Below are 72,089 nucleotides of genomic sequence, written 5' to 3'. Positions count from 1 at the left end.
AGTTGGTGGTAATAGGGGAAAGAAAAGGGTCATCGCAATCAGAAGTGAAATATTTTCAGACCCGGTGATACCAGATCACTGTAGAGGATGGCACATTACTGTGAGGAGCAATGATGATTGTTCAAATAAAAATCACTGCCAGATACTGGCTGAGCTCTGCCAGGATCATCCAGGGATTTCCAAGATGATGATACTGGCAAGAAGCTAAGTCTAGTGGCTGGGGTTGGATGCCAACATAGCTGAGTTGGTGGGGCAGTAGCTTTGTGGGAATGGCTAGGTAAACTCTGAACTCAGTTGCATGTCAACAATTCCAGTCCTTTCATGAGCTCAGTGTTTCTGCTCATTGTGGATGCCCATTCAAAGTGTTGATTGTACATAAATTTCATTCAGTCAATGCGGGTATGACAATTGAGAAGATGTAAGCATCATTTGCAAATCACAGGCTCACAGAAGTATTGGTCACGGACAATGGGATGTCATTTACAAGCAGGGAATTCAAATATTTCCTAAAGTCCAATGGCATTGGCACACAAGGAGAATGCCATACCATCCCTCATGCAATGGTCTAGCAGAAAGAGCAGTCTAAATATTTAAGGTAGGTATAAAGAAGCAGCCTACTGTGTCAATTGAGACCAAACTATCCAGATTCCTGTTCCATTATAGGACCAACACCACAACAACAGGGATAGCTCCATCAGAGCTGCTATTGGGAAGCAGACTCCACACCAGGATAAACCTGATATTTCCAGACCTGGGAGGGGGGTGGGGATGGGGTAGACTGAAACAGTTGCAGAAACACCAATGCTGACCAAATGCCTCCTTTCAGCAAGACAATTTAATTCAGGGGTGAAGTTTGATGCTGGAACCATATAAATGGCCTTCTATGGGTTCAGGGCAAGGTTGCCATGAAGTCAGGACCCATGACCTACAAAGTTCAGGTCGGTGATACAGCCCTGAACAAACACAGCGATCACGTAAACGTTGTTACCTTGCAAACGGGCAGGAGAAAAACCTACCTGGCCTCACTGAACTGTCAGAAGTCCCAGGAGAAACTGCAGGTTCTCCCCCTCCATCTAGTGACAAGGAAACCTCAGAGTCCAAAATGGATGACACCTCAAAACTGTTGCCTCCGGCAAAAGAGGAAGAAACTCTCCTGAGATATTCCCAATGCACGAGATGGGCCACAATCTGGTACACACCGCCTGAGTTTATGTCCAAGTCAGAGGAACCAAACCTGGGGCGAAAACGTCGCATGAGAAGCAAAAGCGAAAGACCAGGCCTATGTCTCTGGACTTGGTGAGGGATGTACTGATTGGGGCCAGGTGAAACGTGTTGACTAAAAGGTCATTGATTGGGGTTGTTAACCTGGGCCTATCAAGGAAACCTTTGGCTGTCCTACATAATGAGGAGATGAGACGCTCCTCAGTTGAAGACTGATTCTGGTGTGGCTGGCTACAGCCACAGTACCATGCAGTAATTAATAAATGCATTCATTAATCAATCAATCAATACTTGATGATGGGATCCAGCCTCTGTGCAGTTATTTTAGTTGTGAATCAGTGGGAGTCCCTGCCCAGTGAAACACTTGAGGCTACCTCATTGAATATTTTTAAGGCAACGATAGAGTGAGTTTTGAACAGTAAAGGAATGAAGGGTTACAGTGAGCGGGCAGTTAAGTGGAGCTGGGCCCATGAAATGATCAGCCATGACTTTATTGAATGGCAGACCAGACCCGACAGACGAAATGGCCTACTTCTCCTCTTATGTTTTAATGTTCTTATGACTCCCCCCAAAACACAATTGCAGTCATTTGCAGAATTAAACATTTCCAAAGTTGCACCAAAAGGTCACAGATCCCGGTTAGGGTCTCAACCCGAAACGTTGAACTTTCCTGCTCCTCTGATGCTGCTTGGCCTGTTGTGTTCATCCAGCTTCACAATGTGTTATTCCAGATTAGGGTGATATAGTTTTGGATTCATCAGTCCTTGGATATCAAAACTGGATAAAGCAGAAATTGCTCCTTATTCTTCCATTGCGATTATGTGGATCGGAGACTACTACTACTACTGGAAGCAACTGCCAAAGTGGTGCTGAAGGAAATAAAAGGTTCATTTGAGAGGCACAAGGCTCCATTTATTTTTGGTTGCTAGTTGCAGTGCTTGAAAATTCATCGTCCAGCATCAGTAATGTTTATATAGCCAGGGAAGGTTAGGAAACCTACTATCAGTCAGAGCTGCATTTTAAAAAGGCATAACTACAGAATGCATTGGAGCTAACCAACATATACATCTATCAATACTTGCTTCATTTTTCAGTTTCACAGCATCAACACCAAGGAAAAGACAATTCTCGACTTATTGATCACATGACTAAAGATTCTGAAAAAGGAATCAATAATTGTCATCTCTGTTAGAAAAAGTAATGATTTCAGCTCATTCATTCACACTTCAAAAGTTATCATTAGCTATTATTTGAAGCTTTACAGTCGTTGAAAGATTGAACACCTACACGTTAACTTATCTAAGTGAGGAAATGATGGGGAGGGATAGCATGGAGAAGGAACAGATCAAGATTAATTGTTAAAAAAGCCTTAGAGAGAAAATATTCTGAGTGTGTGTGAAGTGAGTTGCAAAGGTGATCAGTCAAAAAGAATGGTCTAAGGAATCCAGTATAAGTAATTGCAATCAATAATTTTTCAGTTTCAAATTACTGCTGCAATTGTTTCGACCATTTTATTCTCATGATACTGAAACTGACTGCATTAGGTATACGATGTTGGAAATAAAACAGTGCATATATTTTAGGGGCTATATGCTTCAGAAAGTTTTATGAAATGTTTGCAAAGTAGAATAATAGGTTACATCTTATCCTTTACTATTTAATGCAGTTGTAACTTTGTTTTTGCTATATACCCTATTCCGGATTTATGTTCTGTCCTTGATATATTCCTTAAATTCTATACACCTGCATAGATATTCTGACCAGATTCTGGATGTTTTTGACAGACAAGAACTGGAAATCATTCTTGTAAAATATAATGAAAATGTATTGACTATTTACATAGACATGGTTCAGGATCACTCCATTAGAATCTTCTTTACTCATGTCCCAGCTCCAGATGATCTGACATTATTGATGCTGCTTCCTAGCTATCAGCATACCAGCTATTAACCCTTTCTGTTGTAAAATCTTTCACCTTCATTAGATATCTTGGGCCTGAAAATCCACAAATCATTCACTACTGTTGTATTACAAGGCTGATGGGACAGAAGTGCTATGATTTATACTGGGTCCTGGATACCTTGACAGGTTCTGTAGGCCTTTGTTTGAATGGAGTCTCCATCTGCTCAAAGAAAAAGAGCATTAATTCCAAATCATAGAATCCCTAGTGTGGAAGTAGGCCATTTGACCCTCCTACCCTATCCCTGTAACCTTGCATTTCCCTTGACTAGCCCACCTAACCTGCACATGTTTGGACTGTGGGACAAAACTGGACCACCCAGAGGAAACCTCACACAGATACAGGGAGAATGTGCAAACTCCACACATTAATATACCTGAGGGTGGAATAGAATATGGGTCCTTGGTGCTGTGAGGCAGCAGTGCTAACCGCTAAGTCACTGTGCTGAGAATATAATGTGAGAAATGAGAAAAGTGAGAACTTATGAAGCTGTAAATTGAGGAAATGTCTTTCAATCAATCCACATAGTTTAGCTTGCTCCCTGATGGCTCCTATAAAAGTCTGCAAGCAACGCAACAGACTACATGACATTGGCTTCATCTTGAAAACCGATGGAAGAAAGCCAAGGTGATAATATGTAAATAATTCAAAATTAGTGGGTAGAAATAAAAACTCCAAATTTAGACTAACATTTGCAAAGAAATCTATTCCAAATAAGTGCCATTTCTAAAGTTTAAAAAAGGACAATAGAAAAGTTAGTTCTTTCCAGTCAGTAGAAAGAGGAAGGTGGTGCAATGTGCCAGTTTAGGCTATTTCTAACTTTAGGCTTTACAGAAACAACTGCATGATGGTGTACAATTATATTTCATGTCCATCTTACCTGCGCTCAGGGTCATCTTTTGCAAATGGAGTTAAAAGCAACTCACAATTTCAGATCAGCAATGTCGCAATAACTATGGTTGGGGAGTATGAAAGACTACAGTAAAAGTGAGAGAGTGATGATGTCAACATATTAATGAGTCAACTATGACCTGTTTTTGTTTCCTTCTCCCTACCTGACAAACATTACGCAGGATATCTAACATCACATTGTGTACATGTTCATCGTACAATGCAATCATGTCTAAGCAGAAGAGAACTGCCCAATGCAGTAAAATATTTTCTCAACCGAATTTATTTCCTTCGTATTTTCTCCCCTCAATCATAGTTCTGTAAGATGAAGCAAAAACAATTCAATTCATGTTTGACTGCAAATTTTAAAAAGGCAGAGTTTAACATTTACTGTTAAATATTTCAGTTGCTCTCCTGAAACTTTTCCATCTCACAGTCAGGAGAACACCATATCTTAAACTAAAAACAGAAGCGAGACTAGAGATCAGAAGGTTGTTTAATGTTTAATTTATGCCATGCATTCAAAATTAAAGCAGCAACTCTATTCTGAAGATGCTAATTTGCTTGTTTCCCCAACACATGAACCTTTCCCTTTCAGACATATTGTTTCATCACCATGGCGACCTGTAGTCAAGAACAAAATGCTATAAATACCAACACATTTACTATCGCAGTGAAATATAAACAGTCAGCAAACAGAAAACTATTTAAAAATTTCAGTTGGTTGATGCAGTTGGTAGTTCACATACAGAATATTATCATTAAACTTCAGAAAATTTGGACTGTGCTAAAGGTTGAAAACCGTGAGTGATTACTCTTTTGTAAAAACAAAAATATAAATATACAACAATATCGCTCATATGGATGCATACGTAAACAATCTAATTATGAGAAAGCATTTGTCAATTTATTTGCTGGTTTAACTTTTTTTGCCCAAAAACATTTTGGACTTCTCACATATTTTGGGTAACATAACTAACATGTAAACTGTTCTAAGTGTATTTAAAATTCATTCTTTAGTTATGGTATTTGGCACAAAGTTTGGCTGACAACTTTGCTCACTTCATTACCAGTATTACTGCTTAAATGACTACAAGATCTTACAAGCAGACAGAAATTCATTATACTTTGTTTCACTTCCCCACCAATGGGCTAATCAAAAATCACTATCTGTCAACATGGAATCCTATTAGCCACTTTTCAGTCCTTCTCTCTCTCTCTCTCAAAGAAACCTCTGTGCATTGACTGGTGTCACTCATTGTCAGTCCCATAATGGATAGCTATACATTGCACACATCTCTCCAAGTCCTTCTTTCTGAAGGAATTTTCTGTACACTGACTGCTGCCTCAGGCCTGATTTCTGTACACCGTAATATTATCTCTTTTGATCCTTCCCTCTCATGAGGAGATATCTGGACATTGGCTGTAGAATCTTTCTGACTGAGATAACCCTGCCTTATGAAATGTGTTGGTTCAGAACATGGGGATATTTGTGATTTTCTACACACAACCTTCTTAAATCAACCATTCTGTAGAAACAAGCATTCATTATGGCAGAGATAGTAGGAACTGCAGATGGTAGAGAATCTGAGATAACAACGTGTAGAGCTGGGCAAACACAGCAGGCCAAGCAGCATCAGAGGAGCAGGAAAGCTGACGTTTCGGGCCTAGACTCTTCTTCAGAAAAATCGAGGAAGGGAAAGGGAACCTGAAATAAATAGGGAGATGGGGGGAGGCAGATAGAAGATGGATAGAGGAGAAGATAGGTGGAGAGGAGACAGACCGGTCAAAGAGGTAGGGATGGAGCCAGTAAAAGTGAGTGTAGTTGGGGAAGTAGGGAGGACATAGGTCAGCCCAGGGAGGATAGGTCAAGGGGGCTGGAAGAGGTTAGTAGGTAGGAGATGGGTGTGGGGCTTGAGGTCAGAGGAGGGGATAGATGGGAGACAGGACAGGTTAGGGAGGTGGGGATGAGCTGGGCTGGTTTTGGGATGCGGTAGGAGGAGGGGAGATTTTGAAGCTTGTAAAGTCCACATTGATACAATTTGGCTCCAGGGTTCCCAAGCGGAATATGAGTTGCTGTTTCTGCAATCTTTGGGTAGCATCAGAGATAATGGGAACTGCAGATGCTGGAGAATCTGAAATAACAAAGTGTGGAGCTGGATGAACACAGCAAGCCAAGCAGCATCTTAGGAGCACAAAAGATGATGTTTCGGGCCTAGACCCTTCATCAGAAAAGGGGGAGGGGGAGAGAGTTCTGAAATAAATAGGAAGAGAGGGGGAAGTGGATTGAAGATGGACAGAGGAGAAGATAGGTGGAGAGGAGACAGACAAATTAAAGAGGTGGGGATGGAGCCAGTAGAGGCGAGTGTAGGTGGGGAGGTAGGGAGGGGATAGGTCAGTCTGGGGAAGACAGACAGGTCAAGGGGGTGGGATGAGGTTAGTAGGTAGGAGATGTGGGTGCAGCTTGAGGTGGGAGGAAGGGATAGGTGAGAGGAAGAACAAGTTAGGGAGAGTGGAACGAGCTGGGCTGGTTTTGGGATGCAGTACGGGAGGGGAGATTTTGAAGCTTGTGAAATCCACTGGACCTCCCAGTCGCATACGCTCGGTTTGCAATAAACAACTGCACCTCCCAGTTGCGATCCATTTCAACTCCTCCTCCCATTCCTTAGATGACATGGCCATCATGGGCTTCCTGCAGTGCCACAATGATGCCACCCAAAGGTTGCAGGAACAGCGACTCATATTCCGCTTGAGAACCCTGCAGTCCAATGGTATCAATGTGGATTTCACAAGCTTCAAAATCTCCCCTACCCCCACTGCATCCCAAAACCAGCCCAGCTCATCCCCGCTTCCATAACCTGTTCATCCTCTCACCTATCCCCTCCTCCCACCTCAAGCCACATCCCCATTTCCTACCTAAACCGTCCTCCCCAGACTGACCTATCCCCTCCCTACCTCCCCACCTGCATTTCTTTCAGGAAAAGCACTAAAGAAAATTTACCACAGACTTGTATAACTAAAAAAAGTTTCTTTTTCTTGTTATACATTTGAAGGAAAATTCTCAATTTAACATTATTGGTCAAAATTTGAAAATGGAACTACACAAAGAAATTTGTTTTAGCGCGTACGAATAAGACCAACTGAAGCTGGGCTTGATTCAGAACCAAGCAATCAGATTGTGGATAACTTTTACATATCTCTCAACACTTATTACAAAATGAACTTTTGTATCCTAATCCACGTCACAGCTTAATTGTAATTTTGCAATTTTATTTTCAGTATGCAAAGTTCAGATAGAGAAATATAAAAACATTTAAGGATAATCAAGATTGAAAATGCTGGACATACTCAGGTAACGTCCATGGAGAGAAAAAAATAACATAACATTTCAAGTCTTTATGTCTTCATGAATCATTTTGTGGCTTTTTTTCTGTCACAACTTTCACAATACCCACACAAAAAAATCCTAAATGCAACTACGGATTGACACCGTCCACTAAGTCATTCCTTGGCACAAAGGCACAAACTGCATTAGGACAAATATGGCAGAGTCCCTCACAGTAATGGTGCTTGAAGAGGTATATTCCAAGGTATCATTTCACATAGTTAGCATTTTATGAACCTCAACCATTAACACAGTTTCTCTCTCTACAAATTCTACCTGACCTGAGTTTTTCCAACTTTTGTGTCCAGATATCACATTTCTTGGATGAATAGTTTTTGTGAAGTTGCTAAGGAAATATGAAGTATTGAAACTATGCGGTGAGAAATTCATTTCCAGTGATCTGCATGAATAACTAACATGAGAATATGTAAATATTTATTTACTTGTACTTGCCAATCTCATTTGTTTATCAATATAAAAAGACGCATTTAGTAAGCAAAGCCATTTCAAAAACTCTTAATCTCAATCCAATGATCTGTACTGGTTTGTGAATAGAAATGCTGAAAATTATAAAACATACAAAACACTGAAATTTTGTATGCCACATGTAATGGTTTTAATTTCTATCTTTTAATAACTATTCTTTCAAAGATAAAAGTAAGAAAAATACAATGGATGTTTGAATCTGTATTTCAAAGTCTGAAAAACCTGTGAAGTAGAGGCAATCCTGTATACGATTAATTTTGAATAATGCAATTGAGTAGGGAATAAGGACCAGAAATTTTTTTCACAGATTATTATGTATTCATAATAAAATTTGAATGATAAATTTAGAGCTTCATTTGTACATGAAGGGTTTCATCTTTAAAAATAATTTACTGGCACACACTATTGCAAGTTTTCTATGCATTTTAAATATTACAGTAAACAACATTAACTTCCAACATTGCAGCTCTTCCACTCGATTAATCGTTTGAATTTTTTTGGTAGGATCTTGGATCGCAATCTGAGGCTTTCACATAAAAACTGATTTTCATCATGCTTAATTTTTCAAATGCAAGTTGCTCCCGCTTCTTAAATGTAGGAGTGTTAGAAACAAAAATGACATTTAAAGGGTAAAATGACACCCAAATAGCAGCAGTTTTGCCAGTCATCGTGGTTGGAATAGTCTCCAAGTAAATCATTGCTATGTGTGGACACATCTTGTCAAATACTAATAATTAGGGGGGCATATGCCATATCTGCTCAAATGCTCTTAGAACTTCTCTTAGAACAAATGCTCTAGAACTTAGAATTGGCATGGCATCCTTATGGTTACCTTCCATTCTTCAGGCATCAAGTGGTGAGGGTGCGGGTGTTGCAACACCTAGGATATCCCCAAAATCTTTCATCAAGCTAGTAAGACTGATGAAGAACCAAAGAACCATATTAGCTGGGCCAATTATAAAACTTATTCAGAGATAGTCTTAAAGAAATGGACGAATGTTGATAGTTTAACTGTTAAGAAAGGAAATTCCAGAATGTAAAATCTAGACAAAGTTATTTCCAGAACTGTTGATGAAAGATCAGGAGAGGAATATACAAAGAGCTGGGAGGGGTTGAAGCAGGTTTTTATAACAATGGTGAATGTTGAAGACAGCAAATACCAAGGTCATGTGAGTATTTAATAACAATATTAAAAATGTTGAACTCATGACAGTAGGAAGCCTGTGATTAATGTAGTTAATTCAGAAGAAAAGTGAGGAATGTTTGGCATGAGGTATTAGTAGTGGAGTTGTGGATGACTCAAATAGTGAATTGGAGGCAAACCAGAAGAACATTAAAAAGTCAAATCAGGAAATTAAAAAAGATGAATTCGGTTTCAGTAACAGATGCACTGAAACAGGAGTGATGGAGAAGTTGTTATGGAAGTGACCTTTATGACAAAGGATTTTGTGATCGAAAAGCTCAGCTCAGGTTTGAATGAAAAACTGAGGTTAAAAATAGCCTGCTTCAGTACCAAGCCATGGTCATGAGGGAGATTGAATCTCTGAAAACATGTGACATTTGTCATGCAGGTCAAATGTGCTTATCTCGGCTTGGATTAAATGTTTAGCTGGAACAAGTTGAAGCTCATACAAGGCTGGCTGTAAAGCAAGCTGTCTGACAACACAGAAGCGTGGCGGGGGGGGGGGGGGGGGGTCAAAAGCGCAAGTGAAGACAGAACCATTTGATTGAAACTATTTTAATAGCAGACGGGAGCTTCTACAGATTCTAGGCCCCAAATCGAGATGGATTAGTTCCAAAACCTTCACGTTAAAAGGCTCTCTGCTATTCCTAAAAAGTCTAAGCCCTGTGCTTGAACAGCAATTAATGGCTCACTTACTTACAGCTGAGCCATTTCAGCATTTTAAATAAAGACTGCAGATGCTGCAAGCTAGAGTCTATAGGTGTGAAGCTGGAAAAGCACAGCATGCCAGACAGCATCAGAGGAACAGGTAAGGCAACATTTCGGGCTGAATCCCTTCATCAAGGCTGGGGAGGGGGAGGGGAGCCCAGAATAAATAGGAGTGGGGTGGGACAGGGTGGGGGGGTGCAGTGGTGGTGGCAAAGGGTGGAAGAGAAGATGATAGGTGGATGCAGGTAATGGGTTATTAAATGATTGGTCCATGGATAAGTGCAGGTGATTGTCTGCCAGATCTGGAAGGATTGTTTTGGGCCTTCACAGTGGCCTCATCACAGGAGAGGGGGCAGGCTGCAAAGGTGCACTTTATCTTCACGTCATCCAATCTTATCTCGTTGCTCCCAATGTGGTCTCCACAATACTGGGGAGACCAAACACAGACTGAGGAACCAGTTTGCAGAGTACGTGCACTTTGCACACAACAACCAACCCAACCTTCCAGTTGCCATCTATTTTAATTCTTCCTCTAACTCACCTGATGACTTGTCCATCCTTGGCCTCCTCCATTGACCGAGTGAGACCAAATGTAAACTGGAGGAACAACACCCCTAATATCTCAGCTTGGAAGCTTATAGCCCAATGACCTCAACATTGATTTCACCAGCTTCAAAATCCCTCCACCTCAGCCTTATCCCACGTCCAGCCCTCCCCCCTCCTGACCTGTCCATCTTCCTACTCAATAATCCACTCCACCCTTCCCGTGGACCAATCACAGTAACTTCCTACTGAATCCACCTATCACCTTCACTCCTACCCTTCAGCCCAGATCTACATCCCTCCTCCTTTTAATTTTTCTGGGCTCCCTTCTCTCTCCCCAGTCCTAACGATGGGTTTCGGCCTGAAACATCAACTTACCTATTCTCGGATCTGTCTGACCTGCTGTGTTTTTCTAGCCTCACACCTATAGACTCTGTCTTCCAGAATCTGCAGTCCTTACTGTCTCCAAAATACAGAAATTTGTCGGATGTAATTAAAGACAGACAGTGTCCGAGTAGGATGTATTTTAAGGGGAAGTAGACTTGTAAGATATGTTGATGGAGGGAAGATTTCAAGGAGAAATGAAAACAGGAAGGAAAAGATTATCAATTTGAACAGTTTGAAAATTGAAGAGGGTTATTGGCCAATAAGAAAAGGTACAGGTTTAGAAGGTATGGAAAAAATACCTTGAGCCAAGGACTTTCCAATTCTTGTCTCCACAAACTAGCTGAAAAAGGGAGGAAAACACAGCTGAAAGGCAAACCATTTTAGTATGAATTTTGCTGAGGCTACTTTGGAGGTGAGCTATGGGCAAAGGTCAACATCAGTTAACACAATAATTTAGCTTAAATCCAGACCCCACCTCTTCCCTGTATCAGGACTTGAAGCCTAGCTCTCTGATGAAGGGTCTAGGCCCGAAACATCAGCTTTTGTGCTCCTGAGCTGCTGCTTGGCCTGTGTTCATCCAGCTTCACACTTTGTTATCTTGGATTCTCCAGCATCTGCAGTTCCCATTATCTCTGGAGCTTAGTCTTTCTCTCTCTAGATCTCCTCCTTAAGCAAAAGGAAAAAAGAAATGTTTCATTAGTTTCCTCTGCTGCCTAACACAATTTAAAGGCAATCTTTATTAATTACTTATTTAAATTATCAAATCACTTCTTTGGATTTTTTCAAGAAATTTATGTTAACCTGCAAAACTTATCTTTCTGAAATCTGCTAACCATTTGGAGTTTAAAAAAAACAAAACGTTCCCATTCAGAGCTGCTCTAGTCTTTATTCATGAATAGCCTTTAACTGCTTCCCATTCCCCATCCCTTTTAATTCATGGCCCTACCTATTGCGTAGCACCCTTATAGCCTCCAATGCTCATTTAAGACCAAACTTATTGAAATTCTTGCCGGACTGGAAAGCGAAAAACTTCTGGAAAGAGATCTGTCTGAAATATGGACATACCACCTATACCTGGATCCTGCCTACCATTTTGGAAGTTTCATTGAGTTCTCATGACTGTAAACGTCTGAGTCTCACACCTGGTTATTACAGTAGGCTACCTTTCTATACTGCAAAATGTTCCCACCATCTTATCCATTGAACGTACTTAAAATACATGATCTGAATACTTTTTTCTATATTCCAATATTGATCTATTTGACATGTTTCCTGTTGGCAGATATAAAATTCTGGCAGACATATTCTTTAATGTGTAGTCACCTCTCCCAATCATAACAATGTTATAACTTACCTCACTGAACCCAAAATAGCTCGTGCTACATCATCTGATGATTGACTGAGGGAATTATTGCCATTTTACTGCCTTTTAAAACCTTCTACTTCCAATCCATGGTGTATGCTTCTATGCAGCTGATAAATAACCTGTCAGCTGCCAAAATCTAGCTGTCTAAATTAAATTTATAAAAATAATTTAGCTGAGGTGGGTCCATTGAGAACCTACCAAACTGTTACTTGGCTCCTTCATGGGAACAAGCAAATTCTGGGCCTAATCTATTCCATATTCTCTTGGCAATAGTCAAATCTTAGAACCCTACTTTTATCAGTATTGCCTTGAATTGATCCCAATTCATGTTTAATAACTAAATGTATTGACTGCATGGTTGTATCGAGAGAGACAAGGAATAAAATTCCAGAACACAAAGTGGTTTCTGAGCCAGAATATCTTTTATTCTTAACAGATAAAGAAACTACAAAGTTTTCTTAAATAGGTACAAATCTTAACTTGGGTCCACTATAGCAGAGAATGCACATTTGCCAGATTTGTAGTTTACATACACTTTCACATCACAATTTAAATGATCACTTTCTAGTTAAAGTTATTAATGTACTTAAATTTCCCATTACTAGAATTTGGGGAAAAAGATCAATTGTCTTTAAACAAAAAATACTTCAATTTTCCTTTACAACAAATGATGTTAAGATTATGAATACACAATACCAACCTCTGCTGTCTGCATTAATCCATTGGTTTATATTGAAAAGGATGAACTTGATATTTTGTTACGGGATTAATAAAAATTGAAACTTTAACCTTTAGACTGCTTTATGTATTGTGTTAAAATTTTGGACATCACTGCATGCATATAACCGAAAAGGAAAGGACCAGCGTTACTGGGTGTAAATGGTACATTTTCTGATTGGGCTCAAAAAGGGAACAACCAGCACTTAAAGAATAACAATTCTTAAATAATGGATCTCGATCTCCCAGAAAGGCAAGCGCATTATTCAGTTTACTTATGGGAAAATGTGTTTTGTTAGATACTGTCTTGACAATTTTTCAGAGTTGTTAACAACATTGTAGACATCTTAAGTTTTGTTTCAATCTTGTTTCATTGCCTGTTTTGGTTATCTTTTAAGCAGGTGAATGAAAGCCATTGACAACCCTTACAGCACCATCAATAAGAAAAAATAATCAGCCTGAAGGCAGGCATTAACAAGAAAGCAGAACAACAATGTGCCCTTTTGCAGCATTGGAGTGGCCTCTGTATGATTGTTTTACCATTACAATAGATCATAAGCAAAAAGTGCACTGTTGTAATAGGGCACTGTACTATTAATGGGAATTTTAAATATTCACCCCAAAACTTCGACATTTTCTCATGGAATTCTCTCAGCATTCTAGAAGTTTTACATTTATGTGCAAACCAACAATTTGACAGTTGATGTTATACAAGATTTATAATTCTAAATTAAAGAGAACTGATTTTAAGTTTTTCTGCCCAGTGGAAATGTGTTGGTAGCAATGTGAAAACTACAGTTCACCACTCTCCCTACGCTCATACTTCTGACTTACTGCCCTATAACAATCAGTAAGATTTCTGATTGTAAAGTCACCAGTATGTTAGGACAACAACGCCAATTTAATGGTATGGTCTGGGCATATGCTGCAGACATTCTCAGTACAGTTTGGAGAACAGATGAAAAATTTTGAAATATAATAATTAAAATTATTGTGTCCAGGAGAAGCAGAAATGGCTCTCCACAGGCTCTCACTGAATGAAAAGTGGAAATATATAAAACTCAATGGACTGATTTTTCCTATTGCAACCTTTTTTTGGGATGTAAAAAGGAATAAGATGTGTTCTTATAGGCTAATAGCTAAGGGCCACTGGCATAACTCATGCAAATTGTGTCAAGGCATCATCGTAACCTCTCATACTTCTTTCCCTCCTATGATACTCTCTCCATCATAATGTCAGAAATCAGGGTGTACCCCAATGATTGCATAATATTCAGCACCATTTATGACTCCTCAGATATTGCGGGAATCCACTTTCATATGCAACAAGCTCTGGAAGTATCCAGGCTTAGTCTGTCAACGGCCAACATGTGCCACATGCACTCCAGGCAATAACCATCTCCCATAAGAGACAATCTAATCACCGTCCTTTGACATTCAATGGAGTTACCTTCACTGAATGCCCTAATATCAAAAGTCTTGGGGTTACCATTGACCAGAAACTCAACTGAGCTCACCATATAAACATAGTGGATACAACAGCAGGTCAGAGGCTAGGAATAATGCAGTGAGCCCCTCACTTTGAATCCCCAAAGCCAGCCCATCATCTACAACACACGTCAAGCATGCGATTAAATACTCCCCACTTGCCTGAATAGGTCCAAGAACACTGAAGAAGCTTGGCACCATCCAAGACAAAGCAGCCCACTTGACTGGCATCACTTAGATGAGCATCCACTCCCTCCACCAATGTTCAGTTGCGAACAGTGGGTGCTACCTATAAGATGGCTGCAGAAATATACCAAAGATCTTGCATTTCACGTTCCAAACCCAGAGTTACTTCCACCTAGGAGGACAAGAACAGCAGATACATGGAAACATCATAACCTGCAAGTCCCCTCCAAGCCACTCATCATCATGATTTGGAAATATGTTGCTGCTCTTTCAGCGTCATGGGGTCAAGATCCTGGAATTCGTTCCATAATGCATTTTGGGTCAACCGTCAGCATGAGGATTGCAGTGGATCAAGAAAACAGCTCATTACCACCTTCTAAAAGGACAACTAAGCATGGGCAATATATGCTGGTCAGCCAGTGATGTCCATGACCCATGTCATGTTCCACATGAATGAACAAGAAAAATTACATTGGGGAAACAGTATTTTCTATGAAGGTTACAACTGCTTTGAATTTCTTTGCAGTCCAAGACTTCTAGACAGTATCAGGTGACCTTTGCCACATTAGTCAGGTGGAACATCACTGTCAAAAACAGTGATGCCCTATTAACTAAGGCAGTCCATTTTCTTCCCAATTAACAAAGGAAAATGAAATATCTACCTAATTGTACAAATTATTTTTCATTCTAACAGGTGGGACACAAGGGATATTGTCTTGTGGAATAACAGTTTTATAACAAGAAAGGCTTTTAATCTATTTGTGTACAGCTATTTGTGATCTCAATCACTATCTCCTGCACAAAATGTCAGATACTCAGGAAGTTGTCAGGAAAGTAACAATCCACCCTTCATAATTGCCAGACTGAGCAAAAATAACCTACTTCTACTTTAACCTGCTTTAAAATGATGAATAAAATGTGCTAACGAGTTGGCTGAAGGTCAGGTGACTATTGTATATCTCTCCTCAGACAAGAACTAGCAATTGCTTTCAGAAAGTCATCAAATTGTAAATATCAGTGGATGAAGTGTCCTCTCTTGAATAGGATCAAAACTTGAAATAAAAGTGATCTCACCCCAGAATTAGTGTCAACTGTCTTGAAACGTAAAGAGATGTGAACAGAATCAACATATCACAAGCAGGTATGAACAACCACCATTCATCCACTATGATGGAGCAATGACTTCAAATCACTTGTGTGGACAGAGGCATGTGATACCATCTCTGAATAAGTTGATTAGAAAAATAATTCAAAGTATTGTGTATCTGACTGGATAACAAAATCTTATTATTTCAGCACCCAGCTATTGACAAGTCAGTCTTGATTTTGACAGACATAATAGGGAATATTCCTTCACCAGTCTACCTAACCAGTTGACTGAGGTAGTGAGAAAGCAGCTAATTTGTTCCACCAACAAGAATAGCATCTCTTTCTGCTGAAACTCATTGTACTTTCGTCTGAAAATCCAGAGATATCCAACCTCCATTCACCTTCAATAAACCATACATGAGAAACTCCATCCAAGCCTGAGCCAAGTTCATCTTAAAGAACCAATTTCACCACATAATCTGTTCTGTTGTTATTCCATTCATAACCTTAGTGAACGTATCATCTATAAAACTCATTTTTTCTGTGTTTGAGTATGCGTGTATTTTGTGGTGCTTAAATTCTGGGTGTGATATGAATAAATACTTCTCTTTTCCTCGAATTTAAACTTGCCAGGAGCATATCTGAGCCAACTACTAAAAAGTCACATCTAAAAGAGGTTTTAAAAACAATCCTTCACAAAGTATAAGAGATAATGGGAACTGCAGATGCTGGAGATTCCAAGATAATAAAATGTGAGGCTGGATGAACACAGCAGGCCCAGCAGCATCTCAGGAGCACAAAAGCTGACGTTTCGGGCCTAGACTCTTCATCAGAGAGGCTCCCTCTCTGATGAAGGGTCTAGGCCCGAAACGTCAGCTTTTGTGCTCCTGAGATGCTGCTTGGCCTGCTGTGTTCATCCAGCCTCACATTTTATTATCTTCACAAAGTATACTTTTTTTTTGCCAACTGACAGGCAAACAAGGGAAAAGTTAGCCCACAACCATCTCTTCCAATCCCATAAAGTGCAGAGCCACAAGTCAAGGCGCTTGCTTAGCGGTCAAAGCTATCTCTGTAATCATGAATCACATCTCTAAAGTTAATCAATCCAGATTAATTTTGATGTTGCTATACATGGTGGTTCAGTAGTTAGCACTGCTGCCTCACAGCGCCAGGGACCCAGGTTCAATTCCAGCCACAGGTGACTGTGTGGAGTTTGCACATTCTCCCAGTGTTTATATGGGTTTTGTCCCACAATCCAAATATGTGCAGTCAGGTGAATTGGCCATGTTAAGTTGCCCCGTAGTGTCCAGGGATGTGTACATTAAAGTGTCACCTGATGAAGGAGCAGCACTACGAAAGCTTATGATTTCAAATAAACCTGTTGGACTATATCTTGGTGTCATGTGACTTCTGACTTTGTCACTTCTAGCACCAATCCCTTCACACTACCATCCCCTGGGAATAGTTCAGAAAACCTGGATGCTCTTTCATCTGTAGTCACCCTGTAGCTGTTTTGTGCCTAGACATTCTGTCCATTCCTGTCTGCTACTCTGGAGAGAGGCCCATGACCCTTTAAATTGCAGCAGCAATTTCTGTTCCTTCCACAGGGTCAAAAATTGGCATAGGTTTTATTACTGCTGTTCCAAAATCACTCTGCAGAGGGTTAAAACAAAAATTACACGAGTACACATTTCACTGCACCACAACTAATTCACCAGAGAAGAGTCCATCATCAAATCAATACATAATCCCATTATTAAATGGGGTTACTTGATTGACTAGTCACAGCTCAAAAAGAAGATTTTGACATTACTAATTTTGTGAAATTAAAAGACTTTTTAAAACATTGTATGGGCCAGTATACCAGAGTATCACTGCAGAATGACAAATGTCACATTCACAATTCCCTTTGTTGATTCACATTTTTTCCTTCTGCAGGAGATAATGGGAATGCAGCCACAGAATTTCTAAAATCAGTGCCCATATCACTTAGCAAACAATACTGGATGCATTATTGCACAGGTGATTACCACATATAAACAACATCAAAACGGTTTTTCATTAGCCATTAATATCGCTTTGGAATCTCATTTGTTAAGTTTGCAATGCTTCTACCGGTTCATGGTGACTAGGGAAATCAAGGAAGACAGCTTCAATCTTTCAGAGAAAATGCCTTATTGGAGGTCTTGTGATGTAGTGGGTAGCATCCCTAACTAAGAATCAAAACATTTGGGTCAAGTTCCACTCCAAGGTTTAGCAATGGCAGGTTATAAGAATGGGAAAGGCTCTTGGTCAGGTATGCTTGATGTGGAGTAGTGCTCCTCAAGTTATGGCCTCTGATAACCTGTTCTAGGGGAAAAAAACAACTAGCAATGAAAACAAATATAAGCGTGTATACTTGTCTGTTGTTATGCATCAATAGACATAGGGAAGCTTCTAATTGCAGAAAAAGCTTCATATAATTGTATCGTACAGAATACATGATCTGTGGTTATCTTATGTGGTTCCTAGAATCGTGCAATAATTTTAATATTTTCCTTTTTATATGGAAATACACAAATAGTGTCCAACAAGTGCACGCCAGATGCCACTGTGACAAAATGATCATCAGCAAAATAAAAAAAAATTAACAGCCAGAGATTTAAATAATCTGAGATCAATGTTGTCAGCTTGCACTATTTTGCTAATCGACCTGTTCAGAGATGTTATTACACCCCTCGAGAGCAAACAGGAATTAAACCCAGGTCTTCTCGGTCCAGGGTAGGGACACTACCACTGTACCACAAGACGGCCCCTGTTGCCGGTTTGTACTTTTTAAAAAAAATCTATTTTTCTAACCAATCTGTGCAGAGACATTATTACACACCTCTGGAACCAGTGGGAGCCAGGCCTCCCAGTCCAGGAGCAGAGACATACCATTGAGCCACAAGAGGGCCTCCTTGTAAGGATTTCAGTAGCAGATGATTTTGTTTTAACCTGTTTTTCTAAACAACTTGTTCAGAGAAATTTTTACACATCTCTCTGGAGCAGGTGGGGCTTGAACTCAGGCGTCCCTGTCTAGGGGTAGGGACATTACAACTTTTCCCACAGGAAGGTCCTTGTTGCCCATTTGCAAGCAGCTACAATTACTTAGATTTGCCTGTTTTGATCAGTTTCCAAAGGCAAAACAGATTAATTAATGAGCTTTACTATGATTCAGCCCAGACTAATCATTATCAATTTAACAATTCAGGTTGAAGCCTTTCTGGGAAAAGAAGAAAAAACGAGATACAAGTCAAATTCTAAACTGTTGAGATTTGAACCTCAAATTTAATAAGGGTCATTTATGTTTCCACTTTAAATTCGATTGTTTTTGAATTGTTCCAGAACAGACAGACATTTAGGTGCTAACATTGTTCTTTGTTTCCACTGCAAGAGAACACCACAGAAAAGCTTCATGCAATTTGTATTAAAAATGCAGATCAAATACTGTGCTACACAGGAGCTCAGTGTCATAGCAGAGACAGAACGGAGGTTGAGCAGCACTCAGAGTTGTACCCAAAGATGCCAAGACTGTCTCCCTAAACTTAACAGCTAACAAAAATATTTGTTAGCACTGTTTGCTATTTTCTGTAACACAATTTTCCGTTCTAAATTGCCAATTGAAAAAGCAGCACACTTTATTCTATTAAAATCAGCGTGTGACATGAGGAAAGATATGACTCAAATACTAGAGCCAGGCATTTCCACTTTCTTCTCAAAAAAATGAATCATACCAATCATTAGTATCACAAGGTAACAGATATCAACAGTTGTCTCTCCGAACTTGCATTTAAATCACTGCAACACTAGCTATCCAAAGTTAGAATAAAGGTGACATGAAAACTAGAAGGAACACACTGTGGTTGAAGGCAATAATTTAGTCTCTTTTGCACATCCATGAATATTTTGCACATGTCAGCATAGGAGAATCTCAAAGCTTCTATTCCCATTACTTTCACAGAAGACAACATGATTTATACATATAACTAAGTTTCCGCCAAACTTACAATTTCAAACTCAGAAGTTCCAAAGAAATATGCCCCGAAAGAATAACAATAATCTGTACACTGGCGTACAATATCATAAAGGTAACTGATATGAGTTTTTCCCATATTTGTGTGCTAGCCAAAATTTTGATGAATGGTTGATAATTGAACACTGTTGTGCTTAAGAGATTTGCAACTGAATTATATGTTTGATTTACCACTCAGATACAGAAAGTGAGGAAACACATCTCATTAGGTAAGGGGAATCTGGATTGATCACCTTAGTTCAAGAATATCTGAATTGTTTTGACAGGTTCTCTGGCCTGGTATTAAGGAAAATGACAGAATCTAATGCAGTTTGTAAATGACACTTGGGAAATAGTAACATAATTAGGCAGAATGAGAGTTTTATGAAATGGAAATTATGTTTAACAAATCTGTTTGAGTTCTTTTGAGAATGCACTCTGAATGGAATATTTAAGAAAAGCAATGGAGATCATATATTTGGATTTTCATATGGCATTTGGAAAGGTGCTACATAAGAGTTTGTAAAATAGAATCACAATTTATGGGATTTGGGGCAAATGTTAGCATAGATTAAGGATGACTTAATGAAAGAGAAACAAATAAACAGGTCATTATCAGACTAGGAAGGTTTGACTACAGGATGACCACTAGGATTAAAAATTAGGTTTCATCAATTAATGTCAATTACTTGGATAAGTCCTAACTAATTTCCATTGACAACATTTCTATTACCTTTAAATCAGACTGAAATGTTTGTCAAACACCATTGGATATGATCAAGTACCTCATGTGAGACTTGAAACAAAGCTTCCTGATGAAGAGGCAAAGGTGCTACCAACTGAGCAACAACTGTAGAATTAAGACTTTCAGTGGAGGAAAAAAAGGAGAGGAAGGAAACCAAAATGACAACTGAACCAGCTTGAATGAGATAATGAGTCATACAGCATGAAGGAGTTAGGATAGCACAATTAGGATAAAATCATTACTAATGCATTTTAAGTAACCAAATCAACCATGCACATATTCATTTAGCTTCGTCAAAGCACTGTGTTCAATGTCACCTTCCTCTTCTTCCCTCACACATACACCAGTCTTCAAAGGCCTAATTTTTTTTGAAATGGAATGGCAAGCGAGATGGCAGTGGTCATCACAATAAGTTTGGCAAACTCTTATGAAGTCATGAAATGCTGTCAAAAGTACGTAATTATATTGCGACTCGTATCACAGGCAGATGGAAATGACACATAGAAGATGAAATTTACGTCTGGCTGGTGTACAGAATGGGCAGAGGTAGATCAGTTACCTGATTATACATCCTACCAACATTCCTTTCCATTGGAATAACCCATCTGCCATGATCACTTTCCTACCTCTGTCAAAGTTGAATTATATCCTCTTGTACTTTTGAATACAAAATAAAGACAGTGCGTGGTCCAAAATTAGACTTTTGTTGACACTTTTTGTGATATAAACTGCCTTTTCTTTCTTAACCCTGTGATGCCCTGGGAATGGTTTATCTTCTGTTAGACATGGGCTACATCATTGCAAGTTACTGTAATTGAAATTTCCATTCATTCATATTTGTCAAAATCCCACTACCCTTCAGATTCCAGTTAATAATGTTCTTATTGCAAATACAAACGTAAGTACGGAAGGTGTAACAGGCCTGTTACAGCAAGATCCCAATCTAAGACTTTAAACAGGATGAGCAGCTGCTGTTGCTTCTGAAGGAATTGAGTGCTGGGGTGACAACGTCTGACCCAACAGATTGTGCAAGATCATTTTCACTAGCCATGATGTGTTTGACCAAACATCGAGCTGCTTCATCAATGTTGACATTTTCCTGTAGGCGAGAACAGAAGTTATATTTTGACTTGGTAACACAAGGAAAATTGCTTGCTACTTCAGATTCTGGACTGTGATATAAACATCATAATTGTACAGTAGATCATATAACTGAAATACTATGAAAGATTACACTAATTCATCTAGGAGTAATTTCACTAATCCATCCCATTAGAATATATTTGCATTTAAAACCCTGTCTGTACTACTGATTTATCCCAGTAGACATATCACTATTCAAGCTGCTAAAAAGTCAAATTTCTCTTTGCAGTGATCTTTGAATATGTTCGTTTATCAGACAACAGGAAAGGTAAAGTAGCCATAGTCCCAAGGACTTTAAGGCTATTCTCCCATTTGAGCGGGACAACAGTGGTGAATTTAATCTGTGAGTCATCATGCCTTAGGTGAGGGGTGAGGTTGAGAAGGTAGGGACCTTCATCACAACTTCAGCCAGTGTGGGAATTGAGCCTGTTCTTTTCCAAACACACACTATTGCAGGTCAGTCATCCAGACAACCGAGATAACTAACCCTATCATTGTGCATGTGAAACCTAATCCCATTCCTTCAAAAAATATCACCATAGGGCAACATGTAGTTGTGAAACAACAAGGGACACAAAAATTTATACCTTCAGCTATTCTAAACTATTTTGCCTTTGGCAAGGAACCAAGGGAACATCAGTAACATCAGTCAATCTAAAGTGTATTGCTACCTAAAATATTTGATAAACTCACTATTTCACAGAGAAAGAATTAAGTTACTTGCTTAATGGTCATAGGAATCCAGGGACTTAGAACACATACGCAGCCATAGAAATTCTGCTTAGGGGAAGCAATGGCCTAGTGGTATTATTGCTGGGCTGTTAATCTAGAGACCCAGATAGTGTTCTGGGGACCCAAGTTAAATCCCGCCATGGCAGATGGAAGGACCCATTGTCAACTGTCAGAAAAACACATCTCATTCACTAATATCCTTTAGGGAAGGAAACTGCCATCCTTAGCTGGTCTAGTCTACATGTGACTCCAGACCCACAACAACGTGGTTGACTCTGAACTGCCCTCTGGGCATTTAAGGATGGGCAATAACTACTCTCCGGTCAGCAATACCCTAATGCTGTGAATGAATAATGAATAACTGAGCCTCATATACGAATGCTAAAGACATTATTGTTTAGATTGTTGGCAACCATCTTCTCAGCATAATGCATTTGAATGCCTGCTTTCCTGGCAGCTGTGACTTGAATATTGCTGCAAACTGGAATGCAGGATGTATGGAATATTGAGTTAGAAGACATCAGGAGGGAAGCTTTATGTTTTCACATTGGAACTAGATAGCCAGCATGGTAGGAGAACTTCATGTTTGCATTTGACAGCAAGGTAATTACATTGATTTAAAAGGCGACTAAGACAGCCTTCTCAAAAGCTACCTGGCTTTCGTGGTCTATAAAGAAGTACAAGTTATGCTATTTAAATCACTGCAAGTGAATGTAAAGCAAACAAAATAGGATGCAAAAGAAAAATAAACAGGTAGAGCGACAAGAAAAGGGAAGTTGAAGAAAATTCCAATAAGTAGAATCTGAAGGGATGAGACTTCAACTATTTGTATGTCTTTCCTTGTCAAGACTTCAACAAGATAGTGTGACGGTCCTCGTTTTAAAATCATTACTATGGTTTCCAAATTTCTCTAGAATCAAAGGGGCTTTCCTCTCCGAAACTTTGTGATGGCTCCAGCCTTATAACCTCAAAAATCTGTGCACTCCTCAAAAAAAAGAAAATGGCCTTTTGAACCTCCTTTATTTCCAATGGTTCACAATTGGCTGACTGAGTTATAGGCTCTTGAATCTTCCTCTAAATATTTAAAGCTCAGAGTAGAGTTATTAAAGAGACCATATTCTCGATAAATATATTGAATATTTTTCTATGAATGATCCTGAGATGTACTGTAGCTGATTTATGTATTTTTTAATATCTTTCTTTTTTAAGTTTGGATTTTTGTGTCCAAAGAGTTTACTGGTGAACTTGTATTTCTGTAGCCATTGCCACTTCTCATAAAATAACTTGATTGGCAAATAGCCTCAAGGAGTACTATGTTTTGATTACATTAGGAAACTTACAAATGAGCAAGAAACATGGCAAGGCACACACCTTAAACTTTCAGATAGAAGTTTCAACATTTGATTTTTTTTTTCAAGCTTAGGAGATTCACACATCTTGAAAAGTTTTTTTTTAAAAGTTATTAGTTGGGGACAGTTTTACCAACATCGTGGGTGATGATGAATTCTCCTGAGAAAGGAAGAAGGTAGTTAAAGTATATCACCTCAGAGTAAGAAATTCAGCAATGATTCCAGACCAGGAGAGTTTAGACAAAACCTTGAAATCGTTATTTGTAGCTCAAAATAGTTAAACTCAGGCACATGAAAGTTCTAGGAACAGTCTACCAGATTTTTCAGACTGCAAGTGGAAGTCACAGTTAAATCAAGCCATTAGAAGTAGTAGGGAAGGCGATTTTTCTTTGGTCAGAGTACCAAACAAAGAAGTGCATTTGGGTATTGGACAGAGATGTTTGTGGGAACTGAAAAGGAGTGCTTTAGGATTTATGGGATTATACATTGCTATGTGCTTCAAACTCTTTGAATCTGTATTTCTACAAATTGTCTGTAAATCTCCATTTTGTTTGCTTAAACAAAATGTTTTATTCTTGAAACCCTATCACCAACATTCCATGCTTGTGTTTCAGTGAGAGACCACCTCATTAAAGCAGAAGAACAAAACATGTTCGAAGAAGAGGTAATAGGAACTGCAGATGCTGGAGAATCTGAGATAACAAGGTGTAGAGCTGGATGAACACAGCAGGCCAAGCAGCATCAGAGGAGCAGGAAGGCTGACATTTCAGGCCTTGACCCTTCTTCAGAAATGGGGGAGGGGAAGGGGTTCTGAAATAAATAGGGAGAAAGGGGGAGACGGATTGAAGATGGATAGAGGAGAATATAGGTGGAGAGGAGACAGACAAGTCAAAGAGGCAGGGATGAAGCCAGTAGAGGTGAGTGTAGGTGGGGAAGTAGGGAGGAGATAGGTCAGTCCAGGGAGGACAGACAGGTCAAGGGGGCAGGATGAAGTTAGTAGGTAGGAAATGGGAGTGAGGCTTGAGGTGGGAGGAGGAGATAGGTGGGAGGAAGAACAGGTTAGGGTGGCGGGGATGAGCTGGGCTGGTTTGGAGACGCAATAGGGGGAGCGGGGATTTTGAAGCTTGTGAAGTTCACATTGATACCATTGGGCTGCAGGGTTCCCAAGCGGAATATGAGTTGCTGCACCTGCAACCTTCAGGTGACATCGTTGTGGCACTGTAGGAGGCCCAGGATGGATATGTCATCTGAGGAATGGGAGGGGGAGTTGAAATGGTTCACGACTGGGAGGTGCAGTTGTTTATTGCGAACCGAGCGTGGGGTTCTGCAAAGCGGTCCCGAAGCCTCCGCTTGGTTTTCCCAATGTAGAGGAGGCCACAACAGGTACAGTGGATGCAGACGTGCAGGTGAACATCTGCTTGATGTTGTAAGTCTTCTTGGGGCCTGAGATGGGGGTGAGGGAGGTGGTGTGGGGACAAGTTTCAGGGAAAAATGTCAGGTGTGGTGTGGGTGGAGGGGATTGTGGAGTGGACAAGAGATTCACAGAGAGTTTGGTCCCTCCAGAAAGCAGATAAGGGTGGGGAGGAAAAAATGTCTTTGGTGGTGGGGTCAGATTGCAGATGGCAGAAGTGTTGGAAAATGATGCATTGGATCCGGAGGTTGGCGGTGGAGGGGGTTGGCGGTGGGGGGGGGGGGGGGGGGGGGGGGGGGGGGGGGTTGGTCCGTGAGGACGAGGGGGATGCTTTTTTGGTTGTTATTGGGGGGGGGGGAATGAGGTGTGAGGGATGTGTTGCGGGCGACATGGTTGAGGGCATTCTCGAACACAGTGGTGGGGGGCTGTTGGGAGCTGTGATCCTTGAAATACGAGGGCATGAGATGTACGGGAGCCAATGCCTCATCTTGGGAGCAGATGTGGCGGAGGTGAGGGAATTGGGAATAGGGGATGGCATTTTTGCACGAAGGTGCATGGGAGGTGTTGTGTTTTAGGCAGCTGTGGGAGACAGTGAGCTTGAAATGGATATTGGTTTCTCGGTGGTTGCCCAAAATCGAGACAGAGAGGTCCAGGAAGGAGAGAGAGGTGTTAGAGATGGTCCAGGTGAACTTCAGGTTGGGGTGGAAGGTGTTGGCGAAGTGGTTGAAGTGTTTGAGCTCCTTGTGGGAGCACGATGCGGCACTGATACAGTCATCGATGTAACGGAGGAAGAGGTGGGGGATAGGGCCATTGTAACTTCGGAAGAGGGATTTTTCCTCGTAACCTACAAAGAGGCAGGCATAGCTTGGGCCCATGCGGGTACCCATGGCCACTCCCTTTGTCTGTAGAAAGTGGAAAGAATTGAAAAAGTTGAGGGTGAGGACGAGTTTGGCTAAGCGGATGAGGGTGTCAGTGGAGGGGGTCTGGTCAGGCCTGCAGGACAGGAAGAAACAGATCCCACCCCACTACCAAAGTCATTTTTCCCTCACCACCCTTATCTGCTTTTCAGAGGGACCACTCTGTCCATGACTCCCTCGACTGCTCCACACTTCCCCCCAACCCCACAACACCAGGCACTTTTCCCTGGCAATTGCAGGAAGTTCTACAACTGCCCCCATACCTTCTCCCTCACTCCCATCTCAGGCCCCAAGAAGACTTTCCACATCAAGCAGATGTTCACCTGCACATCTGACAATGTGGTATACTGCATCTGCTGTGGCCTCCTCTACATTGGGGAAACCAAGCGGAGGCTTGGTTCACAATAAACAACTGCACCTCCCAGTCGCTAACCATTTCAACTCCCCCTCCCATTCCTCAGACGACATGTCCATCCGGGCCTCTGCAGTGCTGCAACGATGCCTCCTGAAGGTTGCAGGAACAGCAACTCATATTCCGCTTGGGAACCCTGCAGCCTAATGGTATCAATGTGGATTTCACAAGCTTCAAAATCTCCCCTCCCCCCACCGCATCCCAAAACCAGCCCAGCTCATCCTCGCCTCCCTAACCTGTTCTTCCTCTCACCTATCCCCTCCTCCCACCTCAAGCCTCACCCCCATTTCCTCCCTACTAACCTCATCCTGCTCCCTTGACCTGTCTGTCCTCCTGGACTGACCTATCTCCTCCCTACCTCCCCACCTACACTCACATTTACTGGCTCCACCCCTGCCTCTGACTTGTCTGTCTCCTCTCCACCTATCTTCTCCTCTATTCATCTTCGATCTGCCTCCCCCTCTCTCCCTATTTATTTCAGAACATCCTTCCCTTCCCCCATTTCTGAAGCAGCGTTTTGGCCCGTAACGTCAGCCTTCCTGCTCCTCTGATGCTGCTTGGCCTGCTGCAGTCATCCAGCTGTACACCTTGTTATCTATGTTCTCAGAAGGTATATTTTAGTCATGGATCTGCCTTACCAGTAATACTATTCAGCTGAGAATGTTACACATAAAAATGACCAAAAAAAGACTAGAAGTAGAAGATTTCTTTTTATCTTCCACTCATCAACTAGGACACTCATAACAGGCATTAATAAATATTTCATAAGAAGAGGATGCAAATTGGTTGGGCCATCACTAGAATGGAGATTAAGCAAGAATTGTTAATCATAAATCTTAATTCTTGGTGCAGGCAGATAGCCCTAACCCATTAGAAACTTCATCACTGCAACAGCAGTTGGCCATTCTATCCTTTGAGCCTGTTCTATCATACAATGAGTTCAGTGGTGATCTATGGTCTAAACTCCATATACTTTCTTTGGCCCACATCCCTTCTTACCTTTGCTTAACCAAAAATTCTCAGATATAAAAGTAACAACTGATGCTATACCCATTACCATTTGTGGAAGACAGTTCCAAACATTTACCACTGTGCATGCAGAACTGCTTCCTAAAATCTGTCATAAATGGTCTGCCACTAATTCTCAGACTATGGCCCCTCGTTCTAGAATGCCCAGACAGTGGAAATAGTTTATTTTTTTTATCCTGTCCTTTCCTGTTAATATCTTGAATAATTTGATCAGGTCACTTCTTAACCTTCTAAACTCTATAGAAAACAGGCCTAATTTGTATAATGTCTCTTCACAACTTTGCCCTTGAAGTCCAGGTATCACTCTCAAACTTAAGTTGTACTCCTTCCAAGGCCAGTATATGCTTCCGATATTGTAGTGCCCAGATCGGCCCACAGTAATCTTTGTGGAATCTAACCAGGCTTTTGTATAGCCATAGCATAATTTCTGCACCCTTACACTTCTGTCCTCTGGATATAAACACCAACACTCCATTAGTTTTCTTGGTTATTTTCTCCACTTGTTTGTGACATTTTTAAGACGTATGCACCCGACCCCGCTAAGTCTGTCTGGATTTCCTCATTTGGGCCGTTTCTATGCATGTTTTTAAAACTAAATTGTCAATGTATGTACAAGTTCCTTTTGCCTACATAAAACAGGGTCCTGACCATTTATGTATGTGGCTTCTAGCACATCCAAACTTTACAAGTTCAGCTGACCATCAGAAATTGGTTTCTTAGCATAATTCCGATTATTTAATAAATAATGGCCAATAGCAGAATCACACCTCATGGCAAATATACTTTTCTTGAAGCATGAGTTGGTTGAGAATGAGCAGCTTGCTGCCAGATGTGAACAGTCAATGGGACAAGTTGTTTGTTACAGACTCCCAGCTGTTGGGCCATCCAATACGTACACCTGGCATCATACTAATATTCACATGAGGAGTAGGGAAAATGTCTATTTGACTTGGAGACATCCTGCACTGGAGAAAACTACTTGAAGATATACTACATGGTAGCAGTATGAGACATCTCAACTTGCCTGTGGTTCTAGGTTTTGAGACACTGTTCCCATCCAGGGCAATGTGAGATAGACCAGGAACCCAACAACTTCAGTAGCTTGAATGTCAGGGACAAAACGGGTAGATATAGACCCTTCATGAGCATGTCCATTGAAAATCTGCTTCTCATGTAGCCAAAGATGTTAGCAAGGGCTGGGGCAAGAGGCGATCCTACAGTAATGCTATATATTCAGATGTACACGCTGTCATTGAAACAGAACTCAACTGCACAAGTTGCTAAGTTTGCGAACCCAATGACACAGGTACAGATGGTACATCTAGATAGTCTTGACATAGTGACCTAGTGCAGATGTCAATGGTGTCTTTGTGTGGTACGTCGGTAAAATAAGCTGACGATGTTGAACAAGCACATAGTGAAGATAAAGGTAAAGCTGCAGCTACCACTGTCCTTCAGGACCACAGGGGTTCCCCCTCATTAGAGAGAAATGACTGCTGCTGGTTTAACCTGAGGATTACATCAGGCAACTAGAGATGATCAGATGGAGGGACCTTCATGGTAACCTCATTCAACGTAGGAATTGAATCCATGCTTGCTGGCATCAGTCTGCACCAGAAACCAGCTGACCAGCCAACAGCCTCTCAAACATGCTTGTGGAAGGGCCAAATTCCGATGAGAGCAAAATGGCAAGCTTCATTTTTAAGTCTACTTAGATCAACGTTTAAGTTCTTATAGCATTTATTGGTCATAATACTCCTGACAGAACATAGCACCTTCAACCAACATCAAAACATACTTAGCTATCACTAACCCATCAGTGACACCAACCATTAAATGAAATGTAATCAGGATGAGATCAAAGTCAAAGTCAAAGTCAATGCCTTCTGTTTGTTCACTGTTATTTAAAATATCTTTAGCTTCTGCTCCAAAAAGAGAAATGTTTTTCTTTTGAATAAAAGCTAAGAGTGGATTGTTGTAGAGGTCAAAACAGTGTAAGTAAATGGTGAGAAATGTGGTAGAATGGCACAAGAAGTCAATGTTGGGAATATCTCACAGCAGGTCTGAACTAAGTTACAGGTGTTAAGGTGAGATTCTCTCTGGGCAGCAGAATGTACTGTATTAAAGACTGTTATTGCTTGTTGATGGCCTTATTAACTGCAGATCTCATCTCAGCTCATCAAGATGCAGCTTTCATACTAACTGTCATGAGCACAGTAAACGATGAGAACTCAGTATGGAAGTCAAAACAGCTTTCTTGTGACTTCAGCTCTCCACTTGTTTAAAGGACTTCCATGTGGGACAGTAGGCAATGACATCTCCGGACACACTCCGTGCGTACTAGCCACATGCATCCCATGGTCATCAGCACATTTCAATTGCCAGTCTAAAAGAACCCTCATGTCACATCTCCAATCAACTTACAACACACTTCCATGGTTCTGTACCTCAAGGCATAACAGAAACTATCATTGTAATGCTGTGTCAAGGACACTATACAGTTAGAGACATATACCTAACTCATGGCCTGGACCAGGCTTCATCTCTGGCCTGTTCACTCACTTTGTGCCTAACTGATGCACAGAGCACCCTGCCTTGCCTCTCAGCCAAAGATACCAGGTTCACAGTACTGCTGTATTACCATGCTATTTAGTGCATATAGAAAGTCAGGAAGCATGTCTTGGTTGTCAACAATCCTCAGTCATATGAAAAAGGAGATAGCTTTCTGTCATGAGGACCTGATACAGTCTGGTACAAGGGCAGCCTTTAATACTCGTCCAGAAGCTTGGTCAGTCAGCTTCTTGGGATAGCTAGAGTCAGGTTCTTCTCATCCAAGGTAAAGTATTGAATGTTGGACAGCCCACCATCCACATGGACTATTCCTGCCTACTTGTGAGCTCTTTCCTCATGGAATGAGGGGGCCAGGCATCAAGGGAAATGAAAGTGGGTGGCACGACTTGAATTTATTTGCAGGTGGCGAGCCATTCCAAGTGAATGAGTGTCTAGTGCAGAGGGCATGCAAGATTAGTAATGTTAGAGGCTGATGTGGATAACAATGAGTGAAGCAAGAAGTTTCAGGCAACAGTGAGCCTGGTAGAGGATGAGCCCGGGTGGGAGGTGGGTGCAATAATTGAGATTGTGTGAATGTAGGTGTTGGAGAGAAGATGGTGGCTCTTTGCTGGAGTGGAATAAACCATTAACCTTCTTCTGACATTTTTGTGCATTACTCTAGATAGCTGAGATGCACTGACCCAGGTGGCAACCTCAGATGAAGCTGGCATTGTCTGGTGACAGGGCTTCCAATGGAAGGAAGAATACATTCCAGCTCTGCTCCAAACCATCCAGAATTTCTACCTTTGCCTCAGTGGAAGTCAATTTTTCCTTGCCTACTATGATCAGGGCAAATGTTAGGAACCATTCTGGGCAGCTCCAGACTAACATTACTTATCTGGGGTACACAACGGCCACTTAAAGATGGTGTTGGCTTCAAGAGTGCCGGTCCATTCGGAGATATCCCAGAAGTGGCGAGTTATTTTGGCTATAGCTAGTGGTAGAATGAGTCAAGAAGTGGATGATAGGGCCTCTTTGGGCCAGAGTAGTGTTTAATGAGAGGAGTTTGGTAATATGTAGCAAGAAAACTCAATAGTCCTCAAGGCAGGAAGCCCTCTGTGAAACACAACTCACCTGGGGAGAAAAGGCATAAGATTCAGCCTTCAGTTTCTTTAAAGTTTACTACCCAAAAATCTTCAAAAGACTTAACAAGGGAGACAACATCTCCTCAGAGAACACTGGGGATTCCATAACTGAAAAGTAGTATTTTTGTATGTGTAATGTTGTAGAACTACAAAAGCTGTACTTCACCTGTAATTGACTAAAATATATTCTGCTGCTCTAGGTGAAATAGTCACCTTATTTAATCTCATGATGTTTTTAGCTTTCTGAACACGTAGTTCTCAATAAAAACAAAACAAAACAGCATGTTGGTATTGTGCCAAAATGCATCTAGACACCTATGTGTCTACCTGCAACAAAACCAACAGCCAAGCCCCATTCAGTGTGAGGCTTTTGGATTAGCCTAACTATCAAGAACTTGCTGCAATCTAAACTCTGCACATTTTGTCTGACAACAGAAATCCTGTTGAGTACATCAAATTGGATCTCTTTGCTGAAGCTGTAGGATAAATGTTGTGTTGTTACTTTTGGTACTGAGAGTTGTAGAATTGCTCTATGAACTTTATATTGTTTGGGTCTGAGGCATTTCAATAGCCTGTAATGCCTGTGGCCAGAAAATGAGACACACATTACGTCTTTTTTTAAAAAAAACAACTACACTACAATGGTGCACAGTTACTGTTCTTTTTCTCACTCCCACTCATGCCCTGAAATATCTCTGATCTCTGTAATTCTCTGCCTGCAATATAAATGATATGGATTCCATTGCAACACCAACATCAGACATTATCTGACTGCCAAAGGTAGAGAGGTTTAAATTGAAGAAGATCATACATAACTGAATTTATGGAGGGCAGATGTATCTGAGATAAAACAGCCTTAAACTCAAAGAAAAACAGTATGCAAAAAAAGCAAGGACAGTAGAAAAATTCCTCAGTGGAAACTGACGACGACCTTTTGGTTTCCACACCATGTGTTATTTTTCCACGTCCTTGAGAAATTCTGCACGCACTTGAGAATTCATTTCGAAGTAACGTTAAATGTAATTAAAATCACTGGAAAAGCAGGGCAGTACTGGAATTCTGTATTTACATTAAGGCACCATTTCTGGTAGCACATGTGATTTTAAACATATTTCTGTAACTATGCAGACACAGGCTACAGTTTCTCCCTGAATTTCAGGTGCACATCACTACCAGCAGCAACTATAAACAGCGTTGTTGTCAATGTTGGATATTAATGAGTAGAAAATAACACACCATTGGTCCTTTATCACGACTAGTGCTTGAACCTGCTCTACAGTGGAAAGCACAAGATCACCACTAACTAAGATGAATGCCACTTATGATTTGGTTGAATAGTACATGATCTAAATTAGCTGCACCGTCGCCTCTTTAGGGTGTGTTAGATGCCCTGTAAAAATATTATACAATGCTAAAACAAGTGTTGCTATGATCTTGGGTGATATTATTGTTTGGCAAATTAGATTTCAGTCTGGAATCTCTCTTAACAGATCACATTGTGTTTTGATAGTCTTTCACGAACACAGAATGAAATATGGTAGATCTGATTTTAGCGAGGAAATGGAAGTTTATTACACAAAATAAGTGAAATTAAATATAATAAATCAAATGACTTACAACAAAATGTGAAAGAATTTTGTAATACATGGTAAAATACAGGCTAATCAATTCCAAAGCTTACAATAATAGTCAAACACCAGACAGAATTCTCTTCTCTATCATCTATTGAATTGTCTTAACATTTTTTTTCTCAATTACTAGTCTTGAGTTTAACTGCTTTATTCTAGATTATTCACACAACTAAGCTTTGAGTTTCTCAACTTACACGTGTACACATCATTGGCCAGACCACATTTGGAGTTGTGTGTTCAGTTCTCAGTACCTTGCTTAAGGAAGGATGTTAAGACCCTGAGAGTGTGCAAAAGAAGATTTACTAAAATGATACCAGGAATGAAGGATTTTAGGTACAAGGAAAGATTAGAGAAATTGGACTTAATCTCTCTGTTTCATGGAGAATAAGAGGTGACTTTATTGAGGTGTTGAAAATTACAAAATACTTTGACAGGGTAAAGAAGGATAATCTGTTTCCATTAGTTGATATGGAAGTCACTAGGGGTCACAATTTCAAGACTGTCAGCAAGAGAAGTAGGAGTGAGATGAGGAGAAACTTCTTTACTCGGTTGTTAAGATGTGAAACGTGCTGCCTGGGAGAGTGGTGCGGGCAGATTCCAATGTAGGTTTCAAAGAGAGCTGAATATATTTGAAAGTGATTAATTTAGAGGGCTACGGAGAAAGGGATGCAGAATGGGACTAAGCTGGGTACAGACAAGTTAGACTAAATGACCTCCCACTGCACTGAAAAATTCTATGATTCTATGAGTTTATAACCCTCTGCAGGATTCTAACTAAAACACTTCTAGTCTGGAGCTTTCAACTAACACCTTTACACTGAGGGAACCCATTTCTTAACTTTTTAGAAGTTCTAAGAGAAACAGTTTGACATTTCTTAATTCAAATAGGGCTCTGTGAACTAAAACAAAAAAAGCTTTAGGAACACAGAACAAGAGGAAGTCATTCAACCCCTTGAGTCTGTTCCATCATTCAATTAGATCATGGCTGGCTAACTCAATATATCATCCTTTTGCCCATTTTCCTAATGTCTTTGCTTGACAAAAATTTATCTATTGCAGATTTTGCTGCACATTTCCAAGCTAACAAAAGTCCTGATTCTTCTCACCGAAAGCAAGCTACATACAGTTCTTCAATGTTTACTCAACCTGAACTTAAATAAGCCCAATGCAAACATGTTCCCGTTATCAACGAAGGAATTGTCTCATAAAAAGTAAGATAGAAACAAGAGTGGATATTGGAGTGCCAGAAAATGAAGGTGGAGATGTAGTAATTGGGAACAAAGAAATGGCGCAGGAGCTGAATAGATATTTTGCATCAGTCTTCTTGATGGAAGATACCAGTAGCATATCAGAACTTAAGGAGAGTCAGGGGACAGAGGCGAGTGTAGTGGCCATCATTAACATGATGCTGGGGATACTGAAAGGTCTGAAGACAGGCAAATCATCCACACCAGATAGGCTGAACCCTAGAATTCTGAAGGAGATAGCAGAGGAGGTTGGGGAGGCACTGGTCGTGATCTTTCAAGAATTACTGGAGTCAGGAAAACAAACATAACTATTTTCTAACATTAACAACGTTAACCATCCATCTTTACCAGCAGACAAGCAAGATTGAGAGATAGTTGGAACTCCTATTGCTGGAGTCTGAGATAACAAGATGTGGAGCTGGATGAACACAGCAGGCCAGGCAGCATCAGAGGAGCAGGAAAGCTGACGTTTTGGGTATGGACCCTTCTTCAGGCCCTTTTTCTGAAGAAGGGTCCAGACCAGAAGAAGTGTCAGCTTTCCTGCTCCTCTGATGCTGCCTGGCTCGCTGAGTACAGACAAGCGAGACTATTGTTGGTCTCTAATAAATTAGTGCAGAGATTAGCAATATTTTCACTGCATATATGCTGACACTATCTGGACTTCAAGGGCAACAGCTCACGGAACCAAGCCAGAGAAGAACATAAAACTTTGTTTGTTCAAATTTCCAAGTCTTTGATTCCTTTCCAAGGGTAAGAGGCACAGACTCTTGAGTGTGAGTTCCCCCAGTCACCTAAAATACTGTAACCTATGCTGTCTGCACAGTGCTGGTACCGGCACTTACTGCTGATTCCTTCATCCTCCAACAAGCAAAAAAGGGCTTCGACACTTGAACAATCTCACCTGAGCTGCTAGGTTAACACACTAGACATTCTCACCTATTCTTTCTTGTACATTCTGGGTGCACACAATCTTTACCCTTTTAAAATGACATTCCCAAAATAATTCTTCACAATGCTTTCTGCTTAAACACAGCTTAACTTACCACCTTTCACTTTTGTATTCAGCTCACCTGACAGCAATTACAGTGAACTCCTTCAACCTGCCTCCCCCCACTTAACGGCCTCCTTCTCCATGTCATGTGGCATTCATCCTGATCTAGTAGACCTGCAAGTTCATTTAGTCAACTTCTTTCAGAAAAAAACTGAACACTCCAGCTATAAAGCCATTCAAGGGGAGGTCGTACCATTTACAATAACACATCCATTTCCCAGTATGGGAGATAAATGCAGAGTTATATCCAATTGCACTGAAGAGTGACTTAGTAATTGGAGAATTTGCAGTTGCGATGGTGCATTAAATCCCTATAGAAGGAAATGATTTCTTTGGAATGGCCTATCTGGTCAAAAATATTGGCCTCACCAAGGATGATGGAACAAACAGTGGAATTTTTTTTAAAATTAGTTACAGACAGAATATTCTGGTTATTTCCTAATTAAGTTAAGACTAGGTCCTGGACCCATATCATTAGACAGAAAGAGGGAGAATCTATACAAAATGTTTTCCCACTTCAATTATTTGAGATGATACTTGAAAATTTAAGTTAAAGGGGAATGTTAAAAACTTAGGGCCCCATATCTCAGGAGGATTGTGCTGGCCCTGGAGCCAGTTCAGAGGAGGTTCACAAGAATAGTCCCAGGGATGGAAAGCTTAGCACGTGCGGAATGTTTGAGAACTCAGACTATATTCATTGAAGTTTAGACGGATGAGGGGGGATCTAATTGAAACTTTCAGAATAATGAATGGCCTGGACAAAATGGATGTTGGGAGGATGCTTCCTTTGGTAGGAGAGTCTAGGACCTGACGGCACAGCCCTACAGTAAAGGGGAGGCCTTTTAGAAAAAAAAAGAGATAAGGAGAAACTACTTCAGCCAGAGAGCAGTGAGTCTATGGAATTCACTGCCACAGAAGGCTGTGGAGGCCAGGTCATTGAGTACATTTAAGACTGAGCTAGATAGGTTCTTGATTATCAAGAGGATTGAGGGTTATGGGGAGAAAGCAGGAGAATGGGGTTGAGGAACCTTTCAGCCATGACTGAATGGCAGAGTAGACTTGATGGGCTGCATGGCCTAATTTCTGCTCCTATGTCTTGTGGTCTTTACCCAACAGTCTTTAACGGAAATGCAACAAAAATGGTGAGTTTAGAGAACTGTATTAAGTAGCCCAACTCAAAAATTGAGTCACTACCAATACTTCAGTGTTATTATTTAAAAGACCAGGGTATTACTGAGGAAATGGAGACTACCTCAAATATTAGCTGATGGTAAATGGGAAGTTGTTCAAGAGTAGAATTACATTGGTATCGTAATATTGTGAATGGCTTACATTACAGTAGTGGATTACTTCTGTAGGAAAATATAGGCCAAAATAAGAACATAAGACAATAAGCTTTTAGCTGAATTAGGCCATTCAGCCCATTGAGTCTGTTCTGCCATTCAACCACAGCTGGTATGTTTTTGAACACCGTCCTCATGCTTTCTCCCCATAACCATAGATTCTTGTTAGTAAGAGGATCAATCTGTCTGTCTTAACTACACTCAATGACTCGATCTCCACTGCCCTCTGCGGCAATGAGTTCTACAGAGGCACCACCTCTGGCTGAAGAGATTCCTCCTCATCTCAGTTCTAAAGAGTCATCCCTTCATTCTGTGCCTGTGTGGCCTGGATCCTGGTCTCTGCTACCTGTGGAAACATCTCCACATCTACTCTATTGAGGCCATCAGTGTCTTGTAAGTTTCAATCAGATCCTCCCTCATCCTTCTAAACCCCATTGAGTATAAATGCCAAGTCCTCAAGCAATGCTCTTATGACAAGCCTACATTATTCTTGAAAGCTTCCTCTGGACCCCTACTGACATCTTTCCTCAGTTATGGAGCCCAAAACTGCTCACAAATGAACATAGAACAGCAGAGCCCTTGCAGCCCATGATCTTGTGTTGACCTATTATCTTACTAAGATCAATCTACCCTGCATACTCTACATTTTACTATCCTCCATGTGCCTAACCAAGAGTTGTTTAAAAGTCTCTTAAGTATCTGACTCCACTACCACTGCCGGCATTCCGAATGCCCCACCACTCTGCATGAAGAACTTATCTCTGATATCACCTCAAAATTATGCCCCCTTGTAATTGTCATTTCCACCCAAGGAAAAAGTCTCTGACTATCCACTCCATCTATACCCCTCAAAGTCTGACCAGATCCTTAAACAGCCTCAGCAATACATCTGATGTTGTGCTCTTGCACTTTTGAAATTAATGCCTGACATTTCTCATCCTAATCACCAACTGAACCTACATGTTAACTTTAACAGAATCCTGAACAAGGACGCCCAAGTCCCTTTGTGCTTCAGATTTACAAATCCTCTCTGTTTAGAACAGTCTACACCTTCATTCTTCCAACCAAAATGTACAGCCTCACACTTTCCCACACTGTACTCCATCTGCCACTTCTTTGCCCACTCTTCTCAAAGTCCAAGTCCTTCTGCAGCCTCCTCACTTCCACAACACCACTTGCCCCTCCACTTAGTGCTGTGTCATCTGCAAACAGAGCAACAATACCCTGAATTCCTTTATCCAGACCATTAGAGGTATAATGCGAACCACTTGTGGTCCCAACACTGTACACTGCAGAACTCTACTAGCCACCAGCCTGAAAAAGACCCATTTATGCCTACTCTCTGCTTTCTGTTAGTTAGACAATCATGTATCTGTGGTATTTCTCCTAATGCCATGGGCTCTAATCTTATTTTACAAGCGGAACATTGTCAAAGGCATTCTGGTAATCCAAAGAGATCACACCTATTGGCTTTCCTTTATCTAACGTGCTCATTACCTTTTCAAATGAATTTGAATAGATGTGTCAGGTATAACCTTTTCTGGATGAAGCTGCACTGATTTTGCCCTATTTTACCATGCATTTCCAAGTACTTTGCAGTGACAACTTTAATAATGGACCTTAAAATCTTACCAATGACTAGAGGTCAGGATATTTGGCCTACAGTTCCTTATCTTCTGCCTCCCTCCCTTCTTAAACAGGGTTGTTGTATTAGCCATTTTCCAGTCCACTGGGACCCTCCCTGACTGCAGTCATTCCTGAAACGTCACCACCAACGCACCCACAATCTTAACTATCTCCTTCAGAACTTTGGGGTGTATCACGTGTGATCTGGGTGATTTATCTGCTCTCAGCCTTTTCAGCTTCTCAGCATCTGCTTCTTAGTGATGGTTACCATACTTTCCATTGCCCCCTGCCTCGAAGTTCTGTTAAGTTACTGGTATCTTCCACTGTGAAAACAGATGCAAATTACCTATTCAGTTTCTCCGCTGTTTCTGTTTTCCCCTCACTACTTCTCCAGTCTCAATTCCAAGCAGTCAAATGTCCAGACTTGCTTTTCTCATCATAGAACATTACAGCACAGTACAGGCCCTTCGGCCCTCGATGTTGTGCCGACCTGTCAAACCAATCTCAAGCCCATCTAACCTACACTATTCCATGTACGTCCATATGCTTGTCCAATGACGACTTAAATGTACCTAAAGTTGGTGAATCTACTACCGTTGCAGGCAAAGCGTTCTATTCCCTTACTACTCTCTGAGTAAAGAAACTACCTCTGACATCTGTCTTATATCTTTCACCCCTCAATTTAAAGCTATGCCCCCTTGTGCTCGCCGTCACCATCCTAGGAAAAAGGCTCTCCCTATCCACCCTATCTAACCCTCTGATTATTTTATATGTTTCAATTAAGTCACCTCTCAACCTTCTTCTCTCTAATGAAAACAGCCTCAAGTCCCTCAGCCTTTCCTCGTAAGACTTTCCCTCCACACCAGGCAACATCCAAGTAAATCTCCTCTGCACCCTTTCCAAAGCTTCCACATCCTTCTTATAATGCGGTGACCAGAACTGTACACAATACTTCAAGTGCGGCCGCACCAGAATTTTGTACAGCTTCACCATAACCTCTTGGCTCCGGAACTCGATCCCTCTATTAATAAAAGCTAAAGCACTGTATGCCTTCTTAACAGCCCTGTCAACCTGGGTGGCAACTTTCAAGGATGTATGTACATTGACAGGGAGATCTCTCTGCTCATCTACACTGCTAAGAAGCTTACCATTAGCCCTGTACTTTGCCTTCCAATCACTCCTACCAAAGTGCATCACCTCACACTTGTCTGCATTAAACTCCATTTGCCACCTCTCAGCCCAGCTCTGCAGCTTACCTATGTCTGTCTGCAACCTACAGCATCCTTCGTCACTATCCACAACTCCACCGACCCTAGTGTCGTCTGCAAAATTTACCAACCCATCCTTCTATGCCCTCATCCAGGTCATTTATAAAAATGACAAACAGCAGTGGACCCAACACCGACCCTTGCGGTACACCACTAGTAACTAGTCTCCAGGCTGAACATTTCCCATCAACTACCACCCTGTCTTCTTTCAGCAAGCTAATTTCCAATCCAAACTGCTATATCTCCCACAATTCCATTCCTCCGCATTTTGTACAATAGCCTATTGTGGGGAACCTTATCGAATGCCTTGCTGAAATCCATATACACCACATCAACCGGTTTACTCTCATCTACCTGTTTGGTCACCTTCTCAAAGAACTCAATAAGGTTTGTGAGGCACAATCTTGCCTTCACAAAACCGTGCTGACTATCCCTAATCAATTTATTCTTTTCTAGATGATTATGAATCCTATCCCTTATAACCTTTTCCAACACTTTACCAACAAATGAGGTAAGGCTCACTGGTCTATAAGTACCAGGGTTGTCTCTACTCCCCTTCTTGAACAGGGGAGCCACATTTGCTATCCTCCAGTCGTCTGGCACTATTCCTGTAGACAATGACGAGTTAAAGATCAATGCCAAAGGCTCGGCAATCTCCTCCCTGGCTTCCCAGAGGATCCAAGGATAAATCCCATCCGGCCCAGGGGACTTATCTATCTTCACCTTCTGAAGGATTTCTGATACCTCTTCCTTCTTGTGAACCTCAATCCCACCTAGTCTCATAGCCTGTATCTCTTTTAGGCATCTAAAAAAAATCTCTTGCAATTTTCTTGCATATTCCTAGCTTGCTTACTCTCATATTTGATGTTTTCCTGCTTATTGCTTTTTTAGTCATCCTGTGTTGATTTTTAGATAAATAAAAATACAAATTGCTGGAAAAACTCAGCAGGTCTGGCAGCACCTATGGGGAGAAATCAGAATTAATGTTTTGGGTCAACTGACCCTTCCTTGGAACTGATGGTAGCTAGGAAAGTGTCAGTTTATATGCTGGCATCAGTTTTGAGGAAGAGTCATTCAACCTGAAACATTAACTCTGATTTCTCCCTACATATGCTGCCAGACCTGCTGAGCTTTTCCAGCAATCTGTATTTTTATTTCTGATTTACAGCATCACAGTTCTTTTTTTTAAAAATTGGGTTTTAAAGGCTTTCCAGTTTTATGGCTTCCCACTAATCTTCATCATATTGTATGCTCCTTTTATTTTTACGCACTCCAAGTTTTCTCGTCAGCTATGGTTTCGTCTTCCCTGGAATGAATTTCTGCTGTGCCTGAATTACCCCAGAAATTCCTGTCATTGTAGCTCTACCTCTTCCCTGCTAGGCTTCCCTTTCAAATCAACATTGGCCAGTAGCTCCGTTACGTCTTTGTAGTTATCTTTACTCAATTATAATCCTGTTATATCTTATTCAATCTTCTCCCTTTCAATTGCAAGGTGACTTCTACTGTATTAGGGTCACTGCCCCCTATGGGTTCCTTTACTTTCAGCTCCCTAGTCAAATTTGTCACTCTACACATCACTAAATCCAGAATTCCCCTGTTCCCTAGAGGGCTATATCACAAGCTGTTCCAAAAATATCTTGTAAAAATTCCATGAACTCCTTTTCTTGAGATCTGCTACCAACTTGATTTTCCTAGTCCACCTGTACATTGAAGATCTCCTATGCATATTGTAATAGTGCCTTTCTTTTACGACTTCTCTATTTCCCAATTCATTTTCTAAAACATTTCAATCAAACATTTTTATTGGCCAGGGTAAAGATGTCATTAAATTAATTGTGTAGGACCTCTACCTAAAACTAGAACAGAAATCAACATCTTTTATTAAATATGGATGTTCCAGCAAGTGTCTTGGGGGAAACTGCAACAGAAATGGTGGATGAGAAATTAGTTCAATTTTGTTTTTCTTACAAGATTTAGATTACTCAAGAAAATAAAATATAAAGCTTGACCTGATTGTAGATCACAAATGTTTAAGAAAAGAATAATTTGGAACAAAACAATCTATATAAATCTATCAGCCATAATCATGAGCAGCATTAGTAACCTGGCATCAAATTTTAAAGTGCATGACTACAGCTTAACGTCAAGAATGCCCTAATGATTGGCATAAAGGAATTTCCTAGCAACAGTTTGCTATTAGGAATGTCTATGCTGAGTTCACAACGTTCAGGTTTCTAACATACAGTAATATAAGGATAGGAAGTGGGAAGATCCCTTCAGTTAATTGACAAAAAAGCTCAGATATGTTAATGTCAGTCAGCATTATTCAATACCTATTGTGATGCCCAAACCTATGGTACACCAAATCCCACTCATTCATCATTCCTCAGATGCCTGTGCGATATTCACTCCCATTAATATTTATAATGTTAAATTTGCCTCTTTGCATTCAACTCATTGAACATATTCACTTCTACCTTTATCAAAAACATCCTCCAGGTCTTCAATTTTCTGTGCTTTGTATTCTTCCAGTTCTAGCCTCTTTCCATTCTTAACGTCTCAGTGTTAAGATCTTGCCTTTGGCTCTATAGGTCTGAACCTTTGGAATTCCTCCATAAATCTATCTATTTCTTTCCTGCCTCTCTAACCAACCCGCTAATACCTGCGTTGGGTTACAGCCACTTTCCGTCTGACCGCATCCTGTGCATCTTAAGATATTTTCCAACAGTAAAAGCTCTATTTGTCACCATTGTTATTTTTGAATTATTAAAAGTGGCTATTTTGTTTTTGTTTGCATTCTCAGCATTTGCTAAAATATTCCTCTTTGCTTTAGTGTTCAACCAATCTTGGATTAAATGACAAATTCTAAATCCACATTACATAAACACAGAAATGCCAGAGAAATATAACTCCCTAACTTTGGATCAAATAGGCACTTAAAAGTAAATATATTTTACATCTTGAAAGACTGTAGGAATGCAACAGGTTCCACCTCTGATGGGATTGAACTTTACACAAGTGTGTTTGCAAATATCTGTAAATGTGACCTACAGGTCCGATGCATTTGTTTCTATCCACTGTTGTTTGGTTTTGAACCGCTTTGCTATTATTACTTTAACAAGCACTATAATGGTATTAATGTTGTGGAATCTCACACAATGGTTACAACTAGAATGCAGATCTGCTATTCAGCAGGTTCATTTACAGATTTTCAGCTCAATCATTTGTAATTCTGCCTTGCTTTTGTGCCTTTCCATTATTTACCAAACTATTCTATCAAATTGAATAAACTGTCAAAAGCAGAATTTATCACAAAATACTTTACTGCAGTGTGATAAAATATTGTGGCACGAGTTAAAATGTACTGTGATTTTGGCTATTCCTTGTCAGTGTTTCATGCTTCTACAATGGCTGTGAAAAAGTACAGAGAGGGCACCTTCTGCCAAAATTCCCTTTGCTCTGACGTGATGACATGCCGCTCCACTGAAATTATAAAATGGCTGTGAAAAAAAGTCCAGTGAGGGCCTCTTGTGCCAAAATTCCCTTTGCTCTGACATGATGAGATGCTGATCCAGTGAAATCATAAATGGATTGCATTTGTTAGAGCCACTAGTTCCATTGCTTTTGACAATTAATCCAAGCCAGATTGGATCTGTATCTATCCTAATATTGTATCCTCTTCTCCAGTATATTCATATGGTCACTACTTCATTCTAATCTTTCACTTTCGTGTCACTTCATTCAGTATGAATCTTCCATGAGGTCTCTTCTCTACATCAACTCACAACAGTAAAAATCTCTTCTGCATATTCCCTCTTCCACAACTTAAAGAATTAATAATCCTTTAAGTACTGTAAGATTTAATGAAGAATAAAGTTATCCTGAAGATAAATGCAAAGCAACAATGTACTTTGCTTGTATTTTAAATTTATAGATTGTTGCAACTACAATCTGGCAGGCTGAAAATTAATTTTACCTTTGCTGAAGTTTCAAAACAGCAGACAAATCCATGATCTTTGCAGAACTGTTCCATCTTTCCAGGATTGGCAGCTAAGAACTCACTCCCTTGATCACATTTATTTGCCAGTAGGACAACTGAGACAGGTTTCCCATTAGGTAGAGTTAATTTTGAGTCTAAGTCATCTTTCCATTTGGAAACTGCTTCAAACGTTGTGGGTCGTGTAACGTCAAAGACAATAAATGCTCCAAAGGCTTCTCTATAGTATACTCTTGTCATGTTCCCAAATCGTTCTTGACCTAGAGAAATAACAGACACCAAGATTTCTATGAAGAGAAAAGAAACCTGTGACACATCTATAGATATGGCCTCTTGTTAAAATTAGACCATATTCAAAACTATCCCTAATTTGCATGAATATTGTTCCCATTCCTCTTATGTACACTAAGTATTTCAATATGAATAACAGATATCACTTTATACAATACCATAGAGAAAATATTTACAATCCATATAAAGCCAAACACACATTTGTCAAAGAGAACAGAGTAAAAAAAATGACCAGGTGTAAAGATGCTTTGAATAAAGGCAAAATACCACACGTGCTGGATATCTGAAACCAATATAGAATGCAGTGAAACTCAGCAGGTCTGGCAGCATCTGTTCTGAGGAAGTCATACACCTCTTATGTCCATAAGAATGACCCTAACCTCCCTACTACTTGCCATTTTAATAAACCATCTTGCTCTCAGGCCAACACTTCTGTCCCAGGTGTACTACGGTGTTCCAATGAAGCTCAATGCAAGCTAGAGGAACAGCATTTCAGGAAATCTGGCATGTTCCACTACTAACACCTTTTGAAGAAGGGTCCTGAAAATGTCAACTTTCATGTTCCTCTGATGCTGTGAGGTCTGCTGTGTTCCTCCAGCTCCATACTGTGTTAGCATAAAAGTTATCACTTCTCCGACCCCATTCAGCTCCAAAGAAAAGTAATATTAGACTTAAACCATTCACTTTTCCTTTCGCCACAGATGCTGTCAGATCTACTGAGTTGCTCTACCACTTTCTGTTTTTCTTCCCCATGTGAATCAATATTAAAACTGGAATTAGGTTCTTTAGGGCTTTCTTGAACAAAACAAAAATTAAAACATTATTTCAACTTAGAGAGTACAGGAACATAGTCCTTCAAATGACTAAACTCTTACTACTGGTATATGTATTTCAAAAATTATTCCATTTCCAAGTAGCTGTATAAAGAAAAAAATTGCAATATTTAATTTCAGCATCTCCTGTTGTGATCATCCAAGACTGGTGCTGGGAGCAGGGGCTGGGATGGGGAGCCATTGCCCAGGTGGCCTTTGCTCATGGGGCTACATGCTGCTTGCTGGAGCTGTCACCAGTTTCTGGATGCATAGTTGCAGTGCAAGGTGCTGCCTTTTTGGGGGTGTTGTTATTGCTGGCTGTGGCTGCCTATGGAGTCAGCATGGTCCACTTGTAGCTGACTGTAGGCTCCTACGCTTTGTTCATTCCTTCTGCCTTGTCATGGCTGGGCTCAGTGCCTTTTCATCCCCTCCCTCTCTCTGCGGAGGTAGATTAGGCTGCAGACTGTAGAGCAGCATAGGTGGATTCTTTCCTTCCTCTGAGGTGGAGGCAATGAAGGCCTCTATAGCCCAGAAGAACGTTGGCAGCTCTCCTGTACTCTTCTGCCCACTGTGGGCTACAGTCTGGCAGTTTCCTCAGTGGGTGGGATGGGACTAGGGCTGTCGAGTTTAGTTATAGCAGACTCTTAAGTGTGGGGATATTGTCAGGAAATGGCTATGGTGTGACCAAGATTGAGTGGCAGCTCCTGCAACTGGTCTAGGGCCAAGTAGGTAAGGACTCTGTGCTGTAGACCTCAGGCAGCAGTGCAGCACTGGGGAAGTCCACAAAGGTAAGAGGAAGAGAAGTTGCTTCAAAGTGATGCCAATCAGATCAGGTATTGTTACAACTTTGCTTAGGGTAATACAAGTCTTGCAATGCTTGATATGTTTCCGGAGTCCTAACAACTCACTGACATCAAAGTGAAACACTGGTAAATGAGGTTGCTTTAAACATGTATAAAAATATGTATACATTCATTGATATTCTCCCGTTCATTGCTTACTTTCTTTCTTGGGAATTTAGACATGGTTTAAGCTTTACAAATCCATGCTGGTTCTATGTAACTCAGAATTCTTACATGCCCAATTGGTTTGTTTTCAACTATAGATTCCAACAGCTTTTCCCATATACTGATGGTTGTAAATGAATACACATCCTTACCTGGCCAAGACACTGACTATACATTAACAAATGGCTTACTGAGTAGAACAAACAAACAGTAAACAACATTACACATTAACCAACAAATAACTTCAAAGTTCAAATGGCTCACCTTGCCCCTATAAATTGGAGTCAACTATAGCTTCCACCCCAAAGATGGAGACCCACCATCCGGAACTTCCTCTCTAACTGTACTCCTGGCCCTTTGTTTGCCAGCACTATGTTTTGTTTATATCCACTCTAGTCCTCTACTCCACTCCTGCAGAGGTCACTGCGAATAATAGTCCTTGTGCTCCTGAGATGCTGCTTGGCCTGCTGTGTTCATCCAGCCTCACATTTTGTTATCTTGGAATCTCCAGCATCTGCAGTTCCCATTATCTCGAATAATAGTCCTTCTCATAGCTTACTGTGCCCTCCAGTGCTGTTCTGGAGACCTTGATTTACCTAGAGATTCCTCCTTGCCACTATCCTAATCCCCGGCTCTACAACCGCCTCTGTTTCCTCTCACCCACACCTTCCAATACTGATACCCCCCACTGCTGCTACACACCATCCTGATCCCTCCTTAATGACCAACAGAGGGATCCCCAGGACTGTATTCAGACCTGGAGACCTCTGATTGACTTGAATAAGCAGCTACTAGACACTGACTGTTATGTTTACAGCTCTCCAGACAATAATCAAATAGTACCTCTGATTCATAAGCATCTCAAATTGACGAATGACTTTCACCATGTCCCTGGGCTGATCTGTCTCTGCCTGTAACTTAATGGAAATTGGATCCCTTGAATAGCAGTGCCCACTAAACCCCACCTTGACTGGACTGAAGACTAGTGCCAGCAGTTTCCCATGTGGCCATTTGGTTGAATGAATGTTCTATGTGGTTGCATACTGAAACATCAATCTAGCGCTTACCCCAAGCCAGCTGCCTCCATGGCACATTGGAAACTGGTGGCACTAGTCTTCAGTCCAGTCAAGATGGGGGTTGGTGGGCACTGTCATTCAAATAATCCAATTTTCGTTCAGTTACAGGCTTAGGCAGCACACAGCATAGTGCATGAACTCCTGCTCCCGCTCAGACAGATTCCCACCGACAAACGTGGCAAGCCATCTGTCTTTGTATCTGTGCAAAAGAGCACCACAATACAGCATCACTGGGAGTCTTTAGCATTAAAGGGTGGTGGAAAAGCAGAAATTCTCACAAAATGACATTCTTCAGAAAATTTTGAAGACGGGTCTAGGCCTGAAACATTAGCTTTCCTGCTTCACTGATGCTGCCTGACCTGCTGTGTTCATCCAGCTCTACACTTTATATATCTGAAAGGTTGGGTGAGTTGGTTTTACATGGAGAACGGTAAGGACCCTGCCCATTATTAAAGAGCTGTTTGCTTCTCTGCATGTGACAGTGGGATCAAGTCTCCATTAAGATGATGAATTACATATTCAGCACACAGGGATCTGGTGCAGAACAATAAAAACAGAAAATGCTGGAGGTCTAACAGCATATTCAGAGAGAGATAAAGTTAATGTTTAGAGTCTGATGTAAACTTCTCAAAGGTTTCTGTTTTTATTTCAGATTTCTAGCATCCACAGTACTTTGCTTTTAGTACAGAACAACAGCTGTTTGCAGTGTCATAGCATTTCACTGCTCAAAATTCAAATTCGCTTTTCAGCTATCTTGCAGAAACTGATCAGTTTCAAGCATCATATATTACTACCTGTACTTAAAGCATACACTAGAAATGTTGCAGGTAGTTTAGAAGACGTAGATCGTGTCAACTCAATAGACTTCTAGATTGACACCAAGAGCGTTGAGGAAATCACAATGATATTTAATACTCACAAGTGGAGCTCCACTACAGCAAGAACCCATTCATTCTAAGTTGAACAAGGCTGGACACCTTGGTGGGCTTGTACCTCAAACACTGATGACTGAACCATATTGTGGAGCCACTTGCAAACAGAGCAATAATTAGTCTAAAAAGGCCAAATCTCAAAATGTATTGTCTTCTCTATGTGGGGAAATGCCTGGCCATTGTCTTTACTTGCGAACATTTGAAACAATGTGTGTTTGGGAGAGACAAGGTAACAGTGGGGTCCAACCATAGTCATTTTGAACATTTGCACCGTGACAGTGCAGTGAAACATCTTCAACAAACTGCTTCCACCTGGTACAAACCATCCTTATAAATGTTATGCTTGCAGAGCTGAATGTGAACTACAGCAAGTGAAAGAGATGTACATTGCCAACATGCTGTCAAGGGCAGCACACCCTGTGAAGAAAGTTGAGGCTTCAAAGACAGTGTGAAATCTTCCATATTCAATGAGAAATAGCTGTTCAACCTGATAGGAAAATCATCAACGCAGTAGGATCTGAAAGACAAGATGTTCAAGTGAATTACCCAATAAGATGCAACTCTAAGTGCTGCAGGAAGTAGTAATGAAAAGTAAAAAGGTGAAAAGTATCAAGAACCCACCTATTGTTTTAATTGTGAATTCAGCATACAGAGTTGAAGTGGTAGCCCAGATGAGCACTGCAGTGTCACAGTGCAAATGTTCAACTTTTTCTACAAGACTCAGTGGGAAATGAAAACTGCGAAATTCTGGTTAGAAAAGGATCCACTAGTTTTTAGATCTAAAGCTGCAAAGAGATTTTCATGTATGTTACACTTAAGTTAGCACAGCTTGCTTTCACCACTGTAATTATTTAACTATCTATCTATCTATCTTCCTTTTGAAAGTTACCCCGCTCGTATCATCTTTGGCTCTTCAACCAATTTACCTTACATCTAAGTGTACAGGTTACCAATCATTTTTTTAAAAAATTGGATACAGTTTATATTTCATTGCTTTATTTAAAAAAAAACTTTTAATAGTTCTAACAAATCTCTTGAAAGCTTCTCTGCTCAAAAAGGAAAAGGTGCTCAGCTATTCTTCAGATAGTTAAGGCCCTGGCAGCTAAAAGCTAAATTTAGCAAATCACTTCACTGCAGATTAAATTGTGATGGTAGGAAAGGGAGACAGCTTCAGATTAGTAAAATTTAAGACAGTGTCAGAAAATTTGCACAATAGGGAGGTACTGTGTTGAGAATAGTCTTCTAGAGACATAAGTGGAAGTATAAACCCTGAAGCATTTAAAGTGGGAATGCCCCATGAGAAGTGATTTAGGAAATTGGGTCTATATTCTCCATGGTTTCAAAGAATGTGAAATGATTTAAAACCTAGTTCTCACAGGGCTTGAAAGGAATGATGCAGGTAGGATGCTTCAGATGGCTGGGGACACAATATTAGAATAAGGGATAGTCAAATAGGACTGAGGTGAGGGGTAATGTCTTTACTCAGAAGACAGTGAAAATCTTTGGAATCCTCTGCACCATAAGCTGTTAAAAATGCAAGTGACTGGCTGACACCAGACATAAACCAACAAGAGCGCCCAAACACTCAAGAAGCTTGACACCATCCAGGACAAAGCAGCCCGCTTGATTGGCACCACATCCACAAGCATCCACTCCTACCACTGCCAACGCTCAGTAGCGCCAGTGTGTATTATCTACAAGACGGACTGCAGAAACTCACCAAAGATCCTCAGACAGTACTTTCCAAGCCTATGACCATTTCTATCTAGAAGGACGAGGGCAGCAGACATATAGGAACACCACCACATTCAAGTTCCCCTCCAAGCCATTCACCATCCTGACTTGGAAATATAATCACTGTTACCGCATCAAAATTCTGGAATTCCCTCTCTCATGGCATTCTATGTCAACCCACAGCAGACAGACTGCAGCAGCTCGAGAAGGCAGCTCACCACTACCTTCTCAAGGGCAACAAATGCTGGTCACATGCCACAAATGAATAAAACAAAAGCTGGTCAATTTGCAATAAAAAGCTCAACTCCTGACTTTGAAAAAACCCCTTCATAAAACACAACACTCAAGCTACAGCTATAACATAATGCCTAGCGTCTCTGATTGAGGCCACAATGATGCTCAAGTTTTGATACGATTCAACGTGAATAAATTTTCTTAATCATAATCGCTTCCATCATTCTCAATATCACCCTATCATAACTGACACACTTTGGTGGCAACATATACAATGTACAGAATGTTTTACAGGAACTCAACCAGTTATTTTGCCAGCATCTCCCTGACCTACACCTGCTACTCTTAAGAGGTACAACAGCAGTAATAACCTGGGGACGCAATCTACCATGATCCCGTCCTTATGAAGTGAACAGAAATTATTGACCAGTCATCATCCCCAGATTGCAATCGTCAGATCTTTGCCTCATAGCTTCAAGAGGAAACCAAGGATCAGACTTATGTCAAATTAGCACGAGAAGATTCCCTATGTCCTGCCCAACTAATAAGTAGATACGTAACCAATCCCAAAGCTGCTTTGTCAGTAAAAGTACACCCGCATAATGAGTATGAGAAAGGTAAATGATACAGAAAAGAGGAAAAATATCAAAAAAGCATTTAAAACTCAATACACTGTGCAGTTCACATAAATGCATCATGTGTTAAAAAAGAAATTATTCTTGTACTGTCCATTAGATGTCAGGAAAGGAGTTAAGAAAACTGAACATTCCATACTGGTCGTTGCTCTTTGTATTTTCTTCAGGCCCCGTGACTTAGTAGTGGGATTTTATCAGCTGAGTGACTTGGTCATATGCTTATCAATACCCCTTTGTTTCCAGCCAAAACTAGGATGAAACTCTTAATTTAATGTCAGACAATTATTAAAAACCTTCTAAGAGGTCAACAAGAATGTAAACTTTTAACGTTATTATATCTCAAGCACAGAAAACAAGACAAAGTTATCATTGTTAGAAATGATAATGTTGTGATCACAGCAGCTGATTGTAATTACAGAGGAGAAAGAATTGAATTTTGCACTCTCCACTTGATTTCATACAGAGTGTACTCAATACATTGTAAAAGTGTGGAAACTACATCCTACATATCCCCAAGCCTATATAAACAACTGTAAATTTTTAATGGAGGTAGTAGGGTCATGCCTACTGATGAGGTCAGCAAGAGACTAGCAGCTCTTCCATTCTCAGCATGGCCACCAGGGAGGTAGTGGTTGCAGCTTTACTGCAAAAACCCATGGCATTGTTCTTTTTCTTTGGGATTCTCACATGGCACTACCCACAGCACTGATGAGTGAATGCCTGGGTGACGGTGGTGGTATTAGGCTCTCAAAATTGGCATTAATTGAAGATGGAACAGGAAGGTTGAGCATTAAATTACATGCTTGATGCTGAATCTGAAATCCCCAACTGGAGCACATTTTGTGTTTGCAATTCCAGCCACATGCAATGAATGGACTCTTATTAAATTTAATAAAAGGGCAATCCAATGTTTTTAAACTGGTCCCTGATCATTTACTCATCTGTTTATATTGCATTTAGCAATAACTTACTTCAAAATGGCAGTTGTGTGCATCTAGTACCAGATGAAGTGAAGTGTTTTAATCATTGTTCAATATAATGCAAAGATGAGCATGACAAACATTGCAAACCATCCTAAAAAGGTTCCACACACAATGCTCTATGTTTACTGACGACACAAAAGGTAAACAATATTGTTTGTGGCATAGTTGGCAACATAAAATTAGAGTTATTAATAGGTGAAGGAAATAAGCAAAATTGTGGTAAATCATTGAAAGTTGGAGACCTTGCATTTGCCAAATTCTAATGTAGGGATTGACCAGAGCACTACTTAACTGCAGAAGAGTAAGGATCAAAAGAGGCTTAGGACTGCATATACATAAATCATGAACTTGTCTTGGATAAAGGAGGCAGGAGAATGAGGTTGAGAAATATATCTTGATTACCAAGAGGATCAAGGGGAGAATGCAGGAGAATGGGGTTGAGGAACTTATTAGCCATGATTGAATGGTGTAGCAGACTTGATGGATTGAATGGCCTAATTTCTTTTCTTAAGTCTTATAGGTGCTGAGGGAGCTGAAGAAGCTCCTCTTCCTGGAGGACCAGCAGAGGAGGCCACATCACCAGACCCTGGCACCCTGGTCCAAAGTTGCCACTCTGGTAGTATGATTTCTACGACTCTGAGTAAGAGCTACCAGTGTTCTAAGATCAATTACTTTCTCTGCCATACCAGGATAACTGCCCACTCTTCTCTCTGCAAATTCACACTCATTCTATTTTTGCCACTGTACCCACATCCCACCATGGTTCAATCTTTGTCACTTTCACTATTGCCAGAGGAATCTTGCCTCGCTCGTTCTTATTTAGCCTGAACTTCCCACACTACTGGCCCTACATAGCCTCCGCACGGTCTACCCACTCCCTCTGAAAACCTCGCCACTCCTGCACCAGCAACTAACAGCCCCGCCACTCACTTTCAGCTCACACTCAACCCTTGATCTCATTACAGAAGAACCACCTAAATAGGGAGAACAAACACGGAGAGGTGCAAGAATGTCTGAGACTTGACTCCTTATCCCTTATTAGGAGAATTTCAATCTTGGCAGTTGAAGGCCGAAATGCTGAGACATCCATGTACTTCCAAATGAGTAAGTATCTCTCTTTGTTTGAATGCAACTCTCAAATAACTCTGCTATCAGCTTACATCATTGCACACCAATTCTAACCACTGATCATGACACCTTATCTCTCTTTTGGCTTGCATACTCCAATGGGATAATCACCACCTCAGTGAAGAAAAGGCCTACTCCTACTCCACCTAAAGTTATATCCTCAACCTCTGAGCACGACAGTATATAAGGTCTCAGAGGAAGCTTTGGTAAGAATACCAACTACACCTCTCACTAGCCTAGATAGTGACACCAAGGTACAAATCTGAGCCTTGGATTGTTTGGGAGCACAAGGCTGTGACAGCGCCAAAAATGGCGAGGGACAAATGAACCGGGCTGCTGGTAATTAGAAAACTGCCAGTGACCAGGTATCTGTTCAACCCCAGATTAGGTTTGCCTACTAGTGCCTTGTAGATGGTGAAAGAATGTTTCCCTTATAGGGGAGCCGAAAACCAGGCAATATAGTTTCAGAATTAAGAGGCATGAATTCAAATCTGAAATGAGAAGAAATTTGTTCTCTCATAAGGTCGAGTGTCTTTGGAACTCCTTGCCATACAGTGCTGTGAAGATAGAATCCTTGTGAATATTTAAAGCAGAGATAGTTTCTTGATCAGTAGGGAGCCAAGGTTTATCAGAAAAGGGGAAGAAAGTGGACATGGGGAAAGTGGACATGGGGAGTGCTGGATCAACCATCATCATACTAAAATAGCAGAACAGGCTCGAGGGAGCGAAAAGTCTATTCCGGTTCTTATTTCTTATGATCTCAGATCACACCTTCTGGTTAAATTCACTTTGTATGTTGCATTTTTTCTAACATAAATCGCTATGATAGCACATTCCACTTCATGAAACTATCTGTAACCAGTGAAGAAATGGTTTACTAGGTGTATTTTATTCAAAGCAATACAACAGCAATCAGATTGAACATTACTGTGTGACTGCAGCAACTCGTTTTAAGTTTGTGCAACAACACAATGTGTATCCCAAGTTAATTTTTTCGTCAAGGGCCCACCCACACAGAACTCTGGACAGTCAAAATATTCAAAGTCCCTGGAAGTTCTAATACTTCATATTGATGCCTTTCATTCATTTTAAAATGAAGCAATAGTCATACCTACATTGATTAACTGTAAAAAAAATCCCAGAATATAATTAGGAACAGAAATTATTCAGTCCATGAGTCTGTTCCACCATTCAGTAAGATCATAGTAGATCTGACTGCAACCTTAAATCCAACTTCCCACCTATTCCTGACAACATTTCAACCCTTGCTTAACAAAAATATATCTACCTCAGCCAGAAAAATATTCAAGAAATCAGCTTCAAACACATTTTCAGGAACAGAGTTTGAAAAAGAAATCATAATCCTCAGAAAACAAAGAAAAAGGCCTAATCTTTGTGTTCAATAGGAAAATCCTGAATTTATTTAAAATCAGTGGCTCTTGCTTCTGGACTCTCCCAAAAGAGGAAACATCCTCTCCGCTTTCACCCTGCCAAGACCTCTCAGGATTCAGTACGCTTCAAGCAAGTCACACTTGATCTAAACTCCAGTAGCTACGAGCTTAGCCTACTTTTTTTTTTCCACGCTTTTTGAATAAAGACGTTACAGTCATTATCTTCCATTCTAATGGACTGTCCCTGAACGAATGGAACTTCAGAAAATTAAAGTCAATACATCCTTCTCACATCACTCTTTGATATATGCATTTGATTATCTAATCTGTTTGACCCATTTGGAAGGAGGCTCAGGTAACAGTCCAGAGATAGTTACTTTTGACGTTCTGCTCTGTACTAATAGTTGCCTACCAATGTTTTCTGGATTGGTTTAGGTTTCACCACCTCGTGTGTGTGTGTGAAGGGGAAAAAAACTTACAAATCTGTCATTCTCTATCTCCCTCTTTTATTGAAATAATTTGGGAGTTAATGAGGGTTTCCCCATCTCACTATTATGACTGCCTTGGAAACTCTGAAAATCTCAAACATGATTGCTATCTGCACTTGGATTTATCCAAGACTTGGACACAATTTGTTTTCCATCAGAACTGAAGCCTGGTTTGAAGGATCTTCCATCTGCTTACTATTATTACTACTTTTAAAACGAATTATCTAATTTCCAAGAAGACATGCAATTTCCGTTCCAATACTTCGAAAAAGGAATGTTATTTAATTCAATTTCATCAACAAAACAAAAAACTAGACTGAGAGAATTCATTAAATTCCATATTTTGTTTGTTTATGTTCATTGATTAAAAGATTGCTTTTTGGCTCTTTTTGAAGTAAATTTGCCCAGTCACTGTCATCTTTCATGCCACGTGAACACATAGCTTAGATATTAACCAGTTTTGGCACTTAACTCAGAGGTTAGCACTGCTGCCTCACAGCGCCAGGGACCTGGGTTCGATTCCACCATCAGGCAACTGTCTGTGTGGAATTTGTACATTCTCCCGTGTCTGCGTGGGTTTCGTCCGGATGCTCCAGTTTCCTCTCACAGTCCAAAGATGTGCAGGGTAGGTGGGTTGGCTATGTTAAGTTGTCCGTAGTGTTTAGGGATATGCTGCTTAGGTGGGTTATAGCGGTATGGGGGTATGGGTCTGGGCAGGATGCTCTGAGGGTCAGTGTGAACATGTTGGGCCGAAAAGCCAGTTTCCATAACGTAGGGATTCGAAGATCTATGTAACGAGTTTGTTTTATATTAAGTTGGTTGTTGAGTTTGTTAAAGAAACCTGGTAGAAGTACAAAAGGGAAACAATCGATCATGTTCGTGATTAAACCGAAACATTTGTATTAATAGTGTGGCTCAGAGTAGTGGGGCTTGATTACCAATGTATTCCTTCCATCCAAGTTATAAAACATATGACAAACTGTTGGTAAATTTCACTGATGGTGGACATCAAAATATTTAACCTGGTGAATGGGCTGCGAAAGCACTGATTAGCTTTGTCGTGGATGGTGTCAAACCTCTCCAACATTGTTTAAGCTGCAATCATCCAAAAGAACAGGGGAAATTTACAGTGCCTTGTTTATGATTAAAGAATCCAGAGAGTTAGGCGTGAGTCTAGTAAGTCACTCATGGATGATCACACAGTCTGACTTACCTTTCTTCCCAATGAATACAATGGGCATAAAGTAAAAATTATGAGAATACCAAGCCCAAAGATTGTCTGAAAATGAAGTGGATCATCTTTGATTTGTTTATTAACATGTACATTAAACCTGATTCTGTACAAGTAGATAACATTGAATTTGATAAAAAATTGACAAAAATTTGATTAAAAATATTTTCACAGAACAAAAAGGAATACAGTGATCTGCATGACAGACAAATCATACCACAGCAATACTGTCACAACCCACAGCTGAATTACAATGCACATACTTGAGTAATAACCTCATGATGCTGTTGAAAAGGAAGTAAAATACACTGACCACTTATACCACTCATATGGAAATGACAAAACCAAATTTTTTAGCCTCGGGGACAGTAAGCCTTCCATATTGTTTAAAAAAAGGCCAATTTTACAAAATAAGGAAATTTCTGATTCCCTGATGTCCCTTGTAGTTCTGCAGTGTGCCCATTATACAATGAAGTAATGTATGGAAGTTCTTGGCTTCCTTTACAGGTCTTTGTAAATCAAGTATTGCACCAGAATTGCGGCATCCAGTGATAAACTTCAGCATCTTTATGCACTTTCATTTAATTGCTCAATGTCTCAATCTCAAGGGAATATCTGATGTGGAAATTTCACAAATTTAGTTCAATGATACAAAATGGGATGTCTTTATTGACAAAATAATTTAATAATACACTCTTTAGATAATTTGATAAATATTTTGAGGAGCCAGGTACCAGACAACAAATTTCTGTGCAGTATGGAAGCAGCTGAGGTAGCACTTAACTCCATGCCCACAGAAGGTCAAGAGATGGAATAATTGTTGTCTGCTCCTGACCAATGATAATGGCAACTGAAACTGCAGTATCCACTTCAGTAACAGCCCACTGATTCACGAATGTACATCAAGTATGGATACTTCTGTCGCATTCGGTGCTGTAAGCTTTATGATTCTTTATTTCATGAATATTTACTGTGCCACAAAGATTCTGAGAACATGGTGTAAAAAACTTGAAGTCCCACTAAACCTACTTTTAGATTAAAAATAAATTAATCACAAAGAAGGAATTAAACAATTTTCTAGAAACATACTATTCAACATTGGATAAGTATCCTTAACTTTTGGTGATAGTGATTAACCTGTAAAGTTCAAAACCGTCAAGTGAGGACAGGAGTGCAAAATATTTGGAGAAAAATAATTTGTGTTCTCATTCAAAGATCGCATATTTGGAACTAAGTAGCTGAAGAAAATAGCAAGTCTAAATAAGAAGTAAAATAGTTTAAATTGGTTCATAAGTTGTGAGAAGTTCTCATGAATTTCATTGACTAGTTCCACAGGAACAACACATAACATACTACACCAAAACACCACCAAGACCAATAAATTTGTAAAGAGGCTCACTCCTGCTGAGGGCTTAACTGATTTGGCAAAGAGCAAGGGAACCATAAAATTTAAAAAAATAGGAACTGCAAAGAGATCAGAATGGACTGAGATAACAGCATGAAATTAAAAATGTTCTGACAATTGCAGGAACCAGACTAAGAAAAGTAACAAAGTAATAAAGGAGCTATTGAGTTGCATGTCAATTTTTTAGTGAAACAAATGAAGTTGATGAAATGTAACACAAAATTGTCATATGATATGACATGGTTACTGTACCACAGACATTGAGGTGGTATGGTGGCTCAGTGGTTAGCACTGCTGCCTCACAGTGCCAGGGACCTGGGTTCAATTCTACCCTTGGGCGACTGTGTGTGGAATTTGCACATTCTCCCTGTATCTGTGTGGGTTTTCTCCAGGTCCTCTGGTTTTCTCCCACAGTCCAAACGTGTCAGGCTAGGTGGATTGGCCGTACTAAATTGCCCATAGTCTTCAGGGATGCCTAGAATAGGTGGCTTATAGGGGGAATGGGTCTCGGTGGGATGCTCTAAGGGTCAGTGTGGACCTGTTGGGCTGAAGGGCCTGTTTCCACATTGTAGGGATTCTATGATTCTATGATTCTATGGCTCAAACATGGACAGGAATGGATTATTAAAATGTTTCTGGATATCAACTACTAAAGGAAATGAGAAAAAGAGAATACGATAATACTAATTAAGGATAATATTGTAGTTCCTAAAGAATATAATAGATTAATATAATAGTTCTAAGACTGGACCTCTTTTTCTGGAGTTGAGAAGTTTAGGAAAATTTGTACATTTCTCCAAATATTTAAAGATATAGTTCCAAATAAGTGAAGAGATGTGCAAATTTTTGGGAAACTTCAAAAGGCATCTAAAAGAAAATTCAGTCATAATATTAGAAGAAACTTATTAGCCTAACACACAGATGTAAAAACAGTGCTTCTGGTAGGCAAATAGACAGAAGGAAGCAGTCCAATATCCATATCCATATCCATATCCAACAAGACTTTGGTAACATTCAGACTTGGACTGATAATTAGACAAGCATTCATTATTTCCTACAACAAATAATTTAACCATCTCCCTGTAATATTCAATGGTATTGCTATTGCTTTATTTCCCATCATCAACATCTTTAGGAGTTATCATTGAGCAGAAACTGAACTGGGCCAGCCATATAAATACTGTGGATATAGGAGTAGATAAGAGGTTAGTAATTATTCAGCAAGCAACTCACCTAACTCCCTACAGCCAGCATACCATCTACAAGGCACAAGTCAGGAATATGGTAGAATATTCTCTACCTGCCTGGAATAGCTCAGCTCCAGCAAACCTCAACAACATTGAGAATAAATTAGCCAGCTTCATTGCAGGTGGCTGAGGTCTGATTAACTATATCTCCAATACACAACAGTTTTATATACCATAATATACAACTTGGCATAGCTCCTTAGACATCACCTTCCAAATCCAAGATGTGGATTGCGTGGATCAGCAGATTCACTTTTATTCATTCATGGAATAGGAGTGTCACTGACTGGCCTAGCATTTATTGCCCCTCCCTAGCTACCCTCAATAAAGGTGGTGGTGGTGAATTTGGTTTGAACAGCTGCAGTCCATTTTTTTTTTAAGAACATTACAGGCCCTTCGGCCCTCGATGTTGTGCCGACCTGTCATACCGATCTCAAGCCCATCTAACCTACACTATTCCATGTACGTCCATATGCTTATCCAATGACAACTTAAATGTACCTAAAGTTGGCAAATCTATTACCGTTGCAGGCAAAAAGAAATAAGCTGCCCCCGGACTTGAACTTCGACCCCAGCGGTCACAAACCCGCATGCTCACCATTATGCCACAGCAACCACCGCGTTTTGTGTAGGTACATCCAAACTGCTGTTAAAAGGAGAGAGTTCCAGGATTTTGACCCAATGACATTGAAGGAATGGTGATATATTTCCAAGTCAGGATAGAGTGTGGCTTGGAGGGGAACTTGCAGGTGGTGGTGTTCCCATGTACCTGCTGCCTTCATCCTTCTAGATGGAAATGGTCATGGGTTTTGAAGCAGTTGTCGAAGGAGCCTTGGGGAATCCCTACAGTGCAACGTGTAAATGGTACATAGTGCTGCTACTGAGCGTCGGTCGTGGGTAGAATAGAATATCAAATTCCCCTTCAAACTACATGCTATTGCGATTTGGAATTATATCAGTATTACTCTGCTATTGCCAAGTCAAAATCCTGAAATTCCCTCCCCAACAAAACTGTACTTCAGCAACAGTTCAAGAAAGCATATGGATAGACAACATGCTTAGTCAGAGAAACCGATATCCTATGAACGAACAAGTACAGAAGCTTTTGAAGCACGCATAGGAGAATTTTCTAGATTAATACGTCTCTAGTCTAACAGAAAGGAAGCAGAGTTGGGTCTGGCTGTTGGAAATTAATTAGTTGTGAAATATGTTATCACATATGTTATAGTTAAACTAAATGAAAAAAGACTTCAAAATATCAGATGTGAGAATACATAATTGAGGAAGAGCTAATGTTGATGATTTAAGAAAGGACCCCGAGAACAAACCTCATACTTTTCCCTCTATTCATGCCATTCACAATCTTATTAACTTCAATCAGGTCGCCCCTCAACATCCTGCATTCTAGATCTTCATTCATAGCTTAAGTCCCCCATACCAGGCAACATCCTGGTAAGCCTTTTCTGTACCCTCTCCAAAGCATCCACATCTTTCTGATAGCCAGGTGACCAGAACTGTAGGTGATATTCCAGGTATGGCCTGGCTAAAGTTGTATAATGCTGCAGCATAATTTATCTATCCTTATATTCAATGTCCCTTCCAAGGAAGGCAAGCATGCCATTGGCCTCTTTTTTACAACTTTACCTAATTGGGCTACTATCTTCAGTGATCTGTGGACCTGCACATTGAGATCCCTCTGCATATCAATACTCCTAAGAGTTCTGCTGTTCACTGTAGAAATTCCACTTGTATTTAAACTTCCAAAATTACCTCACTTCCGGTTTTCCTTTTGCAATGGATTAGATTAGATTAGATTCCCTACCGTGTGGAAACAGGCCCTTCACCCCAACAAGTCCACACCGCCCCTTGAAGCGTCCCACCTAGACCCATCCCCCTATAACCTACACACCCCTGAACACTACAGGCAATTTAGTATGGCCAATCCACCTAGCCTGCACATCTTTGGACTGTGGGAGGAAACCATCGCAGACACGGGGAGAATGTGCACACTCCACACAGACAGTCGTCCGAGGCGGGAATCAAACCCGGGTCCTTGGTGCTGTGAGGCTGCAGTGCTAACCACTGAGCCACCGTGCCAAATATATATGGAGGGAGTATATATGGGGTTGAGTTTTAAGTTTTCCTCTTCCAGGTTTTCAAAGATAATGGATATCCAAAAAACTGGTCAGAAGATGCTACAAGCCCTGCCAAACTCAATGCTACCTTACATCAGAAACACATCTGAACTGACCACCGGGCATCAGAGTAGCACACAAACCCATAATCAACCCTACAACAACTGCAACCCAAACCAAAGACACACTACGGACATGACCAATGGTCATATACAAGATTCCCTGCAGAGACCACTATGTCGGACAAACAGGAAGGAAATTAACAAGAGTACGCGAACATCAATTGGCTACAAAAGACACGACCAATACTCTCATCTCTATCTACATGGAAAAGGAGAACCACCAATTCAATCAGGACAATGCCAAGATCCTGGGGCAAGCAAGGCAGAGACACGCACAAGAATTCCTAGAAATCTGATACTCTACGAAGAAAGCCAAATCAACAAACACACAGAGCTCGACCCCGTATACACTCCACCGCGCAAGAAAACCGGAAGTGAGGTAATCCAGCTCAATGGACTTCAGAGTTTAAATAACAGGCAGAAAAACACAACAGTGCTTCATTGGAGGCTGCACTGCTGATGTTACCAAGCACAGTAACGAAACGTCTGTGGAACAGTGAACCATTTTGGCAAGCCAGCCAACCTCAACACCACAAACTGAGCCACAAGTCTACTCCAAAACCTTAGAATCTTTATCATCTGCAAACTTACTAATTAGACCAGCTAGTTTTCCTCCAAATATTTTATGCAGACCATGAACAGCAGAGGTCCCAGCACTGCTCCCTGTAGAACACCACTAGTCGCAACCCTACATTCTGAAAAGAATCCTTATACTGCTGCCCTGTCTCTTATGGCTAAGCCAGTTCTGTATCCATCTTACCAGTTCACCCCGATACCAAATCACTTTACCTTTTGTACCGGTCTGCAATGAGGGACCTTGTTAAAGGTTGTACTGAATTCCGTGTAGGGGTCCTTGGCTCTGTGAGACAGCAGTGCTAACCACTGAGCCACCGTCTCACCTTGCTGTACTGCACCTTCACCCGAGGACTGCTGTTTTCACTATCTATGAGTATCTTAAAACTCTCAGTATTTTGGTCACTACTCCCAAAATAATTCCCCACTGAAATTTCACTCACCAAGCTGAGATCATTTCCCAAAACCAGGTCCAGTGTAAGCCCTTCCCTGGTTGGGCTGTTTAAATACTGTGTCAAGAAATGGTCCTTACACATTCTGTCTCATCCAAGCCCCTAGCACATATAGTCAATATAAGGGAAGTTAAAAAATCACCCACCACAACAACCTTAGATAATAAAATGTGAGGCTGGATGAACACAGCAGGCCCAGCAGCATCTCAGGAGCACAAAAGCTCACGTTTTGGGCCTAGACCCTTCATCAGAAAAGCTTTTCTGATGAAGGGTCTAGGTCCGAAACGTCAGCTTTTGTGCTCCTGAGATGCTGCTGGGCCTGCTGTGTTCACCCAGCTCCACACTTTGTTATCTCAGATTCTCCAGCATCTGCAGTTCCCATTATCTCTCGCCACATCCTCGACTCTTGTTTGTGGCCACAGAAATGCCAATCTATTTCCCTTGTGATTGAATCCCCTACAAGCACAGAATTTTTGCATGATTAGAACCGATGCAATGGAGGCTGAGGAACTGGGAGAATGGAAGAGTCTTTACAGGAAGCAGGATACAAAGATGTAAAGTCAAGGTAACTGTGGGAGTCAGTGGGTTTGTAGTGGATATTGGGTGGGCAGCCTACTCCCAGAAATGGAAACAGAGATGTCAAGGCGGGGGTTAAAGAGAGTCAGAGATGAACTAGGTGAAAGTGACAGCATGGTAGAAATTGGAAGCAAAATTGATACACTTTTCCAATTCTGGATGAGAGGGGAGAAGCAGCCCTCCTATATCTAAATCTAAATCATTTATATAAACTACAAACTGTAAGGACTCAACACTTAGCTTAGAGTTATAAAAATATCCTAACACCATCTCCCTCCACTTCTTGCTACTCTGCCAATTGCAGATCCAAATTTCCTGCAATTCCACAGGAGGGATTCAAGATAGTACCAACACCTGGTAACTCCGCGCGAGCTCCCTACAGCAGATCTAACTCTAACATTTCTTATAACCATTTACCCTGTGGCCTGTATGTCCTTGCTTACTATGATCTGCCTGTACTGCTTGCAAACAAAGCTTTTTCACTGTACTTAGGTACATGTGGCAATAAAATCAAATCAAATTCAGTCTCTGGTTAAATTGCAGATGGAATTGTGGGTATTGATCACAGCATGCTCAGTCTCTGCATGACTTAATTTCTGACATGAGATTTCTTTCTGAAATTGGTCTTTGCCCCTACTTCACTATATGCAAGAGGCCTAATACTTGTTTCCAGTGGCATAGAAACATTTGGCACATTGTGTTAACTGACACAACGTTCAAAGTATTTCAGGTGCCCCAGGCCCAGGGAATGAGCCTTCAAAAGTTAAATGCTGTCTCCAAGGATTTTATTCGACAAGGTGGCAAAATTAGGTCCATGTTCATTTTTGCAATTCAAATGACTAAAGCTCACTGGCTTCTCCAGACGGAATGCATTCAAACCTAAAACACTATATACCAATCTGAAAAGGTGTGGGTAGCGTAGCGAGATGAAACTTCCACATCATTAAAAAGATTTCTTCAAATTCTGGAAATGCTGAAATCATTTCACTTAGCTGAATGCTTACAAGTAAAGGTCACATTTATCCGACCGTATTTCTCTTACTTAAAAAACTGTGTGCAATTCAACAAAAAAGTAGCTTGAAAAGTCGGTCTATATCTGAATCATATGATGTAGCAACACATGACTTGTTCACATTACTTTATTGCCGAGGAGAGAACTGCGCCCTTGTTTGGCTTTAGACAGCTGGAAGTAATAAAACTGCTCATGATCATATCAATTGAGTATACTTTACACAACAGAACACGTAACGAGAAAGACATAGAAACCGTCATGTTAGTAGAACATGAAGTATACATTAATGCACTGGAACAAATACAAAACTTACATTTGTAAGTCCACATTACGTACACCTTCTCGAAGTTTGGATCGATTAACCCAACTATAATCTTAGTGAGTTGTTTAGATGGTCCCATAATCTTAATTTTATCCTTATTTTAAATCCACCAGAGAAGACGGTCCTGTGCGCTCATCATTATCTACAAACAGATGCTGCAGATTCATCAGTGATAATGGGAACTGCAGATGCTGGAGAATCCAAGATAATAAAATGTGAGGCTGGATGAACACAGCAGGCCCAGCAGCATCTCAGGAGCACAAAAGCTGACGTTTCGGGCCTAGACCCTTCATCAGAGAGGGCGATGGGGTGAGGGTTCTGGAATAAATAGGGAGAGAGGGGAGGCGGACCGGAGATGGAGAGAAAAGAAGATAGGTGGAGAGGAGAGTATAGGTGGGGAGGTAGGGAGGGGATAGGTCAGTCCAGGGAAGACGGACAGGTCAAGGAGGTGGGATGAGGTTAGTAGGTAGGAGATGGAGGTGCGGCTTGGGGTGGGAGGAAGGGATGGGTGAGATGATGAACAGGTTAGGGAGTCCACAGGTTGGACTGGTTTTGGGATGCATGGGGTGGAGGGGACGCATCATCCTCTGACACTTCCGCCATCTACAATCCGACCCCACCACCCAGGACATTTTTCCATTCCCACCCCTGTCTGCTTTCCAGAGAGACCACTCTCTCCGTGACTCCCTTGTTCGCTCCACACTGCCCTCCAACCCCACCACATCCGGCACCTTCCCCTGCAACTGCAGGAAATGCTACACTTGCCCCCACACCTCCTCCCTTACCCCTTTCCCAGGCCCCAAGATGACTTTCCACATTAAGCAGAGGTTCACCTGCACATCTGCCAATGTGGTATACTGCATCCACTGTACCCAGTGTGGCTTCCTCTACATTGGGGAAACCAAGCGGAGGCTTGGGGACCGCTTTGCAGAACACCTCCGCTCGGTTCGCAATAAACAACTGCACCTCCCAGTTGCAAACCATTTCCACTCCCCCTCCCATTCTTTAGATGACATGTCCATCATGGGCCTCCTGCAGTGCCACAATGATGCCACCCAAAGGTTGCAGGAACAGCAACTCATATTCCGCTTGGGAACCCTGCAGCCCAATGGTATCAATGTGGACTTCACCAGCTTCAAAATCTCCCCTTCCCCCATCGCATCCCAAAACCAGCCCAGTTCGTCCCCTCCCCCCACTGCACCACACAACCAGTCCAGCTCTTCCCCTCGACCCACTGCATCCCAAAACCAGTCCAACCTGTCTCTGCCTCCCTAATCTGTTCTTCCTCTCACCAATCCCTTCCTCCCACCCCAAGCCGCACCTCCATCTCATACCTACTAACCTCATCCCACCTCTTTGACCGACCTATCCCCTCCCTACCTCCCCACCTAGACTCTCCTCTCCACCTATCTTTTCTCTCCATCTTCGGTCCGCCTCCCCCTCACCCCATCCCCCTCTCTGATGAAGGGTCTAGGCCCGAAACGTCAGCTTTTGTGCTCCTGAGACGCTGCTGGGTCTGCTGTGTTCATCCAGCCTCACATTTTATTATCTGCAGATTCATCTCTGTTCGTCTTTAGAAGAATGAGTGCCGCGACAATCATCTCTTCAAACGGTTAAGACAAATTGACTCCTAACTAATGACTGCAATGTAGTTATTTATAATGCCACAATATCCAATGAAATTACGGTCTATACGATGTTGCTTTTAAATGCACGCATTAACATTCGTAATAAAAGTGTCTGTGCAGCTGCAAGACCATCCTGCAGGCATACAAGGGATTGTTTCTTAGCAACTATTGCTCTTAGTTTCTTCATTCGAAACGACAGCCTGTTGGGAATGACTAAAAATCTTACCCGCTATGTCCCATAACTGCAGTCGAACTACAGTCTCCGAGTCCCAGTTGAGTACTTTGAGAGCGAAATCCACGCCAATCGTAGCTCGATAATGTTGGGAAAAGTTTTGGTGCACGTAACGCTTGATGATACTGGTCTTTCCTACACCCAGATCGCCGATGACCAGTATTTTATAGAGGTGCTCGGTCTGGCTTTTCTGCATTTTCGAAGTTGCTGGTTCATAACCTGTCCTGTATTCTCCTTTCAATGAGACGATTGTAACTGTGCCTGGGCAGCAACGCCCCTCGCCCAGGCTGACAGCACGATGGGGAATGTTCGGTCAGTGTGTGAATACGTGCAGCCCCACTGCCAACTCTCCTACTGTTAGGGCCCCGACCGCATCAGTACTCGGTTATGTAACTGCTAAGAATGTGAACACAACAGTGGAATAAGATAATTTACTGCACTCAGGCCTTTCCCTCTTACTTTTCGATACTGCAAGATGGATTTTTACACGCCCCCAGCAGTCAGAAATTCTAATGGTTATGGCCCAAAGTACGTGCCTTAATTTGTTACAAACTGGCACAGCAAGCAACATCTTTAAGATAAAGGGACGTAGGACACTGAGAATGTTGGGTTTGGGAAAGACTCTTCAGCCCATGGACAGTTCTGAAAATTTCTTGTGCACTCACTGTTGACTCCTGGAAAGGCCTGTCCAAATCGTCTTAAATACATATACATTGAAAACAGAACATTCAAATTTGTGAATATTTCTATGCTTACTTCTAATGAAATTCCTCCTTCCTGGCTTAAATTCCCCCCCGTAACTCCCTTATGTATTTTACTTACTTGCCTTCAAGTGCAATAATGAGATTCTATCAATTACTCCTTGGTGATTGTAAATTACACATTCTAATTAAAAATTGTTAAAAAGAGAGACAAGATGTCCAAGATTTTTGTCTTACAGTGCAGCTGTAGGAAACTGAGGCTTGCAAGCAAGGTTGAGCACAATCAGCATGCTGCCAATGCTCAATGTGAGGTATTTCACTCCATTCATCAGATTGTAAGGCATTAAGAAGCTTCTATCACATTACTCATGGTGGTAGACAAAGCCATTTGGCTTAACAGCAGCATCCTTTCGGTGGAGAATACAACCTGTGAGTTACTGCAGCACAGCACGAGACAGCTAGCTTCAGCTTTCATTCAAGTTTTCCAGGAACACCTTCCCCCTTCCATGGTAACCTGAGGTAAGCTGTCTGATATGTCCTTTGAGTTTTTGTAAATAAAGCATGTGAAGATGTAATAATGCAGGATAGTTTATATATGTTCTAATTCAGTGTATAAACAAGGGACAAGAATAGACCATTCAGCCCTTTGAGCCTGTTCTGCTATTCAGTAAGATTGTGGTTAATCAGATTTTAACCTCAACTCTACATTCCAGCATATCTCCAATATGGTTACATCTTCTTGGTAAGGCAGAGATAGATTCTTGATTAAAAATGTGAAGAGATTATGCATTCACTCCTTTTTGAGAATGGGGATTTCAAAGACTCATGTTCCGCAGAAAAATAAATTTCCTCGTCCATCTCAAATGAGTGACCCCTTGTTTTGAAACCATTATTTCGAGTTTAGATTCTCCCACCAGAGGAAACATCCATTTGACATTCACCCAGTCAAGTCCCCTCAAAATTTTATACGTTTCATTGTCAACTCTGACTTTTCTAAAGTCCAGAGGATACAGGCCTAACCTTTCATTATAGGGTAGCCTCTTTATTCTAGGTGTCAATCTACTAAATCTTTTTAATAATGGCCAGAGATTCTGTAAATAATAAAAACAATTCTGTAGCCACATTTTCAAATGATTGTACAGAAAGTCTGTGCAAATGTGGTGCTTTGGTTTCAGAAATCCGAAACACTTATTTGAGTTAGCTATATGTTCTCATATCAGTTGAAATTCTACAAAAATTCATTCGTGATTACTTCTTTACATTTTTACTCTAATTATACAGCTGAGCTTGAAGAGTTCATTTACTTTTTGATATATGATATTAAGCACAGAATTACATCTTTGTCAGAGGCACCTTTTCACAAGGAACATTTATTTATTTCTTAATGGCACATATCACTTTAAGTACCTGTATGAAAATCCATTCTAAAATGTATGCACACAGTTTCTTAGGTGAAATTATTTACTTTTTGTAAGCTGAAATAATACTGAAAGTTGTTATATAAATACAAATATTCTATTTGATGTGAGCAATTTGCTTAGAAAATCACATAGCAGCCCTTTGATCATGTCCTTAAGATAAGCATGAATAAAAAATATTCAGTGAGGACCAAAAACAACAACAGCTGCTAGGAACTAAAGTGAGTTAGATTATTAACAGATCAAAAACAGTTACACTAAATCTAATTTATACTAAGCTAACTGAGCCAAGTTTCTGGAAAAGTTGGGCAATGGAGCAGCTGTCAGGATTATGGATGGGGTCACCCCTAAATTTAAAATTGTGGGTGAGGATGAGAAAAGACCATGACCCTAGAAATGGCCTCAAAGTCCCAGCCTTGAAGTATGCTACATTATTTTTACTGAATACATAAGATGCAGTTGTTGAAGATTAGGCCTGTCAATTGACAGTGAATTTTTGACAACTACTGGCAAAGATTGTTGGTGGATGGCCCAGACAGAACATCTGATGAATATGCTGTGCTTCACTAATGAGCTGTTGAGATCCAGGCTCTTTCATTGTAATGCACTTTTATACCTCGTTGCCATTTAAAAAAGTCTTATTTACTGTAATCCTCTGTATCCATTATTTGATGGCATATGCATTTATTGTGTAAGTTTTCACTATTTCATATCGCTGAATATGGTAGCTTACAGCAGGAGAGTCCAAAATAGAGGGCATAGGTTTGAAGGGGAGAAGAGAAAAGATTTAAAAGGGTCCTGAGGGGCAACTTTTTCCTCAGTGGCGAATGTATGCAATGGACTGCCAGAGGAGGTGGTAGAGATTGGTACAATTACAACATTTAAAAGACATTTGAACATGTCCATGGACAGGAAAGGTTGAGGGGGATATGGGCCAAAAGCAGGCAGATGGGACTAATTTAGTTTGGGAAACCTGGTCGGCATGGACAAACTGAACTGTAGGGTCTGTTTCCATGTTGTATACCTCTATTACTCTAATTCACTAATGGGAGGAGAGAATGAAATGTAATGATATTGTCATTGGATTAGGCTAGTAGTCAAGAGTCCCGTGCCAATGTTCTGGGATTGAGGGTTCAAATCTCAGCATGGCAGACAGTGCTGTTTGAATTAAATGAAATATGGAATTAAAAAAATATATAATGACAACCATTATCAGAAAACCCCAGAAAGTTTCCTAATGTCCTTTAGGCCAGGAAAATTGTTCTTACTAAGGCTGACCTACATGTGAGTCTAGACCCACAACAATATGGTTGACTTTTAACCACCATCCTAAATGGCATAGCAAGTCATTCAGTTGTAGCAAATCACTGGAAAGGAAAAAAAAACGAATGAAACCAGAATGACCACCAGGTATCAACCTAGGCACAGGAAACAATAATGGAAAACTCAGACCTCTTGAACACGCCGAAGCCCTCCTTACTCACATTTTGCATGTATCTATATTAAAATCCCTTCTGAAATATACGAATGGTCCCACAGACTGATCAAGCAACAGCCTGACAAGTCCTATTCATTGAACCATTTTAATGTTCCAAACAACACTATCATTATCCTTGGGTATCTTGTGGCCCATTGACAAGACAGACCTAGCAGAGGTGGCAGCAGTGATATACAGTCACAAGGGAGTTGCTCTGGGAGTTCAAAATTAACTGTGGACCCCATGAAGTCTTATGAGCAAGGAAACATTTTGCTCATTCTCCCTCATTGGCTGATGACTCTGTCTTCCTTCATGTTGATCCCTTGGAATAAACACTCAGGGTCACAATGTTGCAGAATATATTCTGGATGGAATACTTCAATGTCAATGTCAATCAAAAAATGACTTGGAAGCACCACTATGGACTAAAATAGCCAAATCTTTATGGATATGGCTGCTAAACTAGGTCGGCAACAGATAGTGAGTAAATCAACAAAAGGGCAAAAGAACTTGCTTGACCTCATTCTCACTAAGCCAACTTTTACAAATGCATCTATTCATGACAGTATGTGTAGAAGTGAGCAATGCACAGATTTCATAGAGATGAAGACTCAACTTCATATTGAGGATACCCTTTGTTGGGATGTTTGGCTCTACCATCATGTTTAAAAGGATAGAATTCAAACAAACAAAGCACTCAAGGAGGCCATCCATGAGACATGGCATGCAACAGGCATCAGCAGAATGGTATTCACCAAAAATCTAACTTCTGGTCTGGCATATTTCTCACTCTAAGTAAGTTAGGAAATCAATCTTGATCCAATGAAGGGTGCAGGAGCACATTCCAGGAGCAGTACCAGATAACTTAAAAAATGATTAAGCGATAGCAGGAACTGCAGATGCTGGAGAATCTAAGATAACAAGGTGTAGACCTGGATGAGGTTTAGGCCCGAAACGTCAGCCTTCCTGCTCCTCTGATGCCGATCGGCCTGCTGTGTTCAACCAGATCTACACCTTGTTAACCTAAAAAATGAGATGTCACTCTGATGGAGCTATAACACAGAATGATTTACGTTGCCTAACAGTGGAAACAGCATATAATGAACAGGGCCAAGCAATTTTGAAATCAGATCTAAGCTTTGAAGTCCTGCCACATCTGGTCATGAACAGTGGTAAACAGTTAGACAACTAAACAGGAGAAGAAAGCTCGATGAATATCCCTATCCACAATGATGGGAAAGCCCAGCACAGTAATAAAGACACTGAAGCATTCACATGCATCTACAGCCAGAAGTACCAAATGAGTAATATACCTTGGCATCCTGCTGCAGTCCCCAGCCACACATGCTAAACTTCAGCTAATTCAATTCATTCCATTTAATATCAAGAGAATGAAGGCACTGGACTGTGAAAACATTCCAGCATTATTCCTGAAGACTGGTAGCCCAGAACTAGCTGTGCCCCTAGTCAAAGTGTTCCAGTGCAGCTACAACACAGACATTTACCCCAAAATGTGGAACATTGCTAAGTTATGTCCTGCGCACAAAACACAGAACAAATCCTCCCTTCAAATTCACAGAAGGGCCCATCTGCAGCCCTATCAACTTACAAACAAATAACTTGTTCACTGACACACAGTTTGGGTCCCTTGAGGGTCTTTGACCTTTTGATCTTATTGCAGATGAAATCCAGAGGTGAGGAGACAGTGATTGCCATTGACATGGAGGCAACTTCAAGGAGCCCTATCAAAACCAGAGTTGATGGGATTTTGGGGGATGGTGGGGGGGGGGGGGGGGGGGTGGAAGCTCTCTGCTGATTGGAGCCATGCATGACAGTTACAGTTGCTGGGGGTCAATTATGTCAATCCAAGGGCTTCTCTGCAGAAGTTCCTCAAGGTAGTATTGCAGCCCAACCATCTCCAGTTGCTCAATGACCTTCCCTCCACTGTAAAAGTTACAATTGTGAAATCACCAGTGAACATCCCAATGTTCAGGAAATTCAGGGTTCCTCAGATACTGCAGCAGTCTATGTTTGTAAGAAGCAAGACCTGAACAATATACAGACAGCAAGTAATATAAGCGCTACAAAAGTCCCAGGCAATAATCATCTCTAATAAGATAAAGTTTACTCATTAATCCTTGATGTTCGTTGGGATTATCATTCCAAACTATCAATATCCTGGGAGTTACCATTGACGAAAAACTGAATTGGACTAGCCATATAAAATATTGCAGCTACAAAAGCAGTTCAGGCTAAGAATTTTGCAGATGTTATTCACGTCCTGATTACCAAAAACCTGTCCACCATTTGCAAGATACAAGTCAGAATTGTGTTGGAATACTCCCCACTGGTCAGGATGAATACAGCTCCAACATTATTCAATTCCATCCACAACATATTTGTTCAATTGGCATCACATCTACCATTTTCAATATTCACTCATCTCAGTGCTGATGCATAATGGTCAGATGGTAGGAAGGAATGCCAGATTTTGTCCTGATGGTAGACCTGATGGTTACGAGTGTGCAGTCATGGACATGATTTTCTCAAGACAGCTTGAGTTATTGGCACCAGACCCTGAAGACGATTTAGGGATAATATGAAGTTCTAACCAAGTGAAAGCCTATCACATGTTAAACTGTCTCAATGTTATCCCCCAGAGCTGAGTGTCACTGTCTTAAGCAATGAATGGCTTTGCTGCAAACTGGACATTAACAGCCACATACCTGCCAAAATCTTACAACTTCATCCAGCTTGTTCCTCCAACATATAACACATCCTGAAGCCCGGTTACTACAGTTTTCCAAGCTTGCTTCTCCACCAACTACTTAAAATCATTCAGGGTGGTACAGTGGTTGGCACAGCTGCCTCACAGTGCCAGGGACCAGGGTTTGATTGCAGCGTTGGCAGACAGACAGTCTGTGGAGTTTGCACATTCACCCGGTGTCCATGGGGGGGTTTCTTCTGGGTGCTCCAGTTTCCTCCCATGGTCCATAATTGTACAGGTTGTGTGGCTTGGCCATGATAAATGCAGGGTTACAGGGATGGGGTAGGGGACTATGTCTGGCTGGAATGTTCTTCAGAGGGTCAGTGCAGACTCAATGGGCTGAATGACCTCTTTCTGCATTGTAGGGGCTCTATGATTATATATTAAAAATGTAAAGATGCAGATTCCTGAGCAATGGTTCCCCCATGACAGCCAGTACACCTGACTGTGGAGAATACTAATGTGACTTGAGCATGTCCTGAACCTATTCATGTTCTGATAAAAAAAATACAGCCCACCTCAGGACATGACAAGTTACAGGATTCACAAAACATGCTTCTTTTCTTCGTATAAGACTGGATCCTTGGATGCCTGACCAAGATGTGACTGCTGATTGTACATTTACATTTCCAACTTCATTTTGACATTCTGTCCCTCTTGCCTGCATCCAATCATGACCTCAAGGAGGGGAAGCCTCCCTGCTTCCTTATCATTCAAACTCAGAACTAACAAAATGGGCCCTGGAAGTGTTCATCCTCCAGCAGCAGTTTGTGAAAACGCCAGCTTGTAAAATCCATCTGAACATAGAATGGTCCGAGCTCTAACTGCACTAGACTGTGGT

The 72,089-nt window shown here is 40.9% G+C and overlaps 1 protein-coding gene across 2 annotated transcripts; it reads right to left on the bottom strand.

Moving 5' to 3' along the window:
- Positions 1–16,540: 16,540 nt before the first annotated feature.
- Positions 16,541–65,332, bottom strand: LOC125453669 (ras-related protein Rab-38). Of its 2 annotated transcripts, none has more exons than XM_048533517.2 (3): positions 64,880–65,332; positions 43,219–43,499; positions 16,541–21,487 (listed from the first exon to the last, which is right to left on the bottom strand). In XM_048533517.2, the coding sequence occupies exons 1-3, from the start codon at positions 65,079–65,081 to the stop codon at positions 21,332–21,334; spliced, it is 639 nt and encodes a 212-aa protein (XP_048389474.1). In that variant the 5' UTR covers positions 65,082–65,332; the 3' UTR covers positions 16,541–21,331. The 2 variants fall into 2 exon arrangements, with proteins under 2 accessions (XP_048389474.1, XP_059502544.1); XM_059646561.1 differs by lacking the exon at positions 64,880–65,332 and adding an exon at positions 63,017–63,124.
- Between the last annotated feature and the right edge of the window lie 6,757 nt (positions 65,333–72,089).

The sequence above is a fragment of the Stegostoma tigrinum genome, chromosome 6, assembly GCF_030684315.1.
Source record: "Stegostoma tigrinum isolate sSteTig4 chromosome 6, sSteTig4.hap1, whole genome shotgun sequence".
NCBI classification, from domain to species: domain Eukaryota; kingdom Metazoa; phylum Chordata; class Chondrichthyes; order Orectolobiformes; family Stegostomatidae; genus Stegostoma; species Stegostoma tigrinum.
Note: the sequence above shows the minus strand (reverse complement) of the source record. Positions and strands in the feature narration are given on the sequence as shown.

What these genes read in the sequence shown, in the direction of transcription:
- LOC125453669 (XM_048533517.2), bottom strand. Translation starts at nt 65,081, where the DNA reads ATGCAGAAAAGCCAGACCGAGCACCTCTATAAAATACTGGTCATCGGC. An exon ending in GCAGTTATGGGACATAGCGG is followed by an intron (nt 43,500 to 64,879) that starts GTAAGATTTTTA and finishes TTATTTCTCTAG; the next exon opens with GTCAAGAACGATTTGGGAAC. An exon ending in GTTTTGAAACTTCAGCAAAG is followed by an intron (nt 21,488 to 43,218) that starts GTAAAATTAATT and finishes TCTCGCCTACAG; the next exon opens with GAAAATGTCAACATTGATGA.